The sequence below is a fragment of the Marmota flaviventris genome, chromosome 12 (assembly GCF_047511675.1).
Source record: "Marmota flaviventris isolate mMarFla1 chromosome 12, mMarFla1.hap1, whole genome shotgun sequence".
Taxonomy (NCBI): Eukaryota; Metazoa; Chordata; class Mammalia; order Rodentia; family Sciuridae; genus Marmota; species Marmota flaviventris.
The window spans coordinates 94,155,016-94,227,104 of NC_092509.1; the positions used below are offsets into that span (position 1 = coordinate 94,155,016).

Sequence of the window (72,089 nt, forward strand, 5' to 3'; positions counted from 1 at the left end):
TGTCTCTTTTGAGAGCAGATAAATGACCATTCCCATTTTGCCTGGCCCAAGGGAACAAGAAGGTCTCATGGTAGTGTGGATGAGACAAGGGGAGGGAGCTCTAGGGATGAGAATTGGGGCTTCTCATTTCTGAAAGCATCAGGAGCAAAATATAATTTCAGGGCTGGGGCTGGAGCTCAATGGTAGCATCCCACCCCCAGCACTGCAAAAAAGTAATAATAACAATAATAATAGTTTTATACAAAACCCTGAAGGATGAGCTACATTTGCTTTCAGAATTCTGCTCCTTTCGTTTGATTGGGGAAAGCCCTCTTCTGTTCTGCTTTTGCATGATAGTGGGGACGAGACAAGGGCTGCTGTTGTCATCTACAGGAGAGGGCATGGAGCTTCTTGGAGGCCAAGGACAAGGCTTAAGTCACCTGCATTTGGTGCTTTCCTTGTCTCTTTTAACCTTCTCTGCTAGATATTCTTTTCCAGCCCTTCAATCATCTTGACGATTTCTCTCCGAAGCCTGTCCAAACTCTCCTGCCCTCTCAGCTGTACTCTTAGAATTAGACACATGACCCCAGAGGGGTCTGATTTTATCTCAGTTTAAGGAGAAGGCTGCTTCAGGACTCCTCCATTCTAGGCATGCATCCAGCATGACGCTTGTTGGCTCCAGGTGTTTATTTCTGACCATGACCCTCTGGGCTATTTCTGACAGGCTTGAACCCATCCTCCCATCTCACACGTATCAGGCCTGGTTTTCCTCCCTGAGCCACACCCCCCAGATGATGAAACCTCAGGTGTTCAAGCATTTTTCTTTCTGGAAACTCAAATTGCCTTTCCAAGACTAGTGACCCCCTTGGCATTCCTGTGAGGGAGGATCCCAGGAAAACAGGAAAAAAACCAAAAAAACAAAACAAAACAAAACACACATACACACATCCTGTTGGGGAGCTTATGGGTTCTCAAGGCCATGAATTGGAGTTGACGCTTTCAAAGAGCCACTGTCTCCAACACTGAGAGCTGAGAGTTCTCCCCACCATCTCATGTCAAGGGTCATGGCATGAGATACTGAGCAACTGTGACCACAGAGTGGACCAGGAAGTAAGTGTCACGGTTTGGATGTGAGGTGTCCCCAAAAAGCTCATGTGTGAGACCATGCAAGTAAGTTTAGAGGAGAAATGATTGGGTCATGAAAGCCTTGACCCAATCAGCAAATTGATCCTCTGATGGGATTAACTGAGTAGGTAACTGAAGGTGGGTAGGGGGGCTTGCCTTTGCAGTATGTATTTGGTGAGCTGAGCTTAGTCTTTCTCAGCTTTCTGAGCATCATGTGATCCTATTTCCTCCACCACACACTTCTGCCATGGTGTTCTACTTTACCTTGAGCCCCGAGGAATGGACAAAGACCTGTGAAATTGTGAGACCCCAAATAAACTTTTTCTCCTTTAAATTATCCTTGTGTCTTTTAGTCACAGCAGTGAAAATGTTGTCTAAAACAGTAAGCTCTAAGCTGACCCCAAGAACTGGATGAGTTGGGCATCTGGCAAACTGTCCTCGAGAGAGAGGACATGGTTATCAATCTTTATTGGTGATTGTGACCATGACATCCTTTCTGTCTTCCTAGAAACACCCAAAGGAGGCCTGCTGCAGTTTCTCTTAAATCACAAAGTATGAAACCACACTTCTGAGGACGCAGAACTGGAAACCCTGAGCTCTCTTGGGACAGTGCCTGAGTGAGGTTCTGGGAACACAAAATATTTACATAATCCCTGGGGTGAGACCATGGACGAAGCAGCAGAGGTGAAATCCCAGCGAGGCGCTTGTGATTCTGGCCTCTGTTTCCCTCCTTTCCAGCAGGGATAATAAATAAAGCCAGCATCCATCCCGTCCCCTGGAGCTCTTCCTCAAAGGGAGGGGTGGCTGTCCTGTCAATCAAAGGATGACCCAGGGCTCAGCACTGCCACAAATTCAGATAATGTGGGAAGACTATGTTGCCAAAACAACCCTAGGAATGGCTACACCCACTGAGCAGTCTGAGGAGTCGGGCTCCTTGCCTCAGTTTGTCGCATTTAAGCCAGCCCTGGGGCCATGGCAGGTATGGGGGAATTCTAACCCAGGATAGATCAGGTGTCCTGGGAGCATCTTGTTTCCATTCACGACATCGCCTGTCTGATGGTTGGCAAGGGAGGCTTGGCAGGATCAGATCCAAGGAGTCACCAAGGCAGGGATGGAAAAGTAGCAGAGTCAAGAGTTCACGGGGGTGGGGGTGGGGGTGGGGGTGAGGGTGGGTGGGGTGGGGGGGGTAGGGGGGCTGGATGCTTTATCCAACAGAGATGCCAGCTTCATCAGGGCGATGCCACACCGATTAAACTTCCTTAAAAACTCTTCCTCCTCTGGAATCTGAGATGCACACATGTGTTTATGTGTGCACACACGCACACACACGTCGTGCACACACACGTCATGCACATGCACACTCAACATAAAACAGAGAGTTCACTGAATCCGAGGCACAGACAGCCTTCTGTTCCCTTCTGTTTTCTGGGTTTCTAACAGTCTGCAATGTGTCCCAGACAGAAGAATTCAACAGACTGAAATTTCAAAATTAAAGTTAGTAGTAAGACCCAGAGAGAGGATGATTTTGAATGAGAAAAAAATCTTAGTTGCTTTTTTTTTTTTTTTTTCTTTTCCTGGAAAGCACCTCAAAAGAAAAAAAAAACAACTTTTTTCTCAAGCAATTTGAAGTAAATGTTGAGACACTGAACTTGGCAGTATGAGACATTAGGTATGAAAAAAAGTTTTGCCTGCTGCATAGAGGAACACACAGTGCTCCCTTCCTTAGCCCTGATGGCTTCTGCCTGGGCCCCAGTGCAGCTTATCCATCCTGTTAAAATAATTCCCATAATACTGTATTACACATATTTCTTTCCCCTTCTGGACTGTAAACTACCTAAGGGGTGAGTTTGAACCTCCTTTACGAGTTGCCTGTCTACAAACATTCTAGGAACTCAATAGTTATTTGCTGAATTAGCCCATGAATTTATTATTTTTGATACCTTCCTTCGAAGTCAGGCAGGATATATTGCTTCTTTCTACACCTGAAATTTCCATTTCAGGGATCATGAACTAGTGTGAACTTAGAAGTTGTTCTTTAAGACAGTCATAAAATGAACCCATGCTTGGAGATCAAATTGTGCTTGGTTTAGTTTCGATTCCTGGTTCTGCCACTCACTTGATTTTTTTGACTCCTCCGCTTCCCGTTAGTAAGACAGGAATTCCAGGAACATCAGAACACCATTGCATTAAATGAGATAGTGTTTGGAAGACGTAGTATTAGTCTCAACCTGACAGCCGTAGTGATTGTTTGAAAATATACATCAGTCCACGTCACTTGTCTGCTCCCATCTCTCCAGAGACTTATCATCTCACTTAGAGTAGAATTCAAACTCCTTGCATTGGTCTGATAGGCTCTACAGGATCTGGTTTCAGATTATGTGTCCTGACTCTCCGCTGCCCAGCCACACTGGCCTCCTCAGTGACCACTGAACACTCCAAGCACCTTCCTACCATAGGGCCGTGACTCTGGCTGCACCCTCTACCTGGAGCCCTCTTCTCCAGGATGCTGCGTGGTCAACTTCTCTCAGCAGGACCTCTCACCGTCATCATGCAATTAAACATGGTAGTAGAAACCCCACACCACAGCCCTGGCCTGCTGTCCTCTGATCCATCGTTTCTCCATGGCTCTTAGCCCCTTCTAACATATTCTCAAAGTTCCCTATTTATATATCATCTGTGCATCTCCAGGGTCATTCTCTTTCCCCAAAGAAGCTTCATAGGGAATTTTTGTACATTGATTTATTTCAATGTCCTGGCACACAGTGTGGGCACTCAATAAACCTTTCTTGACTGAATAAAGGGCTAATGAAGATAGCACCTCCAAAATGGCAGCTATCCTCCTCCTGATCTTTGGTGCCCTAGCTTCATCTGACTGAGCCTGAGAAGAACAGGGGTGAAGGTCTGAGAAGCATCCAGCACAGAACCAGTGCGTATCAGGTCCATGGGAAATACTTCCTTTCCTCTTGTCTTTTGTGGCTTTTTATGCTGTTTCTTTTTTATAGAGGACCCTTGGGACAGAGCTATCATGCAAAACCAGCTACTCAGTCCACATTTAAGTGTCACGTAGGGACATTTATAGAGCACTTTGAAACTGTTGATTCGTTATTTTACTGGTACTATCAGCCAAGGATTACAAGAGAATTTCTGTGACTTCACATTCTCTCCATCGTGTCTTCCTATAATGAGCTCACGTTCTCCAGCTTTTTCGACAACTCAATGAAAAAAGAATAAGGAGGAAAAGGAGAAAACACACAAACAAAAACAAAGACTTTGCTTTCAAGATGGCTGGGTTCACATTTAGACTAGGGGGAAACGTACCTAGAGGGAAAGAAATTTTTATTCCCAAGTGAAAACTAAGCATTCCCTAGAAAATTTTAAAAACACCATCAGAATAAAAATGATGCCCCCCAATACAAAGATGCATGCTTCATGCCCGTGGCTAGGAATGTGGGGCTGTTTTCCAGCCAGCAGAAGCGATCCCTTTGTGTTTTACCTTTTCTTTTCTCTTTCCTCCTTCAGCCTAAAGGGAACTGTTTTGAATGCTAAGCATGCGGTGGCTCACAAATTCAGCCTGTTGATAGTTACCATAAAACACAGCAGTGACAGCTCATCCTTCCTGCCTCCTAACCATGCAGACAGAGTGGAAAGAACACTGGGGAAAGAACACCCATCAGAACGAGTTCTCTCTGGTTGTCAAATCCAACGTTCACTTTAGGCTGGAAATCAGCAAGCCCCTGGCCCTTCTTTCCCTAAAATTCTAGAAATTAGCACAGGGAACTCTCTTCCTTATACTTCCATACAGCTTATTTCTTATTCTTATGGTTTATGTTCCAGATCAGTAATCCTTGAATGCTGTAGGGAATAGCTCCAGCAATTGTTGATGGAACTCTCTTCACTGTCAGCCCCTCGTGCTGTTCTGTTTTTCTGTAAAAATGCTTTTACAAGAAGGCATGCTTATCATGTCACATTAGAAAGTCAAATGGCTCCCTTATAAATTCTATACTGCTTTAGTTGGAAATCAGGCACACATGCCAACTCTTTTACTGTGCCAAAAAATGATACACTCTGCATAAAACATGGTTTAATTTAACTTTCTATCTGCCAACCTCCTCCGCCAGCATAGGGGATGGTCAGGGTTAGTATAGCCACAGTGACCTTTGGGAACCTGCCACCAGTGGTGGTTCCCTGAGGCTGAAGCTAGGATGGGAGTCATACATAAGCTTAAGTAAAATTCAGGTTCAAATGGTAAACAATGCAGACATTAGTTCTAACGGTCAGAGGCAGGGCTGAATTTAGGATCAGAGCCAGGAGTAGGACTCATGTGGAACAACAATAAACCAAGAAAACAGGATGCTACACCAAAGCTGCAGAGCACAGGGGAGTGAGCGAGTGGGTCGGGGGCAGTTGCAGGGCACAGGGGAAGGCGACCCCGTGGGCAGTGTTTATGACTGATAAGCGATGGTCGGTTTCTTTCTTTCTTTCTTTTCCTTCCTTCCTTCCTTCCTTTCTTTCTTTCTAATAAAAGACACCAAATACTATACACAAAAATCAATTCCAAATGTTTTAAAGACTTAAACACAAGTTCTGAAACTGAAAAACTCTGAGAAGGAAACAGAGGGAATGCTCCTGACCTTGGCCTTGGCAATGATTTCTTGGATATGACACCAAAACACAGGCAACAAAAGCAAAAACAGAGGACACATGGGCCTACATCGGACTGTAAAGCTTTTGCACAGCAAAGCAATCAATGAAATGAAACGTCTGCCTCTGGACGGGGAGAAAATATTTGCAGACCATACATCCAAAAAAGGGTTAATATAAAAAATATATAAGGAACTTAATGGCAATAAAACAAATAAACCAATTAAAAATAGGCAAAAGACTTGAATAGATTTTTTTTGAAGACATGCAAATAACCACATGTGAAAAGATGCTCAGTACCATTAATCATCATGGAAATGCAATCAAAGTGATCCGATATCACTTCACACCCATCAGGGTGGATATTATGAGAAAACAAAAGATACCAAGGATGTGGGGAAAGTGGAGCCCTTGCACGCTATTGGTGGGAATGTATATTGTTGCAACAATTATGAAAAATGGCATAGAAGTGCCTCACAAATTTAAAAATATACCTACTCTGTGATCTAGCTGTCCCAGTTGTATTTATCCAAAGGATTGGAATCAGGATCTCAAAGATATATCTGCTCTCCCCTGATCCTTGCCATATAATTCACCATAACAAAGATGTGGAAAAATCCTAAATACAAAGACATCTTTTATTTTATTTTTTAAAGCACCTTTAAGTTTATGGAAAAAATTGGAAGATAAAAAGACTTTCATATGCCCCCTGTCCTGAACACGCACAACCTCCTCATTATCAATATCCCTACCAGAAAGGTGCATTTGCTAGAATCAGTGAACCTACACGGATATATCATTATCTCTCAAGGTCCATGGTTTACATGAGAGTTCATGTGCAGAGTGGCACATTCTATAGGTTTTGGCAGATGTATAATGACATGGATCTATCATTACAATACCCCATTAAATAGATTTGCTGTCCTAAAATTCCTCTGTGTTCTTCCTGTTCACTTCTCTGTCCCCACCTGGCAACCACTAATCTTTTTACTGTCTCCACAGTTGCACATTTGCCAGAAAATCATACAGTTGTAATCGTAGAGTATGTAGCCTTTCAGACTGATTTCTCTCCCTCGTAATATGCATTAAGACATTCTTCCACATGTTCTTCCTTGGTTTAGTAGATGGTTTATTTTTAGTGTTGAATAATATTCTGTTGTTTGGAGATACCAGAGTTTATTCATCCATTCATGCGCTAATGTATACTTTGGTTGCTTCCAAGTTTGGGCAATTATTAATAAAAATGCTATAATATCTGTTTTTTTGTGTGTATGTATATGTAGACATAAATTTTCAACTCATTTGTACAAATAACAAAGAGCATGGTTGCTGGATCATATGGTAAAAGCATGTTTAATTTTGTGAAAATTGCCAAACTGTCTTCCAAAGTGGGTGTGCCATTTTGCATTCCCACCAGACACTTGGTCTGCATTTTTTCTGAATCTTTTTCACTTAATATTATATGTTGGAGATCTTGTCATCTGAGTATAGAAAGAGGTTATCATTTTCTTTTTCTCATTCGTGTACTACTACATTAAGTGTGTATGTTTGATTTAGTTCACCAGCAACTTATAGAAGAACACTGAGTTTCTGGTCTTTGCTAGAACAGACAATGAATGACATTTGGAATGGGTGCAGGTGTTTCTGCAGGAGACAGCCTGCATCTCACCACCATGCTGTGCCCTGGCACCGTGGGAAGAGCTGCTTCTTCACTGCACATCAAACAGCACATGGGTTGTGAGTGTTTTGGAACTCTCAGGATGCCATCAAAGTCATAGACATCTCTGTGTTTCAGAGACTAGCTGTGGACCCCGAGGGAAGCACTTCAGCTCTGCTCTGAAGACATACTGGCTTTCTGGTTCCTTCTCCACGGGGCTTTCCCACAAGTGGGCCTCTTACTCTTCCCTTGGCAAATTCCAGTTCACTTCAACGTAAACGCCACCTTCTCAAGGAAGACATCCCGTCTTTCCATAAGGTATTGCTTTCTTCTGTTGCCCATTCCATAGCTCCCCAGCCCTCACCTTTGTAGGACCTCCCACAGCCCTGTTTATTTATGATATTAGTCTGTTATTGCCTCTTGATGTCAGTGACCATCAGTGACTATGTCTGTCTTATTCTAATTATCTCTCTGCACCCCTGGCATCCACTCCAGGGGCTTGATGGTAGCAAGTAATTGATTAATGTTGGTAGAACAGAGAAATGGGCTTCAAATGGATTGGGCAGCAGTCTTCTTGTCTGACAGGTTAGTTCTACCTTTCAGAAAACATCTAAAATTTAAAAAAATCTTGCATGTAATAAGTCATGTTTGAAAAAAAGAAAACAGTTTCAGATTAGGTGACATAAGATTTTAAAAGAGACAAACTAAAATTTAACTTCCAGAGTGGACAGAGGTTATGTTATGCTTATATGTTTTCCATAGATACTTAGATTGGCCACCAACTACAACAGGACTTGGGCACTGGCCAGCCTTGCTGGACAAATGTGCTTTGTGTGCCAGTTCTTTCTCCATGTCACAGCTCAATTCTAAATGGTTAAATAACCATTTTGCATCTTAGGGCAATGACTGCTGATCTCTGGTAATTTCTGGGATAAGGGACGTGAATGTGCATATTATGGCCTCATGGGCTGGTGATTGAAAAGACTAGGAGAAAAACAAATGTAATTTTGCTTCTAAATAACTGACCTATTCCTGGGGGAGAGAAGGGAGTCACATGTTCAATTCCTAGGCAGATCCTAATTCTCTGACAAACAGCTGGAAGCAAAATTGTAATTGTCCACAATGAATAAGAATTCCAACAACAAAAAGGATGACATGTGGCTTTTAAAAAGTTCATGTTTCTGAATATTGGAAAAAGGACACCACAAAAGATGCTGCCAAATCTCCTGTATATGTTTTCTGTGCAAACAGATTTATTCTGATTTAGGGTCAATGACATTTTCTTTTTCCCAACCTTTTCCTCTCATGTAAATAAAGCTGACTCCTGAGGTCCTCCAGAAGAGGTCAATGATTTGGTTGAGTTACTTCTCCAGGGGCATGAGGAGAGGTTCAGATAGCTAGATCTGGTTTTTTGTAGGAGAGCCAGCTTGCGTATGTGGACACATTACCTTCTCTGCCACAGAGGCCCTAAAGGACACGATGTGGGAGGGAAAATAAGAGACTCATTATGCTCTTCTTCCTAAGCAGCACTTGTATTTCAAAGATAAAAAAAAGCAACTTATTATTAGAGTGTCACAGGGTCAGGGAACTTTAAACAAAATAAAAGATTTGATATTGATAAACAGGGTGCTTCCTCCTTGGAGGATCTCTCTCTCTCTCTCTCTCTCTCTCTCTCTCTCTCTCTCTCTCTCTCTCTCTTTTTAACCTGGGATTGAACCCAAGGGCACTTACACATTGAGCCACATCCCCAGCTCTTTTTAAATTTTTTTTTTTTAATTTTGAGACAGGTTCTCATTAAGTTGTTGACAGCCTCACTAAGTTGCAGAGGCTGGCCTCAATCTTGCAATTCTCCTGCCTCAGTCTCCCAAATCACTGAGACTACAGGTATACACCAGCACACCTGACTCTAGGAGGATCTTTCAAGAATGTATGAGGCTTCCTTAGCTCTGCATATGCAATCCTTCTGATCACAGACTACAGAACACATTTTCTAGGACATTAAATGGGATTTTTATTATCTATTTTTCTGTATAGCTGAACCAACCAATCCATAGCCGTTTAGTGTCCTCAGTGTCCAGGCAGAGGTAGAGGCAGTGTGCGGATGTGACAGAGAGCACAGGTTCCAAAGGCAGGTGGAAGTGTGCTTTCTCCTAACTGTGGGACAGTGGGCCATTTATAGCCCTCTCTGAGATTTAGTGTTTCCATCTGTATATTGGGTCCTTTGCATGGAAAAGGAAACAAAGATTAGAAAGTGTTTACCACCTTGTCTGGCTGAGCATATAATTAGCACACAATAAAAAGCAGCTATTAGAGTTCTAGAATCCAGTGGCAAAGCAAGACTTTGGTAAGTACTAGAATAACTAGAAGTGCAAGGTATTGCATGACAGTACAGCTCTGAGAAAGTCTCCTCAGCACCCTGGGGGTGCCCCTGAGTCCTGCCATGCTCTGTCATTGGATGGGAACTTTCCAGGCTTAGAGGGTTCAGGTTGAATGTTGTGGTGGATTCCACACGTATTGTACCAGACGTGTGAGTGAACTGAGCCCTCAGCAGATCCTGAATGATGGGGGATCTGAGTGTTGGACCTACTTGGCTGCCACAGAGGGACTGCCTGGTGGTATGGCCAAGGATGATTATGGAAATCAGGCATTTAATTGAAGAGTTGAAGAAATATCTCAGAATATAGAATAATAAGTCAAAGAGAAAATATAAAACATATGAAATTTGAAAATGAGACATTAAAAGAACATTCCAAGAAATCCATTATCCTATTAATAGGAGTGTCAGAAAAAGAAAAGAGAAATAAGGAAGGAAATTATATTACACATAGAAGAGAAATGACTAGAACTGAAAACTAGACTGTTCAGTGCAACGAATAAGAAAAGACCTATGCTTGGATACATCTGCGTACAATTATAAAACACTAAAAAGAGAAGATCCGAAAAGTTTTCAGAAAGATAAAAGAGTTCACTCACCGATGAATGGATATCAGACTGCCATTGGACTCCTGAAGAGAAATGAGATGTTAGAAAAACAAAAGAGGCAATGCTTTTAGATACTCCAGAGAAAATTATTTTCATGTTAGAACTGCATGTTGGCCAATAGTGAGAGACGACTAAGGCAAGAAAGCACTTAGATAATGTAATTTGCTCGCAACTTGTCTTGGTTATTGGAGGATGTACGCCAGCATAATTTGGCGGGGAGAGGGGCGATTTGGAATTCAACACAGTGAATTCCACCAAGTAAAACAATGATGGGAACTTTCAGGATGACATTTGCTGTAAATATAGAGAGCTTTAGTCTGGACTAGTGAGAGAAGACACAGGGACCTGGGAGGGAAGTCTCAATGGAATCAAATGTGTGATGGAAACTGATAATAATTTCATACATGATAGAAGTCTGAAATGACCCTGTTTTCTCAAAGAAGAAAGAGGCAGAAAGGATTCCAGGAAAAGCAAATACTCTATAGGAAAATTATGGTGTAACAGGAAGCAACCCAAAATGTGGTGTTAATTTAGGCAGTGGAAAAAAGGAAAATCTTATTTGGCTTTGATGCTAGGAAAAGTCTCTTTAAAGTGGCTGAAGAGCTTTGGCAGTGACATTGTAGAAAATGAGAAGTAGTCTAATATACTTCTTAGCCAAGCAGTCAATGATATTTATATTATTTTACTCATGCAAGAACTATTTACTTATTTTCAAATTTCAATCTGGGGACAAAGCAGGAATGTTGGTAAAATTTCAGAACAAAATCAAGCTGTCAATCAATATGGGACAATGTGAATACTATGTAACGGACAGAAGATGGAGAGTGCAGTGGGCAGGGGAGAAATGGAGAGGAAAGAAAGTCCACTTTCCAAGCTGGGATGACACAGATGACACTGATGGAAGCAAATGTTTAATCCTGTTGTTTAATGTTATGAAAGTCATGGAAGAGTTTAGAATCACAATGAACACTCAATGTTCGGAAAAGGATGGAAAAGAGGAGGTTCGTGTGGTATAAATTTCCATTTCTTAGGAGTTAGTTGATAATGAGTATAAATAAAAAAAATCAGAAGATACAGTTATACTAACTACATGTGTGAATGTAGCGAGCTTTTAATTGTGGAAACAATTAAAAGAGATGAGAATTTATCAAGAGTTGGCTGGGGAAATACCCGTTTTTGTGAGTTCTCCAGCACCATTTGAATTTTTACTAAGTACAAGCATTGTTTAAATGAAATTAAGAACAAATGGAAACTTTAAAATCTTATATAGTTTCAGGCAATAGAGATTGTGATTTTAAAGCATGTACATCCTAGAAGAATAGATTTTAAACTTTTTTATATTTTCTGTCCCTTTAGTGGACCAGAAGGTTGAGTGAATCATCTGATTCTTCACTTCTTGAACTCCTCCCACCTCACTTGCACATGCATGTGAGAGTGTGTACACACACACACACACACACACACACAATGCTAGAATGGATGAAAAAAATTGGCAGACCTCTTAAAGAGATGCAAAATAGGGTTCACTATTTTTAATTGCTTGCCATAATTAAATTATTATTTCATACTCAAAATTTAAATTACAGACATTGGCACATGGCGAGCATTACCTTTATGGTAACCTAACAATTAGAAGAGTGTTCTGCAGCCACTCATCTGGATGCTGTCCAAGTCTCAAGCTTGTTTCCTTACATGGCCTTCTCTTCAGGTTTTTCAGGACACAGAACAAAAAATGTATTGCTTCGAATCTCACTTTTGGAGCAACAGACAACTAGGTTGGGAGACAGCTGCCTTTGCTAATGTTGCATCACAGTGCAAGGACAGATTCCCCTGCTCACCTTGCCCCAGTGTCTTCCTACAGCATAATGGCTGGATCCAGGGAAATCCAGAGTAGAGCCTCCAGACACAACTGGCCCAATAGCAAACCCGCCTTCCGCTAGCTTGCACTCTTATGTTTGTAGAAGCCAGAAAGAAAAACCATCGCTGCTCCCTGTGCCCAGCTTCAATCCATCAGAACACTGTTCCCGTCTTTTAGTCTGATGTTCATGGATGGGCACGTATTCACTGGGTGTCTGTGTGCCCGTCACTGTCTTAGGCAATTTGCATGGGTCATCTCGGTTACTTCTCACAATCATTCCAGGAGACAGGGAGCATTACAGCCAGTTTTGGAGTATAAAAACCAAGATTTGTAGATATCACATAGACAGCAGGCAATGAAATCATTATTTTTGCAACTATTTGCTCTGTACCTTTTTCACTTTCTTTTCCTTTTGGAATTTTGGTCACATGCATTTTTAATTTTCGATAATTTCTATGAGCCCTACTTCTAAAGTTGTAGGACCCTCCATCCACTGTCAAACCTTATAGTTTGTGCTTATTATCGTCCTTACCCGGCTCTGTATTACTTAGTATAGACATTCTTTACTTCAGCAGAAACTTTAACAAATGTATTATTTTTCTTTGCTTACGTCAGGTTGTTTGGGTCCTATAGGTACAACTGACCAAAATAACCTTATAGATTCAGTTATTGCCACTGATCATGCATTGAGACTAGATCTGTCTTTTCTTTTCTCAGCATTTTGCCATTGTTAAATTTACAACACAAAACCTCAAGTAGGGTCTGCTTTCATCCACTGCTGACGCACTCTTTGGAAGGGAAAAAGTTCCAAATTATCTTAGCTATTAATGTAAATCATTTTACTTCCATATGAATTACCTTAAGTTTGTATATCTTGGATAAAATTCTCAACCCCTTTTTTAAAAAATATTTTATTAGTTGTTGATGAATTTTTTAATTTAGTTATTTGTATGTGGTGCTAAGAATTTAACCCAGTGCCTCACACATGCTAGGCAAGTGCTCTTGCCTACGTATTGAAAATCGTAGACATTCAAATAACTTATGTTACTTGCCTTTTCCTCTTATTTTATGATACGAGAAAAAGCCACAGTCCCAGCTCCCTTAACACATGTTTTAAAGTTAAGATGAAATTTTATGTCACATCTAGAATGTCAAAGTTTAATTTTTTTTTCAGTGCTGGGGATTAAACCCAGGACCACTTATAGGGTTGGCCAGCTCCACTGAGCTACATCCCCAACCCCAAAGTTTTAATTTTTAAAATAGCAGGCAAGAAACAAAATGGTAAATTAAAAATATAACACTGTTTTTAGAGCACTGTCATACTCATTTATAATCTGCAAACATTTCAAAAGTGGAATTATATTTGCAATTGTAAACAATCTGTGTTTTAATGAATGATGTATGTGATACAGCAATATACAATATCTAATGCACAAGGGCAGAAACTGAGACATTCTATCAAGAAATTAATCATTCTGTTTCAGTAGAAAATGGTATGTGGGTGTGTTTTATGTGAGTGAACTGGACTAGACTGAGGTCACATAAAATAAGAGAAAAAGACAAGTAACATAAGTTATTTGAATGTCTGCAATTTTCAATATGTAGTCAACTTCGCCCTTTTACAGAAAGAACATAAGCCAGATTTATATGAATGAAAATGTTGAGACTAAAGACACGAAGACAAGGTAAGATGTTTAAAGTCATATCTTAAATATCACCTCTAGTTTTGGAAGTAATCTTGATTTAGAAATAACAGGCATACTAAACAGACATCATAAAATGTATGAAGTGCGCAGTGTGATGAGTTCTGATAAATGCATACGGCCGTTTCATCACCCTCACAACCAATACATAGAACATTCCTATCATTCCAAAATTCTCATGCCTGTGTCCAGTCAATCTCTCCCCACCACCCTGAGGTCCAGGGAAGCAGTGAACAGTTTCCTAAGGCCCTGCGTTAGACTTGACCTCTCACACATGGCTCTCAGCAGTAATGACGTGTCTGCGCGAGGTTTCCTTGATGTTTATCCTGCTTAGAATTTATTATGCTTCTTGAATCGGCAAATGTTTGTCCATCATCGAATCTGCAAGAATTTGGTTCATTATTTTTACAACTGTTTTCTCTAAACCTTTCTCACTTTCTTTCCCTTTTGAGATTTTAATTATATACCTTTCTAATTTTTGATGATTTCTATGAGTCTGTGTTCAAGTTCACCAGTAATTTGTTCTGTCATCTCCACTCTGCTGTAAATCCTTCCCAGTGAAATTTTCAGTTACTTTACTTTTTAGTTCTAGAACTTTTATCTGGATCTTTCTTCTTGTTTTTATTCCTCTGTTAATATTCCCTGTCTGATCCCTCAGTGAGACCCTATCTTATTTTAAATCTTTGAAATTCTGCATGATTGCTGCTTCAAGTCTATCTGTGAACCAAATTTTTGGGCCATCTGATAATCAATTTTTGTTGACTACTTTTTTCCTTGACTATGGCTTATGTTTTTTTTGTACTAGGTTTTACATTTTATTATTGTTTAAACTATAGACATTGCAGATGACATGTCATAATCCTTTGGATTCTATTATCATCCTCTGAAGAGTATTGATTTTTGTTCCAGGAGGAGGTTCAATTTCTGTTGAGCACATTGATCCTGTATAGACTTATTTTGCACTGTTATTTCAGACACATGGAAAGTGCAAAGTGTTTTCCAAGACCCTCTAACCTGGGTATAGTCAGCTTCCAAATTTGAAATCCCTACACATCTGAGTCTTTTTTTTTTTTTTAAGTTTTGCTAGGGTGGGCCTATTTTAGGCCTTGTTGTAGTATGATCCTTATCCCTAGAGCATGACCTTATTGGTGTCTCTGTTGGACTCAGGGTACTCGGAGGTCCCAACACTCTGGATGGGTCAGAACTCTAGTACCTTCTAGTGATACTTAATCTCCGATATTGCTTTCCCCACTCACTCCCACAGTACCCACTCACAGTGATTCTAGTTTGGTCTCTCATCCTGAGAACCAGTTTTATCTTTAGCCAAAGACACATGAAAAACGTCCACTGAGACTTTTGAGTCCCTTTTCTGGGAAGCCCCTTGCTTTTTGGTGTCTTGTTTTGCTTTAAAGATCCCAGCCAGTTCAGCATCTCCGAACTCCGAAGCTGTCCGTAGGCAGTCATGGAGTTATGGAGTTCATCTTGTGACTTCTTCTTTCAAGAATCACAGTCCTGTGCTGTCTGCTGTCCAATGCTTATAAAAAGTTGTCTCATGAATTTTGTAGAGACTTGTTTGTTTGTTCGTTTGTGGCTGGAAGGTTAATCCCACAGCAGTTAGTCCTTTGTAGTTGAAGGTTTATATATGGTTTTAATGAGATGACTGATAAAATCTGAGGTCTATTAGTAATGACATCTGAGGGTTTATAAAGACATTCGGGTAATTGAGAAAGGAAGACATAATAACAAAGTTTTAAAAAATGTTGGTCAAAATGAAGTCTAGATAGTTATGGGGATTCTTAAAATGGACTTCTACTTTTATCTTATAGTATACCTTGGGGTGACCACCCTTTCCCCACTTTATGGATTATGAATGATTTTCAGCTGCAATGTCTTTCCTAGTCCCCTCCGTCCCCAATACATACGTGGGCACTGTGCCCTGGGTGAGCCAGTCAAGCACGCCACTCTTAGGACCTCAGTGATAGGTGTGGGGAGGAGCAGCTGAACAAGAGTCATCAGAATTTCTCCTGAGCTTAACAAACAGATGCATTAACGAGTCATTCTTTACTATTAGAGTTGCTAACTAGGAAGGTATAAGCTGGATTTCTTTCTTTCTTTCTGTATTTTTGTAGTTGTAGACGGACAGAATGGCTTTATTTTATTTATTTATTTTTATGTGGTGCTGAGGATTGAACCCAGTGCCTCACGCATGCTAGGCAAGTGCTCTCCATGAGCTACAGCCCCTGCCCCTAAGCTGTATTTCTTGACAAACACCTTGCTTACCCAAAGGACACCCTGTATAACAGGGGTGTTTGTCTTTCTTGGGCTACCCAATAGACAAACCTTCTTCCAGTTTGGTATGTCTATTGTGTGACTCCTGGCAGGGACACAGAGTCCTGCCACCCACTGTACTAACAAAAGGGCCACACATTCATTCTTCTTACCCTCCTGGGAGCTTTAACTCAGTCGATCAGATTGAGTCTTATCAATGTGACTCTCGTTCAAGAGTTCAGGTATAAAGGTTGTGATGTAAAGATGAAGAGGAGAGATTATTTCCAAAATCTTGGTACAGTAGAAAATTGAATGACTTTTTAGTTATGGCACTGTCAGACATATTTGCAACAATATTCAGTGGTAGCACCCACAGAGCCTCTTAACTAGACCATTCCTGGGGCTTGAATTTGGTTGTGTTTACTCACAACTGTCTGGGAACCTTTGGATGTTGTCTGCTTTCTATTCCTAGTTCTTAAACCTTGTGAGATAACAAAAGTTAATCTAATCAATATCTTTCTTCTTAAAATTGTTCAAAGACTGATAGTTGTTCCCACAAATCTTTTTCTCTCTTCTCCTTAAGCAGCTAACCACACAGATATAGACCATGTTTCCTGGTGGTATTAGTCAGATTTCCATTACTATAAGTGATACCTGAGACCATCAACTTATAAAGAGAAAAGGACTATTGTGGTTCACAGTTCTGGAGGTTTCAGTCCATAATTGGTTGACCCTGTTGCTTTGGGGACTATGGTGAGGTGGCTCATCATGACAGGGGCACATGGTTGAGCAAAACCACTTACTTCATGGCCCTGAAGCAAAAGAAAGAAAGAGGAAGAGGCTGATGTCCCACACTCCCCTTCTAGGGGACCCCTGCAGTGGTCTGAAGAGCTCCTAAAAGGCCCCCCTCTTGAAATTTCTACCTCCCAAAAGTACCAAGTTGAGACTAAGTCTTTAACACATGGGCCTTTGGGAAATCTTCAAGGTCCAAACAATAGCCCTGACCTTGGCAGATCTGTGTGAATAACTATGTGAATACATTTAGGCCAATGGGATATGAGGAAAAGTAAGGTGTGAAACTTCTGGTTTAATTTTAACTTAAAAGGACGTTAAGGGGCTGGAGTTGTGGCTCAGTGGTAGAGAACTTGCCTGGCATGTGTGAGGCCCTGAGTTCAATCCTCAGCACCACATATAAATAAATAAAGTAAAAGATCCGTTGACAACTAAAAAAATAAAACATAAAAAGTTGATATCCTTTCCCCCTGTACTGAAACTTAAAACACCTGCATGGTTGTGACACATCTTCACACAAGAACAATGCAGACGAGGACAGGTTGTTGGATACGATGGCCTGAGATAACAAAAGTTATTCACCAGAGCTTCCTCTGAAAGAATAAGACCAAACAAAAATATTTGGGGTATTAAGAATGTTAAAGCAGGGCTGAGGTTTTGGCTCAGTGGTAGAGCACTTGCGAGCATGTGTAAGGTACTGGGTTCAATCCTCAGCACCACATAAAAATAAATAAATAAAATAAAGTTTAAAAAAATTAAAAGAATGCTAAAGCAGATTTAGATGGTGAGCCTGTACACATACCCTCTAATTATATTTCCAAGGATGTCTAGGTCTCATTAAATCCTTGAAAAACACATGGTTGAGGGCTGTTCTTCCAACATCTGAGAAAGTACTCTCGTGGCTTCTCTCTGCAACCTAGGGATACCCAACCATGGCGAGCAATGTTGAATTGTTAAGGGTCCCATGACATCAGGATCCTGGAAAGTTGGAAGTCAAATTACAGCCTTTAAGGAGAGACAAAGCAGATGTGGACTCCATCATATGGCAGCATGTCCCATGGGGGTAATCTGAAGACCTTGAATCACCTTTGTTAACTGATCACAAAATCCCTAAACTGAAATACATGAACAACCACCAAGTCTCAATTTGATTTGTTTCACTAAAATCTTCAGTTTGGTTGCCAAGAGGTCTTACTTGAACAAGGATGATTCTCCCCATTTCCCAGATCTGAATCACTTCCCAGAACACTCTGAATGAAGGGGGCTCTGGGCGCCTTTACTGAAGTACATACTGTGAGTCTATCTCCAAGAATTCCCCAGTGTCCTGCAGGGCAATTGCAGGATACTTCTTGGGGAGGAAGGATCATTGGATCCTGGCTCTGAACATTCATTCCTGAGGACCCAGAATGCCACTGCCATACTAGTCATGGTAGACGAGTATAGAATGAGCCTGCCACCAGACCCAGCTTAACTTGAGACACGTATTACGGTTGCTTTCTTAGTTCCTGAGTATAGAACTAGGATATGTTTTAACTACAGATACAGAGAGAGTGATGGTTGGAAGGTACCCACTCTGACAGCAGCTAGGGTTAGGCTGTGTACCATGTGCAGTTCAGCATCTGGTGATGATGGAGTCTTTCCTGTGCTTGCTCCTGCTGGAGATCTCTGCTTCCCTGTCTCTTCTACTTGCTGACTTCTCTCCAAGGCTGCTTTTCTACCTTTCACTTCCGTTCTGTGTATTACTCAAAATACTTCCAGTGAATGTCCTTTCTGTTTAGTTTAACCAGAATTGACTTCTGATTTTTGTGACCACAAACCCTGATTAGTACAAACTGCATATAAAACAAAATCAAGCAGATGTAGAAGAAATGGAAAGAAATAGGAATTTCCTTTCTCTTGGGCTCAGTGCTTTATTGACGGTACGTGATGAAGTAGGATTTCCTAAGCCCCACCCCTTCTTCAGGATGTCTGGGATAAAAACTGTGAAGAGGGGAGATACTGAGTGTTCTGGAGGACCAGGTTAGGGGAGGGACTCCCTGGCAGCTGAGGGCCTCTTTTTTCCTCTCATGTTTTGGATGGGGCTGGTGGTCCAGCGGACTCTGACTTCTTGGAGGCCATGTGGACAGTAAAGTCCAACATCTTTTTGCTTTTTAAATTTATTGTGATGCCAAGAAATGAGTTTGACAAAATGGTCATTGAGGGCAATGCTGACTCTGCATCAAAGGTGGAAGAATGGGCAACTTTGTTAAAGTTTCAGGAGACAACTTGGTCCTTGGGATAATCCAGGATGTCCTTCAGGGGGACCTCTAATTCCTGCCTCATGTTATCATGTTTGGCGGCTTTCTCCAGAAGACAAGTCAGATCCATAACTAACACATCAGGGCAGGACACACAGAAGGCCATGCCAGTGAGCTTCCCATTCAGCTCAGGGATGACTTGGTCTGCAGCCTTGGCAATGCCAGCAGGCCTGGGGGTCATGTTCTGGGAAGGCCTGTGGTCATCACACCACAATTCCCCGCAGGGGCCATTCATGGTCTTCTGGAGTCCATGGCAGGGACAGTGGTCTCAAGTCCCTCCACATGCCAAAGTTGTCATGGAAAACCTTGGCCAGGGGGCTAAGCAGTTGATGGTGCAAGAGGCACTGGTGATGATCTTGAGGGGATTGTCATACAGGTGTGAACGCCAATTAAAAACATGGGACAACAGCAGAAGGGGCAGAGCGGAGACCTTTTTGGCTCCACCCTTTGAGTGAGCTCTGACCTTCTGCACAGTGGTGGAGACTTCGGTGGACTCACAACATATTCAGGACCAGTCTCACTCCACTTGATGTCAGCAGGATCTCGTTCCTTGGAATATGGAGATGGGCTTTCCATTGATGACAAGCTACTTGTTCTCAGACTTCACTGAGCCGCTGAACTTGCCAAGGGTAGAATCATACTGGAACACGTAGACCAGGAAGTTGAGGCTAATGAAGGGGTCATTTCCTGGAGCTGAAAGCAGCCCTGGTGACCAGGTTCTGAATTAGCCAAATCTGTTCTTCAGCCTTCATCGTCTTGTCCCAGGCATGTGGCTGGTACTGCATAAGATGATGCCATTGTCTGTAAAACAGGGAGGAACAGAGCTGAGACAGAGATTTCTGATGATAAATTTTTATCTCTTAGTTCTTGTTTTGTCCAAATCATTCGAATTTAGTAAATAAGCCAAAATTACTCTTCAAGTAGCTTAAGTACCCAGAATTAGGATTCTTTCATGTGATACTGAAATAAATATGAATTGTATCTCCTCAAATTTCTGGTTTCTTTAATTTATAGAATTTGCAGGTGAGGACTGTATTTAATGATTAGCTGCATCCCTGTGATTAAAGTGTAGGTCAGTAATGTACCAAGGAAATGGGGTTCACCTGAAAGACTGAGTGGGTAGGAATGTTTTTGACAGTCTAACTGGAGACAATCAAGCTTCATAAGGACAAGAAATTACTCTCTGTACAATAAAGGGGAAAGACACAAGAGAAAAGCAGGCAGACAACACCCATTCTTCCTTTAGAATCAGGCTGGCTTCATTGTCTATGTGGCAAAGGTAGTAAAGAGCTTGTTTCTACGTTTTACATATTCCCGAGAATTTTGAGCAAGAGGTAGAAAGGTAAGGAAGGAGAAGGATGCCATCTTCAAATATTTCAAGATCCTCATTATCGGGGGTGAGTCATATGCACATACACACACCTACTCGCGTAGACTACTCTTCCCTCCACCTTCACAAATGGAGATGCTGCTGTTTAATTTTCTCTACTATTACTGGATGATGAGCCTGCATAAATAATATACAGCAATTTGCTACACATTTGAATGTTCTGACACTTGGCATGTCTTAAACACACCGTCTCCCTTTCCTGGGCATTTCCTGCTCTTTGATTAAGGGCTAAATGGATGTCTCATCCCTCTCTTAGGAATGGACTCCAGGGAGGATACTCTGCCTGGCAGGGTCCTTTCTTTTTTCATCCAGGAAATTAACCTTCCTAATTCTGGCTGCTTCTCTGTCAGGCTTTTATTCTGAACAGCATTAAGGAGCTTTAATGGTAGGCTGAATGGTCATCCTTCACAGAACGGAGCTCACTTCTGAGATACTAGGCAGGTCGACAGTGACTTAGGCCTGATTTCCATAAGGTAAGGACAATTAGGATCTGTGTGCCCCAGGAGTAATCTGTACAGTTTTCTTTCTTTCCTCCTTCTCCTTCTCCTTCTATAAAGTCAGTGCCAAGACTTTTTAAAAACTAGTTTTGGGCGGGGCGAGAAGGCGCACGCCTGTAATCCCAGCAGCTCGGGAGGCGCAGGCAGGAGGATCAGAGTTCAAAGCCAGCCTCAGCAATTTAGTGAGGTGCTAAACAGCTCAGTGAGACCCTGTCTCTAATAAAATACAAAATAGGGCTGGGGATGTGGCTCAGTGGCGAGTGCCCCTGAGCTCGATCCCTGGTACCCCTCCCCGCCCCCCTGAAAACTAGCTAGTTTTGGCAGAGCACCTATTCGATGTCCAGCCCTGGATGAGAAACCAAACAAACTTTAGAAGAAACAAAAGAGTCATGTCTTCCCACCCTGTCCTTAGACAAAGGACATTTAGGTTTTTCTATTTCCCAGTGTCTTCCTTTGCTGGGGAAAGGAAACAAACAGCTGATCCCGCAGCTGACGACAGAGCCCTTCTCAGAGGCAGTTGCCAGAGGACCCTGAGGTGGGAAGCAGCTGCTCCTTGTCCTCTGGGAAATCTACCCAGCGCTGGCGGGAGATGGGACGGAGGCCAGCGATGCCTGCTTTGCTCAGCAAGGGGAGAAGGAGACCTCAAGAAATAAATTAGAACTGATTTCCATTCTGTACATTTTTGCTCTTTTCAAGAGGGGGAGAAATACCTCTATGGACCAGAAATGCATTACCCGCAGGAACATTTTGGTTTGTTTCTTACCAAACGGTTGATTTTTCAGAGCCCCCCAAGTGGCATCGGTTATAAACATTTGAAATTACCCTGGGCAAGGTTTTCCTCACTCGGGATTGAATTGGCTCCCTAGAGCACATTCTTTGCTAGGCTAATTGGGACCCTGGATTTCTAGACACCGAACTAGGGCTAGGACTTCTGGGATGGGCAAAATGGAACTAGGACTTCTGCCCTGTTAAGCAAAGGTGCTAATGCAGAATATTTATCCAAAATACCCCTGGATAATACAGTGTTTAGAGACCCTGCCCAAGGTGGCTGGAATTATTCAGAACACCAGGAGACAGGCATGCCAGGAGCCTTATTTCACAGACCCCTGTGTGTCCTCTGCGCTCAGTGAAAGAGTGAGGTGTCCCAAAGCAGGTGGGGCTCTCTTAGGCAGGACAGCCCATCCGTGAACTGGTCCAACAGATTAAAACGTATGTTCACTAAGTGTGTCCCCAGAATTCCCGTGTTGGAAACTTAATTCCCAGATTAATGATATTTGGAGGTGGGACTTTAGGGAGGTGGTTGGGTCATGAAGGCTCTGTGCGGCTCTCGAATGCATTCATCCATTCATGGATTACTGGGTTAATTGCTTATTGAGAAAGTAGTTTTGTTATAGAAGTGAGCTCTTTCTAGCAAGCTTATTCTGTCTTATTCTGTCTAGCAAGCTTTGGCTCCAAAGAATAGAGTTGGCCGTCTATGGACTGAGATCTCTGAAACTAGGAGACCCCCAAATGCACATTTTCTCTTCTGATGGTTCTTGTCAGGCCTTTTCATCACAGTTGACTATAACAACTAGGTTCCCTCACCTTCTAGCTTGGGCAGGTTTGGACAATGGGCAGCTCTGGGAGGAGGTCAAAGGGTAGAAGGAGAGAGTATTGAGGGCATTTCCTCCCCTGGGTATGTCCCTACTGGGTCGTGGTTCTGTTCTGGCTGGGTTCCTTTCTCTAAGGCCACACCCCTCAACTGGTTCTTGGAACTGCTTCCCCCAATCGTTGTCCCTTGCCACTGTTACTGTTTTTAGGGTACTTCCCCCCAACCTACCCCCAATCAATCCCTTGTTGATTTTCCTTATCCTATCCACAGCTTTGTAATTGTCTCTTCATTACCTGTTCTTCAATCATCCCTCTTGAGTGTGCCATTTGTTTTCTGACAGGATTCAGACAGAAAAAATCATCCCGCCCCTGGAGATGGCCTCTAAAGTGCTCTATGGGATTGTACTGTGTGATAGGCTGAATACTAACCCTCCAAAGATGTTCAGGTTCCAAGCCCTGGAATCTGTGAATATGTTATGTCACCTGGCAAAGGGGAATTATGTTTGTAGATAGAATTAAGGTTGCCAGTCTGCTGATCTAGAGACAAAGAGATTATCCTGGATATGCAGGTAGGCCCCATGTAATCAAAAGGGTTCTTGAAAGTGGAAGAGGGAGGCAGAAGAGTTAGCATCAGAATTATGTGATATGAGAAAGACTGAACAGCTATTGCTAAATTTGAAGACAGAAGGCACCATGAGCCAGAGAATGCCAATAGCATCCAGAGAAAGAAATGTCAGGCAATCAGGTTGTCCCCCTTGGGTCTCCAAAAAGAATAAAACCTGAATTTTTGCCCAGTGAGGCCTGTATCAGACTTTTGACTTACACAGCTGTAGGCTAATAAATAGGAGTTGTTTTAAGCCAGTAAGTTTGAGGTAATTTGTTGCAGCAGCAACAGGAAACTGATACGGGTTGCTAACGTATCTGATGAGAACATAGAACCTTCTTGTTGTAGGAAAATGGGATGCAGATAACCCATGGTATGTTATTCCAATTATTACTAGGAACAGGGATTGGGATGCAGAGCAGGTGGAGGGCAAGGCATTGAAAGATAATTAGCTCTGGTCCTTAGTTGCTATGGTGACAATGGTCATTATCAAGATTGTGGTGTGAGCTGGCATTTTCTATCAGTCCTAAATGATGTCCACAGATAGATTAAAAGTTTTGAAGGTTTAGCCAGGGCACAAGTAGAAAACCTGTGTAAAAGCTCTAAAGCAGTTGCTTACCATCTTGAGCATGTTACATAGGAGTTAGGCTCATTCCAGTGTCTGCGAACTGCAACATCAATGTCTGTTTTGTTATGAAGGAGAGAAAAAAGTAGAACCTTGAGACATGGAGGGGAAATGTTTGGGCAGACACAGGCAAGACTAAGGATTTTGAACCCCCAGATTATCTTAAAACTTTCTTACTAATAAGGAACCCAATCCGGCAGAGGGGCTGGAGAACAGGGCACTGATGGTGGATACCAACTCCATGCTTGACAACTTACTCCTCTTGCTCAGCTCAGAGACAGGCCAAGCAGCTATGTTCTCTGTCCATCATTCCTATTTCCACCTTGTTTCTCTGCCACCTTATATAAAAGGCACCAGTGATGTCTAAGCTTTTAGGTTTAGATGGGGGTGTGATTGAATTCACATCACCTACAAAGAAATGGTAGCTGGTAGGACTTTAAGGGTCCTCACTTTGGGAGATGCATGTTTTCCATCCAAACAAAAGATGCTAAGGTGAATTGTCTCCTGGTGATTATAGACCTTTCTACACTCTGCATACGTAGAAGCTGACCTTTGTGTCAACTAGACTTTATCAACTCCACTTCCTGTCTTCTGGCTTCTTGTAGGTTGGACAACTTGAGGATGTTTGTACTTGAGTCTGATGTTTGTACTTGAGTCTGGAGGGAAGAACAGCTATCTGTCTGGCTCTTCCTCGCTGGTTGACACATGGCTCTGTCTGCCACAGCTACTGTATCAGAAGCTGAGCTGGTGATTCCAGCTCTTATCCTTCTGTTGTCCTCTGCAGCTTGCCCTGCCTCCGTCACCCAGCTCTGGTTGGTTTTCCTTCAACCTGCCCTCACTTTTCCAAATGGTGTCTTCGTTAAGCTCTCCTTGAACACCCCTTTTTGTCTTGCTGCAGCTCTGACTGATACCGTCATTGCAAGTCACATTTATGAAGCATGCTATTAAATGCCAACCACTGTGTCCACACACCTTACATAAATCAGCTCATTTCACTCTACGACAGAGACGCGTGGCTATCACCACTCCCTTTTATAGATCAGAAAACTGAAAATTTGAAATTGGCACATAGCTTACCCTAACTAGTAAGTGACTGAAGCAGGATTTGAACTCAACCTGTAGAGATTACGGAAATAAACTCAAGTACAGAAGTAGCTGAGTTTTGAAGGCAGAGAGACTCAAGTACAAACATCAGAAGGTGACGTGAGTCAAAACACTTAATCCCTCTCAGTTCAAGTTTCTTAATTTTTAAGATGGGAACTACTACAATGCTGCTATCAGGGTTTTTGTTTGTTTGTTTGTTTATAAGCACCGTACAGTCAAAGTCACAGAAGTCCAGAAAGGAGTCTGCAATCACTGATTGAGGGTAAGGATTCCTGGAAAAATCAGTGAGTTTTTTTTTTTTTCCCAAAAGCAGGTTAAGTGATGCTTTGAAGACATGCACAATATAAAACCTGTTTTCAAGTTTGCTGTATAAAGAAAAGAACAGGATGTAAGGAAAATGATTGGCACCGAGTCCAAGGCTTTCTCTTCCCTTCTGCCAGAGGGTTCAGAGAGTAGGATTTTGGTTGAAGCGGCAACTGGTGGTGGAAGGAATTCACGCTCCACCCGCTGTGTCTATTGCCTGTCTCTCAGAATCTACTTGATGTCTATCTCTTGTTTTGCCCAGTGAGAGCTGCCGAACCCCAGCCCATGATGACTGTGCTCAAGTAGATTCTCCTCTCTTGTCTGTAGGCTTATGGCAAGAGTGTGTCTGGGTACTACCTCTCCTTCATCTGGTTTATCCTTTTGTTAGTCAAGATTTTTTCCCTCCAACATTTCATTTTGAAAATTTTCAAATATACACAAAAATTGAAATAATTATACAGTGAACACCCATAATATATCACCTGGAATCACTGTCAGTATTTTAGTTTATTTGCTTTATTGCATTTCCATCCAGGTATCCATCCATATAGCTAGCCACCCACCCATCCATCCACATAGCCAGCCAGCCACCCATCCATCTCTCCATCTATCCAGTGTTTGACAACATCATGTCTTAATGGGTTTATAAAGATTTTCTTTTATAAGGATTCCAAATCATTGCATCAATTAGCAGACAACTAACAGGGATCTCAGCAACTTTTAGGGGCTGGGAAAGTATCTCTTGGTTAAGGCTTTGAATAGGTGGAAATTTTTTTTCTTTTTTCTTTTTTTAATTTGTTTTAATTAGTTACACATGACAGTACAATGACCTTGACACATCATACATTTGAATCACATGGGATACAATATGGTGGAAATTTTTTAAAAAAATATTTTTATTAGATGTTGATGGACATTTATTTATTTATTTATTTATGGTACTGAGAATTGAACCCAGTGCCTCACACATGGTAGGCAAGAGTTCTACCACTGAGCCACAATCGCAGCCCTAGGTGGAAGTTTTTAAAGCTTTTGTTTCTCACAAAAAGTAATCATCTTCTTTTTGTTCTTTCTGACGGATTTCTTGACTCCTACTCTTTCTAACTATGCCTCTAAAATAGATTTTCCAGAAAAATGCTTTGAGTTCTTGGAAAATATTCATTCTATGAAGTGACCAAAAATTAGACTATGTGAACGGAGCACATCCTAGGTAACAATAATAATAAAGATAGGTTTTGAAAAATGTTCAAAATTTGTACCACAAGAGTTTTTGATGTCTGATTACCAAATCCTGGAGCCGTCTAAGCTCCTAAGAGGGAAACACCTAATCTTGGAAATCTAATCACCTCAACTCCTGAGGATGGCTGGAATACCGCCTCAAGTTGCATTAGAGTCTCGTGTGACTGGGTTTCACTGTGAGGCTCATGGTTCAGGTTCAAGTTCCTAAATTCAAGATTCAAACATCTTGGTTCTTGCTGATTCTCTCACTTGTTGAAAGATGATTTTGAGCCAGTGCTGGTCAAATTGTAGGTACAGGAGAAGGTGACAGAGTAGAAGAAACATACCGTAGGCATCTCTGAAGTCTACACAAATATCAGTTTACATTCAGCTCTAAAACACGGAGCACCTGGTATTGGTGCCATTGGTCTGTGTTCTGGCACAAAACTTCTTATGTACCTTTCATGCGGAAGGATGAGCAGGCATGGCAGGGTGTGTATGGAGATTAACATGGGGACTGAGGAATCAACAGGCGGCTGAAGAAAGCTTGCTGAAAAACTAAGGAGCATGAGAACGATCCTGCCACTAGTGGATAGAAGGTCTAATCTGTAGGACAGAGTATGGGAACATAAACAGAATCCCAGGACCTGTCAAAGGATGTGTTAAGTACTGGTCTTTAGTGACAGGATGCGAATGGAAAGGGGTGGGTGCGAATGACAGTTGACTTGTTACTTGTTTACCTTTAATTTTTTTTTTCCTTTCTCTCCTATCCCTTACAAAGAGTATCCCAAATTATATTCAGGTGTTCACCATTGCCTGATGCCTCATGTAATATATCTCAGTAGAAACTGAACTTGCCCGTACCTCCAGGAGGGACTCTCATTGGCTTAAGCCAATTAGCACAGCCTGCTGTCTAGTCACAGTCACTGACTCAGGGATGGTTATGTGACTATTATTGAAATGCTTGGAAAGAAAATGATCTCTCCTGGATGTGTGTGTTTCTTGGATGTGAAGCTTGGAATTGCTGCAGCCGCATCGGCATCACGTGAAGCGTACCAGTGGAAGGCAGGAAAACCAGGTGATAGAGGACAGCCCTGAACCATGGTTTGAATGACCCCTGAACGCAAACAAATTTGATTTCATCATTATATAGCTACTTGATATTGATGGTGGGGTTTCTCAGAAGGTATTAGCAGCACAATTAGCAGTGCAAATTTTATTCCCATATTACAGAATATCTTCTAACCCATTATCAGGCACACGGAGGTTATTCAGTTAAAGTATCGGATGGAGGAAAAAGCTGTCATTTCACCCAACACATATCATTGCTAAATAACTGAGGTTGGAAGCAAAGATAAGGTATTACAGGTTGTGTTATCAATCCCATAGTGTGGAGGTAGTAAGGCAGCTGTGGCCATGAGAGGCATGAAGGAACTGAGGGAGAAAAATTATATGGGGTGTATTTTCTCCATTCACTCTCTGTGACCAGAGAGGAAGTGACTGAGGAGGAAAGAAAAGTGATCAATGGACAGGTTTTCTCACCTTACCTAGGCTGCTTTCTCAAGTTCTTTCTATTCCTGAAAACTGACAGCTCACAGGAGGGAGAAGCAGGTGTCTCTTCTTATTTTTTTTCAAGACAGAGAAAATGATTTAAAAGGGAAAAGAAGTTAGTGTCACACCAGAGCTCATGTCTGATATTGGCTCCTCTGAGACACCACTGTGGCCCCAATATTCTCTCCCTGCTGTTGGAAAGTGTCCATCCATTTCCACAATGTGAATGACAAACCAGAGCAGCTCTGCTGAGATGTTTGGAGACTCTTAAAATATAAACAACCTGAAAAATATTCAGGTACTAGCTGCTTAGAGAAGGAATTATGCCCCATGAGAAATAAAAATGACATTTTCCTTGTCTTCATCTCTAGGACTTATGTGCAAGTATGTAAGTTATCAGTGAGTGACACCCAGGAGCCCGTTGCTAATGATCCTAAACATATTTCACAAACCAAACAAGGCACCATTCTGGCCAAGAAATGAGATCATAAAGTGAACACACCAATTTCTGAGCAACTATTGTGTGTGGGGGGAATACTTTCTTTACAGACTAAGCACATGAACTTGTATTGTGACTGATTCCCTTCTGAAAGAGTAGTGCATCTCATTTATCAAGACTGTGTACAACCCGGGGTATGCATTGTGCTAGTGGAAGACAGAGAGTTGGTGAGTACAGGGCAAATTAGAGTAAGGGGCTCACCTGTGGAGGGAGAGAATGAGGTGAGCAGGAAATGAAGGACAGGGGCTGCTTCCTCAAGGCCTGTGGCACAGCGTCAGGATCCTCGAGGCTGGAAGGAGGCCTGGATGTAAACCTCAGAAAGTCCAGGACTTGGCCACAAAGTAAGTATCTGCAGACTTCCAGGACTTAGCCCTGGAGAACGTGGGTCAAGGCTGCCATGGAAGTAATTCATCAAAAGCCTACATGCACCAAGTGCGCAGAGACATCATGAGAGGGGCTCTGCCTTCCCAAGGCTCATGCTCCTTTAGGGAGACCAATTATGCACCCAGAGAGATGGTTTATCATGCCCAATGTTGCCCCTAATGGCCAAAGGAGTCCTACTCCTGATGTTGCAGGAGCCAGGGTAGTGCCGTGGGCTTGGGTAGTTGGGGCGGAGACCATTGGTGATTTGGAGCTGGGCTTTGCAGAAAGAGTAGTGCTAAATGCCAGGTGGATGGGAATGTGTGAAAGGACTCAGGGATAGGTAGAAGGGGCAGCCCTGGTTTTTCTGGGGCATCCATGGACCCCCGGCATGTCCCCCAATTTCCCCCTCACCTTTTCCGTTTAACCAACGACATTGTACATAAACAAAGATGATACAAACAAATAAGCCAGGAGCCCAGGAGGCCTTCTGGAATGCCTTCCCAAAGCGACTCCAGAGTCACGCCGACTTTCTGTTACTTCTACCTGGAGCCTCGCTCTGTCAAGGCAGAGGACAGGAACAGAGGGGAAAATGCAGGTGATCTTCACAACTGCAGTCCTCCTGTGACTAAGACACACAGACGTCATTCTCTGGAGACTGAGAACAGCGGTGATGTCACCCAAGAGCTGAGCTTGCTTCAGGTACCGTTTTCAAAGGAATCTTCTTAGGGGAAGGTTTTAGGCCAGGAATGACTTATTCAAGGAATTTGTCATTAAGCACCAGGGCAGAGCCACTCACAGCCCAGTCTTGTCATCATCTGCCTATTCCCAACTCTGACCTCAACATTATCATGGGGACAGAAGGAAAAAATCAGCAATACTGGGAAACGATGACAACATTTCCTGTAAGTGTCAAAGACCCCAGAGGTCCTCCCGGCATGGCCAAATGATTTCCATCTTCTTAAAGGGTGACAGCCTTTGAGGCAGTAAGTGGTTGGTGTCACTGGGACTGTAGGGTCCTAGTAAGGATGAGATCGACATCTCCTCAGCTGCCCTCTGAGGTCATATTCTTCTCATTGCTTGAAGGGTACAAAACTGAGTCATGATTTTATCCATTTTATTTCTTCCCTCACCCAGAGGCCTGTGAGGTTTTTATGATTTTTTTTTTTTTTTTTTGTCATCATTGTGCAGACAAGGAGACCCATATCAGAGAGGTTAAGTAATCTGCCCAAGGTTACCCAGCTAGGAATTCTTAGGGCCGGGATGTGGACCCAGGCAGTGTGGTTCCAGGGCCAGCTTTCTAACCACAGGCTCCACCGCCTCTTACAACACATGGAGTTACTGCCCAGTGAGTCCATTCAAATGAGGATAAACTGATCAGGTTAAGGTTCTCATAATCCAGTCATTTTACCTCTGAACATTCCTGCCTTAGCACAGGAGGTTTTGGGGGGCACTTCATATCCAAACCATAACGCTCCTCAAAGGCCCCACATCCAAAAACCATCCCATTGGGGGTTAGGGCTTCAATGCATGACTTTGAGGGGCTCGGGGAGGTCAGAGTTCAGTCCACAGTCCTGGGTCCCAGGACTGACTCAGTGAGCTGAGGATCGTGGAGGGCGAGACCTGAACGACTGTTGTGTGAACGGCAGCGATTTGGGCAGCAGAGGACATGAGCAAGCAGTAGCTTAGGTTCCAATCAGATTCGCCATGGAAACGACCTGGCTGAGGCGGCCGGTTATTTTGTTGTTGTTGTTATGAACAATTTGGCAAGAGTCTCGGCCTCGAATCGCAGTGGAAAGATTTCCTGCCATCCTGAGTGGTCAACTTGGTGAAAGGCATTTGGTTCGCTCATGTTTATTCTGTGCTCTGTTGCTAAGGAACAGGTGATGCAGCCCAAGGTGAAGGTGGGCGACGGAAGCTGAGCCCCGAAGGCGCTTCCTGAACAAGCCTTTACCATAGCACGCAGTGTCTTCCAGCCCCTGTCAGTAACCGACCTCGTAGTTATGTGTTGTCTTCCCTTCAGGAACAGGCTCACGGGGACCAGAACTTCATCTGCTTGCTTCCAGGCCAGATGAGCTGGTGAAACAGGACTTTCTCAGCTGGTGGTGAGTATTTGTTCAGTGAGCATTGGACAGTTTTCCAGAAAATGCAAGAAGATACTTCAATGCTATCAGTCAGACCTCATTTTGATAAAAAACAAAAGGTTCAATGTATAACTCTGTCAGGAGAAAGCAGCCCATATAGGTGTGGAATCAGAACCATTTGCTGTAGCCCCTGAGCACAAAGGCCGTTGGAGACATGGCCCCGGGTGAGGACACTCAGAGCAGACATCTGAGCACAGCCCTCAATGAAATGGTGGAAGTGGAGTGTGGATGGGGCACCTTGGGTAGGAGGATCCAGTGTTTGAAATTCCTTTCAGTTTAATACCAGCCAAAATGTTGCTCTCAAAAAACCATGAAGACTTAAGTAGCTCCATGCTGGGATTTTTTTTCCCCTTTGGTTCTTTGGAAGATTGGAACCAAACTGAGTGCCCAGTACCAGTGAGTGACACTGGCCTAGGCTTTGGTTTTAGAATATTGATTTCTGTCTAGGTATGCTTTAGAAATCAATTTTTTATTTTAATAAATTCATACCTGTTTCTTTTACTGTAAATCTTCTGAACTTTAGAAAATGGGATATAAATTTAAACTTGAATAGCTGAGTAGAGATACAAAGAGCACTCTTAGAGAACACCAGTCATGACGGGGTGGGGGGGGGGGCGGCGGGGTGAGTGTCTGGCAGCCCTGGAGATCCCTCCCCTTCCTGGTCCCCTGCCTGGAGTGCATTTCTGCCCCCTCTGGTCCTCATGCTCATCCCTTGCTCCAGATTGGCGGGAGGGTCCCAGTCAGCCCATGCATCTCCTGCCACCTCTTTTGCTATGTCACGTGTCACAGCCATGCATCCAGCCAATCTGCCTCTGGGTTCCACATGGTCTCCTTCAGGACGGTCAGGATCCACTGAGACGGGCCAACCCTCCAGCTGTGTTCCAGGTCACGTCTCCCTCAAAATTTAGGCCACAAGACTCCATTTCCTGAGTTCCTTAGACTTCCACTTCTCTGATTTCCCTTGTTCCTCTTGAAACACCTCTTTAGTCTCCTGATATCTTTGGTTCAGTAAATGCAAACCTGTTTATATAAATGTGCCTCGAATGTCCACTGTGTGCCTGGCACTGGGTCCTGGGGCACGGGGCTGCCACGCCAACTCCCTCCGAGGCCTCTCTTTTCCCCAGGGCTGCCTCGTGGGCCTCCACTACCCCTCCGTTCTTTGGCTCTGGTCCACATGGTTGGACTTGCTTAATCTTATGGCCTATTTCCTCTGCTTGACTCTGAGTTCTTGGAAAGCAGAAGATTCATCTCTGTATCTTAGATATAGAGGCAGGAATAATGGGTGTTGGTACATACATTTTTTTTTTAATTGAATAAGCTAAGGACATAAGCAGAATGAGAAAGAACAGGGCCTTTCACATACTATGTGCTCACTAAATATTTGCCTAATAGAAGGGAACATGAGGTTCAGAGGCATCCAGTAACCAGGCCAGGGAAAGGGAGAAGTGGTGGATGGTGTGGATGAGTGACAGCGTATGTATGTGAGAATCACGGGTTTCTGTGAAGATGCAGTGACAGTGACTTTGAATGCATGTATCTAATTTGGTCCAATAAATACTTCTTGAATATCAACTATGAATAGGAAAGCAGAACAAGTGGCTGAGGTTTGATTAATAAGACACATGTATCGATATTTGCAAAGCACTATGGTATTACAGGCATGTACTCTGGGACCAGAGGAACCAGATATGTGACTTTGAGGCTTACATAACCTTTCTGGCCCTCGGTAGTTTTTTTGTATAAAATAATAGTTAAAATACCCAATTAACAATTGTTTATGGTTTAACAGGTGCATTATAATTATCCTCAGTAGTGGGATTCACTGTGGTGGATTTGTGCGTGCACAAAGCAGGATTTGGTCTGTTTCATTCCCTGAATCCCTTACCTTTTCCTCCTCTCCTCCCTCCCCCAGACCCTTCCTCTAGTCGACTGCTCCCTCATCTATTTTCACGAGGTCCCTTTTCTTTCCTTTTCCCTCTCCATCTCCCACATATAAGAGAAAACACATGACCCCTGACTTTCTGAGTCTGTCTTATTTCACTTAGCATGACGTTCTCTGGTTTCACCCATTTTCTTGCTAATGATTTAATTTATTCTTCTTTATGGCTGAGTAAAATTCCATTATGTACATATATCACATTTTCTTTACCCATTCATCTGTTGGTGGACACCTAGGCTGGTTCCATAGTCTGGCTGTGGTGAATTGTGCTGCTATAAACATGGATATGCATGTGTCACTGTAGTACAGAGACTTCGGTTCTTCAGGATGAATACCGAGGAGTGGTATAGCCGGGTCGTATGGAGGCTCCATGCTTAGCCTATTGAGGAGCCTCCATAGTGATTTCCATAGAGCTTGTACTAATTTAAAATTCCATCAACAGTATGAAAGTGTTCCTTTCCCCCATGTCCTCTATCTATGTATTATTACTTGTGCCCTTGACATTTGCCTTATGATTTTGAAATGAGACAATTCATGTAGTGTACAAGGTCCATGGCAAGGACAGTTTATAAAGGGTGATAGTAATGGCCAAATAAGGCATCAAGACTACTCTAGGTTCATGTTCACATCACAATGAAGAGCTATATTAACTTTTTAAGTCAAGATAAAAATGTTTACCAAACTCCCAAATACTTAAGTTGAACCATATGAAATCATTAACATTCAGCAGTTTTTGACTTATTAAAATGGCACTGTCCCCTTTAAAGTCCAATTTTTCCTGTATGGTACAGTCGGTCACGGGCCAAGCAGAAGCGAATCCCTTAGATCTCTTCTATCCACTCTGACTTCTTCCTCTTCCTCTCAGCCTACCTGTTCCTGTGTGTCCTGCCTGCTCCCAAAAAGGACCTGGGGAGGCTCACATCCCATAGCAGTGAGGCTGTCCTGTCTGTCTGGTTCATCTGGCAATTTAATCAGGTACATCTGTGACAAGCCTTCCATTACCTTGAACTGCCCCTGAGGTGCAGGACACTAACTCAGGAGCTGAACATGGGTCCTGGTGAGGAGGCGTTGACCATGGCCATCACCTGCATCTGAACCATGAGCCCGAGGAAGAAGACCTGTTCTATCTGATGGCAAGATGTGAAGAATTAGGACCCAGAGCCAGACACAGTGGCACATGCCGATAATCCCAGTCACATGGGAGGCTGAGGCAGGAGAATTGAGAGTTCAAAGCCAGCCTCAGCAACTTAGGGAGGCTCTAAGCAAACTCATGAGACCCTGTCTCTAATAAAATACAAAAAAAAAAAAAAAAAAAAGGCTGGGGATGTGGCTCAGTGGGTTAAGCACCTCTGGGTTCAATCCCCAGTACAAGAAAAAATAAAAAAAGAACTAGGACCCACAGGAAGATTCTGGAGCAAGAGGTGGGATCCTAAACAGGGATCTGAGGCATGTGACTGTACCTCACCTCTGAGGGGAAAAAAATAAAGACAGGGGTACAGGGCTGCAGATGAATATATATTGTACTTTCTTTTTTAAAAAAAAAATTTTAAATTGTAAATGGACACAATGTCTTTATTTATTTATTTATTATTACTTATTTTTTATGTGGTGCTGAGGATCGAACCCAGGACCTCACATGCGTGAGGCAAGAGCTCTCCCACTGACCCAGCCCTATACAATGGACTTTCTAGACACCAAGCCACGGTAGGGCAGGTGGTAGTTCTGTGGTGACTGACCAGCCATCCTGTGCCTCTTCTTTCCGTCCCTAGTGCTTTCTGTAGGGGCTATCCTCATGCCCTCCACAAGGTCTAGCCTTGCAGTAAGAACACTGTGTACTTGATTTTTATCCCTGGGGGAAGGACTGGCTCATCCTCATGAGGGTGGTAATCTTGGATAATCATGGTAGAGTCCCTAACAAGCTCTGCACCCCTCAACTCGCGGCTTGAAGGGTACATCCGGCAAAGCTGAATAGAAAAAGTGCCATGGCTGTCGCCATCGGTATTTGTGGAGCTTGCTTTTCTAGACTTTCTCCAGTATCTCTCTGAACTCTGCTTCATAGAGAAGATGTATATTTATTACCCATCTAATTTTAATGAGGACTTAGAGAGGTTAAGGACCTTACCTAAGGCCACACAGCCAACAAGGAAGGGGTAGCAGTCTGGTCTTTTGACTGCTGTCACTGACCTGGGGTGAGTTTCCTCGAATGAGCACTCACAGAAATCTGGAAAGGGAAGAGAAGACAGGGGACGGAACAGGAGCAGGAAGATTAGCTCCAGCCCAGAAAGCCTCCGATGGGGCGGGGAACCCAGCAAGTGAGGCTGTCATGGGGGAGGAGGAGGCCGTGGCCAGGAGGGCGCAGACATGCCGAGATGCTCCTACGGATTCATTCTGGGTGAGTGAGCCCAGCTGCGTCTTAAGCCTGGACAGATCTCCACGTAGCGACTGTCCCTGCTCCCGTGTGGCTGTCCTGGCTTGGAAACACTACACGTGCTCCTTCTAATTAATATGGGACCCGCGTCGCACAGCTACCTTGCAGCACTCTTGGGACTGTCTCTCTGCAGAGTGGAGAGCAGATGACAATCGGGCTCTTCCCCTTTCATGTGCCCGTGGAGACAGATACACCCAGGTGGACAATGGGCAGCAGTGGGTCTCTCCCTTCAGGCAAGAGACGCAACCTGTGTGTCGGGGGAGTGAGATGGCACCCTCTTCATCTCAAAAGCTTGCTTCTTCCTGTGCCCGGGGAATCACTACAGTGGCTCACCTTGTCTCCTGGGGGTGCAGAAGGGAGGCATGTGCCCCAAAGTGGACCCAGAGCACAGCCTTCTTGGTCAGGGAACCGCTTACCATGATCAATGCCTCCAGGTCTTGACTGGACTCCACGTTTACCTGGTGGCCTTGAGCAGGTCGCTAGACCTCTTTATGCCCCTGATCCTGTAAAATGCTGAAATACTGTTTCTGGAGTTCTTCGGTAGACCTGGGGTGAGTTAATAAAATGAATTGTGATACACAGAAACAAACATTAATGGAAGCTGGTAATGAGCATGGCTTGTGATTATCACCGTGCCCTGGGAAGAGAAGCTGACTGAGCCTTCTAAGTGCTTTCCATAAGGCTAGACCTCCTCCCAGATAATATTTATGAAACCATTATTATACAAAAAGACTGGTATTTTCATTTTTTTTTCTCTTAGCTCATACTGCCTTACGTCTCAATGGCTAAGGGACCATTATCAATACCCCTTAGTTGCAACTGGGAAAAAAGGTGGCTCCATGTGGTGCATGTCATTGATCCACAGCCTCTGTGTCCTGGGAGTTACGAGCATGCACACCACCTGGGCAGTCAGAGGGATGGACTTCTCCATTGTGTGCAGGGGACCACAAAGGGGCCAGGGCTTCCCACCCACATGCTAGTAAACCCCAGAGGCTGAATGCCAGCTTCTGACCAATTATGACACAGCTACCCCTTGAGGAGAGGCACATACAGGAAGTCCAAAAGCCTTTTGTCCTCAGTTTTTTTTTTTAAAGTTCAAAAAAGTCTATTCCTTCCGAGTTTAAGAAAATTTTTCTCCGAGGCTGAAGGGATTTGTGCATTCAATAATTCTTTATGGAATACATCCTGTGAGTATGAGCACTTTCCTCCATAGCACTAGAAACTGTAAGGATAAAAATACACAGTATATCCATTTGAAGATCTTACAGTCCATGGAGAAGGACAAATAAGAGAGAGAGATCTCAGCACAGGGTGGCATGGGCTCTGGGGAGGTGAGTCCAGGGTGCTATGGGAGACAGACAGGACCTCTAACAGCAGAGGAAGGAAGGACTCTATCTGTCTCTGTCTCTGTCTACCTAGGAGGGAGAGAACCGATTACCATCAATGGTTGTTATGGGAGGAAATTCTGGGAGTAAACCCATGATGATGTAGAAATGAGAAGTGCCCTCAGACAAGGCTTTTAACACACCTTTGGGGAAAAAAAAGACAGTGGACACAGGTGTGGTCAGAAAGAGATAAGTTGGAACACAGTAGAATGGAGAGGTAGAGGATGACAGGTAGTTAAAAAGAGCAGGATTTATTGAAAGCCTTTATGAGACTCTTGAAGAGAGCATTCTTGCTTCTCCTGCATGTGCAGCAGCTGATTGCCAATCTCCAAGTTGAATGAGGGCATCCTTCAAAGCCTGGAATGGCTCAGAGATGAATATAGCCTGTACCTTCTGGCATTTAGAAGTCCCTGGGAGAGCAGGCCTTCTGCTCCATCATCCAAGCGCTGTGGTTCTCAGCAGTGAATGATTTTGTCCTCTGGGAAATTTGGCAGTGTCTGGAGCAGGTGTCTGGAAGGACAACCAGCTTGGGAGAGGTGGTGCAGGTCTCTGGAGTATAGGGGCCAGGAATAATGAAATGTGTAGGTGAGATAGGGAAGAATTGTCTTGCCCCAATGTCAATAGTGACAGTCTAACATAAAGTCCTCAAGTTTACATTCCCCCCTTCCTGCCCACCAAGTCCAAACAGTACTCAGTAGCCATTCCAGCAATGTCCCATCCTGAAGGGTCTACTTAGCCAAGGGCCTGGCCTGGATGCTGTTGGAGATGTGCTATGCACATTCATGAGATGGTCATTGGGACAGGAAGAGGAGGGGTGTTTCAACCTTGTTTTGGAAAATTCTGAGACCGTGCAACCATATTTTTTAAAAAGAAGAAAGCATGTGAATTAGGAAAGAGAAAATGAACAGTTCCTGTGGCATGCCATGGGGTAAGAAAGGGCCCTGAAGGGTTGGCTGCAGTACCAGCATTGGCCAGCAGAGGGAAAATGGGACAACAGAGCAGAACAAGGAGAATGCTGCCCCTCAAGGTGGCAATTCCAAAGATTCTTAAACATCCACGATCAGAAGCCAGGAGTCCAACTGGAATTGAAAGCATGAAGCAAATAAGGCAGAATTGTCTGCTGGCTCCAGCACGATGCGAGTTTCCCACAGTTGAGAGCTGAGGCAATGGAAGAACTGGAGCTGAAAGGTGAGAGGCCAGAGGAAACATGGGGGTTGGGAAGTAGGAGCGCCTGATTCATTGCCAGATGCGACCCTTCCCCAGATCTAGGGAGAGTAGACCTCTGACGTGCCTTCAGGTGACAACTGGGTGTTGGCAGTGATCCCTCCTCCTCTGGGCATCCATTTTGCTTCTTACAGGGCCAGTGTCCCTAATATTTATTTGCATCCCGTAGGCGGTCACAGGACAGCTGGAAGGACTAACCTGCTGCAGGTGTGCAGTGTTGTGAGTGTGTCTGGAAGAGGGACTTCAGAACTGGCGGGAAGGTAGAAGCCTGTCCACCAGGCCCTGGTTGGAAGCGGGCCATTCCATGTGCAATTCTCGCCAACAGTGCCAGGATGGCCCCGAGACCCCTGCATCACATGCTCGTGTGCTTCAAAAGTCATTCCACAGGCAGTTTTTTATTTTGTAAAAATAAAACAGGAAGCATTAAAACACTTCCCACAGGAGTTCCAGGGAAGACCTGGAAGTACTCTGGACCAACGCAAGTTACATTCTCATCAGAGATAAGAAACAGATCCACCTTCCAATATTCATCTTACTACCGCTGATGATAGTTACTCATTCCATGTTTATTCATGAGTGTCTGCAACAAGATCAAGGTGACTATCTCAGAAATCTCCCTTATCTTTGGTGTGTAGCTAGCCAAGGTGGCAATGGGGAGAAGGTCCAAGGCCCAGGAATTTGGGCTAGTGATGGTACAACCTCTATAGTGCAAACAGGATACAAAATACTGGTCCATTCCAGAAACCTGATTAAAATTGCAGCATAAAACTCAGACCACAGGTTCAGAACATTGTGCTTTGTTTGCTGTCTTACAAAACATATTTTCCTGATATCTACCAGGAATAAACAACCCTCCCCTACCATTAGAGCGGGCAAGGAACTGCATGTTCTGTAAGGGCTGGGCACCATCCTTAGTCCTTTATTTGTTCTGACATCTGCTCCTCAGAACAGTCATTTGAGTTAGTATTATTATGCCATTTCATGTAATAAAATGAGAAGAAACAAAGGTTCTAAGAGATCACTGTTATAATCTACTGAGTTTTTATTAAGTGTCTTCTATATTAGGAACTGAGCCGTATTCTGGGGGGAAAATAGATAACACGACAGTATCTCCCCTGTCTATACGATGAGCACACTCACAATCACATATCAGAAATAGCATAATGGAAGTGGGAACAACCGGGGAACTGCCTGAAGGAGCCCGAGACAATTTCATAGTGATGTGATTCCAGATGACTCTGAAGGAAAGGGATTTTCCAGTCTTTCGCTCTGCCCAACGCCCTAATCTCATACTGTCGCAAAATGATATTTCCAATTTCCATGGAAACTCCCTGCAGGCTAATTAGAATACAGCTTATAAATTTAAAATAGAGTTTGATAGTCCCTGATGCATGCCACTGTCTCCTTCCTGCTGGCAGAGTTAAGTAGCCCATATAGAACATTTTGGGGATTCTCAGGATGGGACAAGACTGGTGGATGTCGTCACTCTCTTATCCAGCAACTGAATTCACCTGAAACACCACCTGGGACAACTGAGTCACCTGCGTCTTCCATCTACCCTAACCTGCAGCCACTTTGAGGGCTAGGTGCCCTCTTCTCTTCCTTGGTGGCTCTCAGGCTGGCTCTGGCCAGCCCACCAGTGGCCCTGTGCAAGTGTCTTCACTGGAGCCCATTTTTTAGAGGGCAGCTGAAGGAGAGAGTCCAACATTAGTCCTCAGTTTCTTTGTTATTTTTTGATTGTTTGTTTTTAAAGAAAGTCTATTCCTTCTGAGTTTAAAATAAGAAAAAATTTCCCCAAGGCTGCATTCAATAATCCTTTGTTGAGCACATCCCATGACTCTGAGCCCTCCCCTCCTCGACACCAGAAACCATAACGATAAAAACACACGATACCTCCATTCAAGGAGCTTGAGTGGGGAATCACACAGGTCTACCACGGCAGACCCTCTGATTTGATTTCTCCCATCACTAATACGCCCTTTCAAAATATCAATTGAAGCAAAGGGGAAAATCAGGACTGTAAGTGAGAAAGCAGATATGAGACCAGATGTGTGTTGGTCACCATTGCTGCCGTCACAGGGCTGGCTGGCCATGGGGTTATTATTACCCAGAAGACTTACTGTCACCTCACATCTCAGAGGATATCACAGTGTGCTTCTTGTTCCACTGGATTACTTTGAATTAATGTTAGTTTGTAATCCATACTCCACTGCCCTTCAGTGACTTTAAGTCAAACATTGTTCCCTGCAAGGAGTCAGTGCACGGCAGCAGCTATGTGGTTAAGGTGCCTGTGGGTCCTGGCTCTGCAGAATAAGAAAAAGCCAAAGCCCATGTGGCTTGCCTGGCGACCCTGCAGAATATCAATCTAGAAGGTGCATAATAGGCAATATAGTTCATTTTAATTAGGATTAATTTGGAAAGGATCCGTCAGTTCATCTGGCCTTTCACCTTCCTGTCCCCTCTTCCATGCTGGATCTTTCCCTGGGGTCTGCTCTCAAATGCGTGGTTCGTCTAAATTTAAATGACTGCAGCGAGGTTTACGTCATTCCCCTGGGGATGCTATTACACAGTCTAATGGATTTCTCCATGATTATTATTTTTTTTCCCAGAGATTCAGCCCAATTTTTTTTTGCTCAAATTTGTCTCCTTTTTCCTCATTATGTACCCTCAGAATCAGAAAAAAATCACAAAAATGAAGGTGAGAATGACCAAGCATCTGTTTTCTACTCTTTAGCAATAAAGATGGAGACTGGCCCTGAATGCTTTCTCAGTTTCACATTTTGTAGGTGAGCTGAAACATTTCCAGCCTTTTTACTCATGGAAGAGAGTCTCCTTTTCTCATAAAAGAAATCCAGAGATTTCCCGGGGTGGGGGTAGTTTTGTGTTCTGATGGTGGCCGTGCACTTGACGTGACTCATGCCACCTGACTTCTCTGACCCCATATGAACAATAATGCATTTGCCAACACTTGCAGACTTCTCTGTGTCTGGAGAATAGAAAAAAAATCTTTCCAGCTTTTGTGAGATGAGACCTACAACTTGACCTTCATTAGCACCAGTTTCCAACCAAGGAAGTTATATGGACCATGTCAGGATTCCTTGGACGACATCCAGAGAATCTTAGAACTCCAAGTTGAGTAGGTAAACAAGCAGGTTTAGATGGTGTCCATGCCATATGTCTCTCATGTGTGCACAGAGAGGAGCAGGGTCACCAGGGGGAATGAAGGAGAAATAGCAGGGCTGCAAAGGAAACACCCCGCATTCACCGTCCCCAGTTTATAGAAGAATAAATTCCCATGCAAGGTGGGACTCTGACTCCTTAGGCCTCCCTGGTGATCTTATTGCTTTTGATTATCATTGTTACTACAGTGTGAGAAAGACAGCAATGACCTGCTCTGAGAGGGGATCCTTCTTGTGGGCAATAATGATTCTGGAAAAGCACTAATGAATTCAAGAATGGTAAGGACTGAATGGTTGCGTTTTGCTGTCCCCCAAGCAAAGGTCTCTAAATGCAGTTCCCCTTAATTATCATACTAGGTGGCAACTCAGATAGAGTGAGGTGGATGGGCAGGAAATGACTCTTAAAGTGTGACGGCGCACGGTGTATCCATGCCCACACCTCTACTTCCAAGCCCCGGTCACTCCTTCATACATCCCTTCTTTCCATATTTTAGTTATTGCATGATGTTCTGGGCCCAGGCCTGTGCTAGATGCTGGGGATAGTTGATCCGGTCTATTGGAAGGAGGTGGAGACCACGCATCAGCATTTCAAGAGTAAAAAGCTGTACTCTCACTTTGCTTTGGAAGTAAAAGTCCATTGAAAATCTTTCTAAATGGATTACGAAGTTCCATAAAGATGTGCAAAGTGAGAGAATATAACATAATGAGCACTTATCTGCCCCTAACTATCTTCATATTTAACGTGTTTGCTTTCAGATCTTAGCATTTTGACATTTTTGCTCTGGCTTTTTAAAAATAATGAACATTACTACTATAATTGAAGCCTGCTGGGCACTCTGCCTACCCTTTAGCTAGCATCATTCCACACTGAATGTTTATCATTTCCATTCATGTTTTTACCCCTGTCACATAGGTGTCTTATGTATGAATCTATACATAATAAATAGAACTCTTGTATATGCTTTTAAACTTTATGCAAATGGTGTCCTATTATATCTATTCTGCAATTTGATTTTTATTCAGCCTTATATATTTTGAGATTTTTTATGTTGATACATGTAATTTTACTTCATTCATTTCAATTTCTGCATAAAATTCCATACTATGACTATGTCACAGCTTATTTAACTATTTTTTTTAAGTACTGGGGACTGAACCCAGGGCCATTCTACCACTGAGCTACATCCCATCTCTTTTTATTTTAAGACAGAGTCTCACTAGGTTGCTGAGGCTGGCCTTGAACTTGTGATCCTCAGCCTCCCCAGGAGCTGGGATTACAGGCCTGCACCACAGTGTCTAGTTTACCAACTCTTTATGGCCACTTGGTAGTTTCATTTTTTGCTTTTTCTCTCCATTACTAACAAGGTTAAAGTCAACTTTCTTCTATAAATCTTCCATGTAAATGTGACAGAGTTTTGTAAGATTATGTGCCCAGAAGTGAAATCTCTGATTGCTACTAGGTTCAAAGTGGTATAGAAGAGTTATTACCTATCACTGTCCCTGTTAATAATAACTTGATGGGTGAGTTATAGCACTTTACTATATTTTTAATTGTAGTTTATTAAATACTGGTACTCTAGAACGTCTTTTCACTTGATTATTGGCAATTAATGATTTTTTTTATGTTTTTTCTTTCCTTTTTGAGTTATAGTGCTTTCAAAATTCTTGGTCCCAAGCCTTTACAAGTTATTTGTGTTTCTTACAATTTATACAAAAGTCTTGGACTTACCTTTAATCTTTGTTTATGTCTTTCATTAAAAAGAAGTTTTAACTTAACATTAATGTAGTCAACTTTGTGACTATTCTTCCCTTGTGGTTTTTGGTTTTTGTGTATTGTCTGAGGAATTCTTCTTTAACCCTTAAGTCAAAGATGCTTTCCTATTTTTTTTTCTAACAGTATATTTTTGCTTTCCTTTAGAGCTATTTCAGTACACTTAGGCTTGGATTTTTGTGTATGTGTTTCTTGATTCTTCTCCACATGGATAACCAATCATCCATCTTTTTCCTATCTTATAATATTAAATTTTTACTTATACATTTTTGTGCTGTTTTTCCCTATTCTATGCTCTCTTTTTCTATTCTTGCACTAGTATCATCTGCCTTAATTATTATAAGACTGTGATGGTTAATTGTATGTGTCCACTTGACTGGACCAAGGGACCCCAGATAGGAAGGTCAAATACAGTTTCCGGGTATGTCCAGGTGATTCTAGAAGATATTAGCACTTGCATCAGCAGACTGAGTAAAGACATCACCTTCACCAATGTGGTGAGCATCATTCAACCTGTTGAGAACCTGAATGGCACAGAAAGATGGGGAGGGGCTGGAGCATCCACCTCTTACTGCCCTCAGATGCTGGTCCTCAGGCCTTCAGGTTGGGCTGGACCTATACCAATAGCTTTTCTGAGCCTTTATTTTGCAGATGGCAGATTATAGGACTTGTCAGCCTCCATAATCCCATGAGCCAATCCCTCCTAATATAGCTCTCCATGCCTGTGAATATCCATTTTCTTCCATCTAGAGAGCCCTGACTAAGACAACACTGTAAGCAATTTTGCTGCTCAGTGAGACGACTCTCTACCTTGTTCTGTTTCAAAACTTCCTTTCATCATCTTTTGTCTTTTGCTCTTGCATATAAAATTTGGGGCCAGCTCATCCAATGCCATGAGGGAATGAATCGACTAGTTCTAGAACTCTGGGCATTTGAGCTGCTGCATCTTTGCTCTGACTGCTGTGACAGCACAGAGGCACTAATGAGATGCAGGCTCATGCTAAGTGCTCTCATTATACACTCAATCATTTAAACCTCACAAGAAGCCTAGAAGGTAGGTACACATTATTTGTCCCTGGTTCTAGTTGAGGGAAGAGAGGTCTGGTGAGATTAAGTAATTTGGCCAAGTTCCCAGGGTTATTATGAGGCATAGCCAGAGTACCTGGGCTTAAGTCTATTCTAATCATATGCCAGGGCTCAACTTGACATCCAAAAACTTACTATTATGCACTTACTGACATCCTTTTTATTTTACCAAGGGAGGAACTAAAGCACAGACGAGGCACATAATTGATCTAATGTCTTTGTCAAGTCCAGAATGGAAGAAGACTTAAATCCCTTGGCCTTCCCTGTATAGAAACTCCTTCTTCCACTCCCACCTCCACACTTGCCCTCCAGCTCTTGCCTCTGTGCCTTTCTAGGTCAGAGAACTAGAATGCACAACCGAGAGGCATTGGGAGCTAGCTCCTGGCCTCATGGACTCTCCAGGTCTCATGCCCTCAGTGGCCCAGGGCACTGGGACAGGTGAATGCCAGCTCTAAAGACAGAGCAGTGTCTTCAGCCCGTGGTTTCTGGGATGCTTGGTGACACTTTCATTTCATTTCTCAAAACTCGTGGTGGTTCGGGAGTACAGACTGACAGGACAGAGATCTCTCCCCTCTGTGGCCACGCTTGCCAGATGACAGGCCGTGTGCACTTTCTGGGAAATCTGGGAGGAGAGCTGAGTGCTGGTGACGGCGGAGGTGAATCTGCAGGAGCAGATTACGTGGAAATTAATAAAGTAAGAAAACATGGGTTAGGAGCTGTCGAGGGAGCCAAAGAGAAAAGCATATTATAAAGAGATACTCATCGACGCGGGTTGATGGTTAGAGGACAGACCCTGTCATCTGCAGCTTTTGCTATAAATCTCAACTCGGCCATCAACGTGCTCAGCAACTTTGAGCAAGTCACTCCAGACAGCCTGGATGTCTCTGTTCCCTTATCTTCGAGAGGAGGCCCCTGGGGGCTCTCACTAAGGGAAGAAAAGCAGCTTAGTCTGAAAGAAAGAGCAGCAGCCTATTAGTGGGTTCCTGCCCCGCAGATATGGGCACACCTGGCTGCAGGGGGAGGCGAGGGAGTGAGGGCACAGGGGGAGAGTCACAAAATCAGGCAAGTTGACTCTGAATTCCTCCAAAGGGAGTCAGTTATAGACCAGAGACCTTGATCTCCACTTGTTTTTTCCTCTACTCTTGTACTGCAAACAGCGTTGGCAAACCATGTCATTTCCCCACATGTCAGTCCTTGGTCTCTGAGGCAGGATTAGAGTGCAGCCAGCTTAAAACAGGGCAGCAGATGTGCAAGCGAATGCGAGGTGCTGAGCATCAGCATCAAAAGCAATTAGAGGAAGATGAGGACGCAGGCGGGCTTCCAGGCGCTCTCCAGTGGTCTCGGCTCCTCCTCTAAGACAGCGATTCAGCCTCAGAGGGATTGCAGTGCTGGATGGAGGCCCCAGGAAGGAGCCTGGCCCAGCCCTGGAAGGAGAAGCTTTCCTAGTGGTTTTGATATTAATGAGGTAATTATTGTGCATGTTTACGCACCTGTGCCATATTCTCAGCCTCCCTGTGTTCTTTTTCCAAGGAACTGTGACTGCTGTGCCCATACTTTCCTCTATCAGGAGAGGAGGCACCAATGGGAACTCTTACGTTTCCCATGGTGTTGGAGATGACTCGGGCACATCAGGGGCGCAGAGCTAGCAGCACAGCTGAGAAGGTGGCGTCTTGTAAGGGGCACACACCAAGTGCTGTGGGTTGGAGGCTGCACACTGCAGGAGGGAGACCCTTTATGGCCTAAAAAAGAATTCAGATTGAGAGAAAAAGACACGGACCAAAGAAAGGTGGCTAGAGCGTTCTTGAGTCCCCCCAGGGGAAAGTGAGACTAGGAATATCAGAAGGGGCACTGCCTTGTGGGGAGTAAAGAGGATGGTTTATTCCCAGGAAGGTCAAAGGAGCCTGAAAAATCTTAGGGGACAGATACAGTTGAGTGTCTTCACTGAGAGATTGAGGAAGAGAGAAAGCCATCACTTCCTCTACCTTCCATCAGAGGACCATAAAATAAGACTTGAAAGGATGTACTTTGCATGCATTCAGGGTGAAGAGGAAATTCAGTGGTTCCCTCCATTCTTGGAGGATGTGTTCCAAGACCCCCAGTGGATCCCTAAAACCACAGGATGTCTGGACTGGTAATACTGAACTCTATGTTATACTATGACTTTCTACACATTCACGACCATGATGAAGTTCATAAATTAATGCAGTAAGAGATTAATGGTAAGAACATAATAAAATAAAACAATTATAACAATATACTGCAAAACAAGTTATGTGAAAATGTGCTCTCTCTCTCTCTCTCTCTCTCTCTCTCTCATTATCTTATTGCTGTGTATTTTCCATTCTTTTTCTAGTAATAATGTAAGAGAATGCAATATCTGCATGATAAGATGAATTGAGGTGAATGACATAGGCATTGTGACATAGCATTAGGCTACTATGTCAGGGTTACCTGTATTCAAACACCATGTTACCATGGCCTTGGATCTAGCAACTGAGATAGCCTCTAAGTGACTACTAGGCAGGTAGTGTATACAATATGGACACTCTGGATCATATCCTAAGTGGGACAGAGCAGAATGGTGTAAGATTTCATCATGCTACTCAGAATGGCACACAATTTAAAACTAATGAATTCTTTATTTCTGCAATTTTCCATTATATATTTTCAGACTGTTTGGGTAACTTTAACCACCACAGGTAGAACCACAAATAAGGGGAGACTACTGTACATCTGTAGGAGAAGGATCTTTAAACTGTGGTGAGAAGGTTTCCACCTGGAAAGAAAGGTTTGTCCTTACAGTGTAAGGGGGTGACAATACTTTATAGGCCTGAGGAGGATGACCATAGGAGGGGAAGATGGGCCTCACAGTGAAACACATGACTTCAGTCTCGGATCTTCCATCTCCTGACAGCAAGACTTCAGGCAACTCCTGATACCATTGGAGGTTTGGCTTCCTCACACCTAACCTGGTGGCCATGACTCCTGCCTCAGAAGCTGCTGAGGTCAAAAGAGATGAGACTGTGTGCGTGAAATCACCTTATAAATCCCAAGGCGTATGGGAAATGTTAGGAAAATGGTGTTTTAATCGTTTTATTCTGTGGGTGATTCCAGAAACAAAAAGTGGGACATGCTATGGGCTCAGTGTGTAGCCCAGCCGCCTGGTACTTGTCCCCCTTGGGTAAGATTGCAAAGCCTGGGAAATGGTGACCAGGAATGATGTTGAGGTGGGAGGGTGAGTGAGGAAACCCTTTCCACAGGGAATTCTCTCCTTCCCATGACCCAGTGAGAGGACAGAGATAAGGGGAGCGACCATAGTGATTGTCATGTTGGAGGAGAGGATACAGGATGTGGGGCTTTGAGGAGCCCCTTGTCATGCTCCACCTCTGAGAAACACTTAACCAAAGTTCCTTGGGGTCTAATAAACATTAGCATTAGGGAGAGTGTAAAAAATGCAAGCCTATCTGAACCTGGGTGGGGCCGGCAGGAGGAGGGAGACAGCACACACAACGCTTTGGTGTCACCAGGTGACGGGAGGATTTTCAGGTGGAGAGTTCTCTGTAGACCACACACCATCTGTTCTCAGCCTCAACTCAACAACTCTTCTGAGTTCTCCCACCTCTCGGGAGTATTTCCAAGACTCCGTGACTTCTGACCTGTTTAATTCTAACCCAGTAGACTCTTTTAAAAAGAAAACACATATATTTAACATCAATAGAAAGGATGTCTACTATCCAGTGGAGCTCCATAAGCCCCATTTTTAAAAAGGAGTTTGAAGTCCTCAAGGGATAAAGGAAATGAAATTTATCATAATCAGGTGACAGTTCCAAATCAGGACAGGTCCACATAGCTTGCCTCCTTCAAACCCTGAGCAACTGACTTGGCATTCCCAGATCCCTGAGGATTCCAGTGTGCATGTGCAAAAGCACATTCCTACCAGGTGGCCCCACTTTCCCCCAAATCAGCATCTTCTAGAAGGGCAGTGTGGCAGCCAGCACCAGGTGCCCAGGGTAGGCATATGTCCTTCAAAGTGCTCTGGCCACTCATGGAACAAGATCTGGAGATGCTTTCCAGATGGATAAAAGTGCCTTTGATGTCCAAAAGCATGACCTGAGTTCGTAACGAACTACATATCCAGCATTACCGACTGATACTGAAGGACACAAATCCTAATTCTCGGATTTTAACTTTGTATACCACAGATATTTTCAAACCAGTATGATCCAGGAGCAAATTAAATTAAACCCTGACGATTTTAAATAACAACCTGTCTCCAGATGGTTTGGAGGGTGGACGAGAGGTACAAGGGGCTGGTGAATGTTGACTTTGTAAACTGAAAAAATATAAATTGGAAGCAACGCCACAGGCTGAAGGATGTTGAAGGTAAATGTGGAAGTAGATAGGAGGTTAATTAGGTTTTGACAACTTTCAAGGAGCCAGCACATCTCATTATAACTGACAGCATTAGACTAGAAATCTGTGAATGAGTAAAACTGTTCAAAAGCCCCCAGTCAACCCCCTTTTTGTATAAGACATCAGGCTGATTTGGGGAGGCTGGGAGACATGGTAATGAACTTACAGTCCTCAGTTCTACCCTTATCTAGCTGATAAATCTCTTCCTTGCTCACTGCCTCAGTCTCTCCATCTGTCCCATAGGAACTGTAATGCCTGGTCTGCCTTTTCTTTCTTTTTCTTTTGGTACCAGGGATTGAACTCAGGGGCACTCGACCACTGAGCCACATCCCCAGCACTATTTTCTATTTTATTTAGAGACAGGGTCTCACTGAGTTGCTTAATGCCTTGCTTTTTCTAGGACTGGCTTTGAACTCGCGACCCTCCTGTCTCAGCCTCCTGAGCCCCTGGGGTTATAGGCATGTACCACCATGCCTGGCTCTGGCTTGCCTTTTCCTAATGGAAAAAAAAAATGAGAAAAAGACATCATTTGATTGCAAAATGAGTAGAAGCCAAACTTTTAATCAATTAACACTGACAAAGCATTTTCAAATCTTGTTGGCCATTTGATCCTCACAATAAAGCTGTGGATAAAACCCTCAGATATTCGACCCTCCGTATAAACCATCTTTTGTAACACCTGTCATACTATTACACGATAAAATTAACAGACAATACATCTTTAATTCAAGATATTCCAAATGATAATTATAATAAAAGGAAATAATTCAAAATTGTATAACAAGGCCCTTAATGAGGGTTGAAGAACTCCATTCAGTTATTTTACAGACATGATTGTTCCACAATTCTTGAAGTTATTTTCAAAATTGAGAGCAATTAAAATTAATATTCAAGCATTTCTTAATGCTACTGCTTTGGACTCCTCAGAAAATAGGAAGTCCCTGCCATTTCACAACCAGTTCCTTTCCTGCCAAGGCTCATCTGGCTGTGTGGGTCAGCTTTCCTGCAGTAAGGAGAAGCCTCAGTTCTCACTGGCTGCCAGCCACATGTATTGTTCTCTGGTGTTAATGGAGGCTGTGGATTGGCTGGGGCTTGCTACAGTCTGTGGCTCAGCTCTCAGCTGGGTGTCACCTCTGGTCTGCTCCATGTGGCATTTTCTTCCTGGGATCCAGGCAGAAGGCTAATAGGGTATGTAATTCCTCCAGCAGAATGAAATGACCAGGAGCTGCGGATAACCCAGATGCCTCTTCACAGCTTTTGTTGGAGTGATCTGCCCTTGGTCACACGGCAAAGGTCAGCGATACATAATCCTCTTAGAGGAAGGAAAAGTGGATAAGTGTGCCACAATTTGTCAAGATCTCAGTTCCATTACGGTACCACAGGCAGTCCTGCTAACAGACTTGAGTTGGCACATTGAGAAACTTCTCAACTTTCTTGAGACCGAAGGTCACAAATTCTATCACTAATAGGAAGTGATAAGAACTGTGGCATGGAAGAGGCCATACCCCTTATAAAGGTGCAGCCACCCTAAGTCCTAGCAAGTGGTATGATTGCAAATAGAAGCCCAAGTCCTCTGACTTCTCAATTCAAAAATCAGATATTTCTTCTTAAAATTTTGGCAAGTAGTTTCATTCAACAAGAGCAACTACTATTCTTTAGGCCAAACAAATATCCCAACTCCAAATTTGAACCAATGACTTGAAAATTTTCATTCTGTGCTTTAGGACCACACTTGATGTGGCTCACTGGGAAAGGGCAGAGCTATCCTAGTAAGGAGTTGGACAGATTCTTTTCTCATGTGTTTCTATGACCCAGAGTCAGTGCTCACCTGGGCTGGAGTCACTCAGACTTCATTAACTGGCTCAGGACTCGGGTTCTGGTCTACCCACGGGTTCTGGTCTACCCACGGCTTCTGTCTTTTCTGCCCTGGGCTGGGCTCTCTGAGTTGTGCCGTCTCCCAAGAGAAGCCTTTCAGGCTGATTGACTTAAAATTAGAGCTCAGATGGCAAAAGAAGAGGAGAATAATAGGGAGAGAGATTGCCCTCATTTGCCTCTTTAAACTTTCATATGGAGTGTGATTTGTTAACAAGGGGGAGGGCCTGAGGCATCGAGGGGCATCAATAATTCAGCAGAGGCTGTCAAGCTGCAAATAGCCCCATGGTGCCCAGCTGAGCTCCTGCCTGTGACATGGGCTACTGGGTCAGGCTCCAAGAGAAAGGGTCAGACTTCCAATACCCTACCCATCTCAGTCCTGTTCTCTGTTCCCAGTTCCTAACAGAACTGGAAAACATCCTAATGGAGGCATCTTAGGGAGCCAGCCCAGAACTCCACGGCTCTCAGGTTTCCTGAGGAAGATGCTGGCTACAGGAGCTCCTCTCTCAGTAGGATCCTTAGTGTTAATGCCGTCTCCCTACCTGATGCACCTACGCTCAGGAGTCAGTAAGTGACTTCTACCCACTCACCTCTTCACTCCCCGAATGAATGTTAGTCCTTCCAGTTTGCCAGGCCTTGTTTTCTTCCTTTCCTCAAAATGAAACTCAAACCTCAACTGGACCTGGATGCTGGCCTCCTGGATGATGGTGCCCCTTGGCCAGAAGTGGAGGGGCATGATGGTAACAGTCTCTCCTTGGCCAAACTTAGGTTCCCCTGAAGCCTTCCAGATTAGACCTTTACATCTTCATTGTCCAGTCTCAGCAAGAAGCTTATAACAGGTTAGAGAATCTCCTGCCCTCCACAGACAGAGCTCCGGATTCTGTAGAACTTCTTCAAACAGCAGGACAGGCCCAGTAACCCAGAGAGAGCAGGAAAGGGGCAAATGTTAACTAGTGGGTTCTGCCTAATGCCATTAACTTAACTTTTAGAGTTGATGCTATCAGCCAGCAGTAGATCTAGGAGGTGCTGCTTTCCATTTCTGAGTGAAGCAGGGAGCTGAGAGAATACCACTGTAACCAGGAGAGTTTTGCTCGCGACAAAAGGCCTATCCTCTCCCCTGTATGGTTGGGTCACCCACGTGGGAACAGGAAACTGAGCCAGGGGGAAGCACAGTAGGGAAAAGCACTTGTCCCTTAGAGAATGGTAAAAATCAGATTCAGTCTATAGTTTTAATAGTTTTCACTTTTACATTGTAATTTCCTTTGGATAATTTAGGGCTTGGATAAAAGTATGAGGTTCCTCTATTGCTTTGAGAAGTGGTATTATATCGAATAAAGGGGTGGAATGATATTGGAGGGTTTTCTTGTCCCTCCTTCATGTCCTCTCTGGCTCCTTGCTAGGAGAATAGACTCGAAGCCACCATCCAGGGTTTCCAGGTAGTGAAAGGCTGTGAGATGACTGGTCGCCAACTTCGGAGTTAGAGGGCAACTGAAGACCTCAGGAAATACATGAAATGAGCCCTTTACTTTCCTACACATGCTGTGAGAAGACAATTGACACAAGGAACAAGGGCTGGTAGGAGGAAAGGAGAGCAGAGAGTCTGATGCTTGGGGTGATAACATTCAGTCCTATAGATGCCACTCAACACAGGGTGGGGCCATGTCCTGAGAACACCACTGTAGCTTAAGAAGATCCTAGGTTTCAAGTGCATGTACTAAGCCTAACCTACTGAGCTTCATAGCTTAGCAATGCACACAGTACCTTATAGAGCAGGGTTTGTTTGGTGTCATGGTCATGTGGCTGACGGAGCTGTGGCTCAGTCTCACTGCTCAGCATCATGACAGAGGATATCATCAGCCCCAGAAAAGAACAGAATCCAAAATTCAAAGTGGAGTTTCCACTAAATGAATATTACTTTTACACCATTGTGAAGTAAAACAAAAAAAAAAATGGCTAAGTTGAACCAACGTAAGTTGGGGACCATCTGTATAAAGAAAATCAAAATATAAAAGATTAAAATGAATATAATCTGAATGTAATGATCTTATCCCTTAAATATAGACTTATGCTTCTCCGTGGAAGGTCATGTCTACTCAGAACCATCTACACTGGCCTAGCACAGTATAGATAGTTCCATATTTAACTGGATTTTTTTTAATTTAGAAAGAATGTTCATGTGGAAAAATATCACACACTGTTTTGACTCACAATAAATATGAATGGTGGGAAACACAGGCACAAATCTCTTAATTCTGTCCAATGTGTCCATCTCTTTGCCACAACTTTGTGTGCTGTCCCCTTTTGTCCCAGACTGATGCTGCAGTCTCCTTGTGGCCTCCCTGCCCCTTCTTCATGGGACAAAGGCTAGTTCACATCCCACTCCCCTGCCTCAAATTCTCCAGTGCCTTTGGGGAAGGGATAAGCTAAATGACACGCGCGACCAACAGTCCCGCCGCCCCCCCCCAGATTCACAACTCACCACCACCATCACCCCATCCTGGGCACTGGCCGCAGCGCCTCTTGCCCTCAACCTTCTGCACCTACAGCTCTGTCCTCCTTCCTCATGGGATCTGATGCGAGTGCCACGGACCCCACACAAACCCCAACAGCACCTGCCATCCTTTGCTTCCTGGTCCACCTCTCCCCTTGGGCTGCATATCCCTGAAGGTGGGATTCCTTATGTCTCCTCTGCTTCTAGTATAATTGAATGAATAAAGTCATAACTTTGATTAGAAAACTAATCCTCAAAGGAGTGCAGGGTTACTCAAGGTCACGGAAGCTGTACTGCAGGCTATGCGGTTCCTTTAGTTCAGACATTGATCTTTTCTTCCTCAACAAGACACAAAACCTTCATCAAGAAGGAAATGTTTGCTTATATGACAAGGATGTCATAATTGGAGTTAACAGAAATATGATGGATTGAGAGAAAATATTTACAACACATAGAACAAGCAAAGGATTCAGGACCATACTCTCTAAAAAGCAAGGGTAAATAGAGAAGGAAGATCATCAGCCTTTTATAAAAATAAGGAAAGATAAACAGTTCATACAGGAAAGTAAGCACTAAAATGATCTTTAGCCTCAACAACAAAAATATCATTTTCGCCCACTAAATTATTAAAAACTTAAAAAAGATTGATGAAAATCCGGAGGTGGTAAGGGTATCACCACTTACACAGGTAATAGAATTGTAAATTGAAAAAAACTTTTTCTTTCTTTCTTTTCACCATTATCCATTGAATTTTAAATGTTCATTCACTAGGACCCACAATGTTAGTTTTCTTCTTAGCAAACTACTAACAATTTAGTGGCTTAAAACAACACAAATTTATTACACTACAGTTCTGTGGTCCAGAAGAACAAAATGAGTCTTACGGAGCTAAATCAGGGTGTTGGCAGGGTGTGTCCTTTACTGTCTGTTTTCTGAGGACTGCCCACATGCTGTGGCTCACGGTGGGGGGGGGGCTCCCTTCTTCTTCAAAGCAGCACCATCAGGCCATTCCTTCTCACAACGCCATCTCTCTGACTCTGTCTTTCAAATCCCTCTTCTACTTTTAAGAACTTTTGTGATTACATTGTACCCTTTTGGATAATACAGGATAACCTTTCTACTGCAAGGTAGAAAGGAACCTTAATTCCTTCTGCAAGATCAATTCCCCTTGACATGCAAACCTAATATATTTGAAGGTCCCAGAAATTAGGACAGAAACATCTTTGGCAAGAGGCATTGTTCTACCTACTACACCAGGCAATTACAGTTCCAGGAATCTATTCTATAGAAATACGTACATATGCCTCAAATTTTTTATGCTGGAAGTTATTTTATGACAGTGGTATTTCTAATACTAAGAAAAATAAAAGAAGAAAAAAAGAGAAAGAACCTAAATGTCCCTCAAAAGTAGAGTACTTACATAATCCTATATGGTGGTTAATTTTATGTGTCAATTGATTGGATCATAGGTGACTGGATAGTTGGTCAAGCATTATTCTGAGTGTTTCTGTGAGAGTGGATCAGATAACCACTGAAATCCATAGACTGAGTAAAAGATTGTCTTCCAATCCTGGGTGGTTACATCCAATTAGCTAAAGGTCTGAATAGAAGGAAAAATCTAAGTCTCCCCTGAGAAAGAGAATTCTTTCAACTGGCGGCCTTTATACAGGCTTCTTTCCTGTGTTCAGACTCAAACGGAAACACTGGATCTTCCTGGGTTTCAGGCGTGTTGGTTGTTGGACTGGAACTGTACTAATGGTTCTCTTGGGTCTCCAGCTGCCAATTCACTCTGAGAATCTTGGGAATTCCCAGCCTCCATAGTTGCATGAATCAATTCCTTAGGATGACTTTCAATATCCTATTGGTCTCGTTCTGGAAGACTTTGAGTAAAATCTTCTATTTTTATGAAAATGTAGCCATAAGGAAGAGGAAGGCTGAGTTTTATGAACTACCCATAAAAGGATCTTCATGGCATATGATTATGTAAAAAAGGAAAATGTATAAAAATTGAAAGGAACATTTGTGAAATACACATCTTTATATATAAATGTACAGAAAGTGACTGAAAGATGCAGATTGAACTCTTAACAATAATTATCTCTAATAATCATCATATAGTGAGGCTGGTGGCTGGGAGTGGGAATGGGAGCTTGGAGTCTAAAGGGTTTTTATGTATTCTTCAGTTGTTTGGTTTTCTTATAATGAGAAAGTGTATATAAATTGCTTGTGTTATTTAAAACACTAAAATAATCAATGATCCATTAATTGTTGGGCAGGGGAATTTTTTTCTAAGTATCCAAATTTAAAAGAAACTGGTTAACCAGCAGCAATACCAATGGATGAACTTACAATAAGGAAGGTTCCTTTCTATTGACCGAAACACCAACACCCATTAACAAGAGATTTGCACAGTATAAAAAAAGTATGTAAGGAACCAAATTAGTGAACAGAAGGGGCTTAATAAGCATGAAATCAGAGCACAGGATGTCAGATGTCCTTGAGGGATGGCCTATTGTAGCTGAGGTTTTAACTCCAATGAATTATCCAACTGACCCAAACACTTGGGCCCAAGACCCTGCCCCTCTTTCTAATAATATCTGCCCCTCTGCCTTGAAGAGTCACTGGAAATCACGAACAAACTCTCACTGTCATTTTGTGACTCTGCCTCAGATCCACCTTTTCTATTTGCACAAAGTCCTGCGTCAAGCCTGGTAGTTTGACGGATTCTATCAGACCACTTTCCATTCTCCTCTGGTGTTGTTAGCTTCCTGACAGTGTACAAAAGATCAGCTGCACACCCTCAGTAAACCCAGATAAAGGGGTTAACCTCAGAGGCATTTTTTTTTTTGCCAACAACAAAGTCCATTCATCCGTTTGGGCTCTTCCTTAACCTTGCTGACATCATCCCTAGATCTCTGATGTTGGACTTCCTTTGAGGAACTGAACTTCCATTGACTATACTGAATTGTGTCCTGGCTGAGTGACTATGGGCAACAGCATTACTCTTTGCCATATTTTTTTTTTCGTTTTTTTGTCCAAGATAAGGGAGTGAGAGCAGTGAAATAGGAATAACACTGAACTTTGGCCCTGCCGGACAATGGAGAGATCAACACAAGGAATCATCCACCCATTTGGTAAATGTTTGCTGAGCTCCTTACTTTGTTCAGCTACACCCACACTTGGATCTGAGGACAGAGTTTCCAGGAGGACATACTGTGAACAATTACAACCTAGGATGCTGTGCTACAGCCTGGGGGCTCGGGTTAAGAAAGGTTTGGAGAGTTAACTCCATTTCCTCTGGTGTTTTTAGTTTGTTGATGGTGTAGCAAAGGTCAACTGGAGAAAGAGCAGGAAATAGGACAACGTGGAGGAAGGTGTCCAAGACCAAAGGAACAGCATGTGAAAAGGACAGAAGCAGGGACAGGATCATAAGACCTTGACTAAAGGCAGATGCAGTAGATTTAAGACAACTCTGAATCCTTTGACATTCCCTTCAAGAGGTGGTGTCTATGTCCCCACCTTTAAGTGGTGGGCCCTGTGGCTGCTTGACCAATAGGAAGCAGCAGAAGTAATGCTAGCCCAGGCCTCAAGAGACCTGTGTATTCCATGCCTTTGCTCTTGGAACTCAGCCATTAAGTCATGAGGAGGCTCAAGGAACTTCAAGAAGAGCCAAATGGAGAGGAATAGAGGCTCCCCACTAAGCACCTGGGTGAACTGCCCAAAGACAACTGGCACCATCCTGACAGCCAAGTGAGTAAGAAGTGTTGGAAATGGGTCAAGACATCTCAGCTAATATCATGGGAAGCAGAAGAGTCATCCCTGCTGAGCCCTGCCCAAATGGCAGATTCATGAGCAACAGGAATGATAGTTGTTTTTTTTTTTTTAATTTTAATTACTTTTTATTGAAACTGCACTGAACGCTAAATGTCCACCTTTTACAATAAACAAGTACAGTAACGGTAACTCACACTAAAACAAAACATACTTCTGATAGCCATTTTTCCTTTTGGGACAGGTTAAAGTTTTTCTTTTGTCACAAAAACAGGAATGTACCTATACAAAGGCTCAAAATAGGCCATCTTTTTAAACAAAAAGGCAATGATTCACAAAAGACTATGAATAGAACATGTAACTAGTTGATACAAATCTAATAACACATCTGAAGTGTTCTTGTATAAAATATCACGTGAAGAAAAGAATTTATCAATGTCTAAGAAAGTGGGTTTGTTCATAGACAATCTGACAAGTTACCATAAAAAGTGTTTCCTGAGACATAAGGAAATGCAACATTATTCTTGAACCCTTAGCAGTTCAAGACTTTCCACTCAATAAAATAGCTGAGGATCTGAAACTGAGAAAATATATTTGAGTACAAACAGCTTGTGAAACTTAATACTTTTTTCTTTTTTGCATCATCAGAGGGTACAACTGAATTTACAACCAACTTGCCTGCTCGGTATGCAGTTCAGCTGTGAGGGAGACACTTCTGTACAGGAGCCTGTACTGTCTTCAATCCTATGCGTGCAGGTGTCTAACACAGGCAAACAGTTTTTTCCCCATTTTTGTAGCAATTTTGTCTTCCTATTAGCAAAAAGAGGTAACAAGCCCCTGTAGACCAAAGGGACTAGAGTCATAAGATGGGGATTTCCTCTTAATATTTTTTTATTTTGATGTTTGGAACTCTTGATGCAACATTCTAGAGCAAGGTGCTCAGGACCTGCTGTGCCCAAGGAACTGATAAAGGAAAAAGCTCTATTATTCTTTGTGATTTGATGCACAGATGGAAAACTTAACACACAATAACAGAAGTTGGTCGTTAATAAATCACGTCCTATTCTTTCAGCGCTTCCGGAAGCAGAGGACATCTTCAGTTTTCTAGCTCTTGTAGCTTTTAACACTGCAACACCAACGATGCATATGTCCAGGGTCAGTTAAAAAGACTGTCAAATTCCTTCTGTTAGTTCATCCATTTTCACTGTCTCTTGGTCCCAAGTTTATCTGAATGATTACCTTTCAGCATTCTCTGCTATTGCTCGTTGGGGTGCTCTCGATTGTCCCCATGTTTTGTAGGCTGGTTGGGAGAGGGAGCTTGGGAAGGATGTGCCACCGTGGGGAGGTTGTGAGTCACTGGGATGCCTCCAGGGATGATCCCTTCCATGGCTGCAGGAAGTCCTCCTGGAGCCACGCCTACTATGCCCGGCGGATACCTGTATGTGGCACCATTGAGCTCAGGATGAATTGCTTGCTGGTCTATTACTGACCAAGGAGCTGATGTGACAAAGAATTCCTTGTTGACACAGTTTCTTAAGCTTTCTGGGATGCGACCTGTGATTGCTCGGCGGATCTCTGTGGCAGCTGCCTCTCTCATCTCAAGTGATGCTTGTTCACTATACCAGGCCGTGTGAGGGGTACAGATGAGATTTGGTACATCTTTCAAAGGACCCTGAGCAAAGCTAAAGGGCTCCGATTCATGCACATCAAGGGCTGCCCCTCGTATCCTGCCCTCCTTAAGGGCCTGCGCCAAGGCCTTCTCGTCCACCAGGCCACCGCGGGCTGCATTAACAAGGAATGCCCCTTGCCTCATCTGCTTTATAGTAAAGTCATTGATGAGGTGGTGGTTATGTTCATTGAGATTGCAGTGCAAGGAGACACAGTCGCTCTGATACAGCAAGTCCTGTAGGGTGTAGACCCTCTGCACGCCCAGGGATCGCTAGATCCCATCCTGCAAGTAGGGGTCATAAAATATGACGCTGAATCCAAAGGCCTTGGCTCGAACAGCAACCGCCTGCCCCGTGCGACCGAAGCCGATGAGGCCCAGTGTCTCCCCACGGATTCGTGCCGCTCCTGAGGCCACCTCGCAGATCTGTTCCACACTCTGTACCCGCGTGCCTTCCCGCAGGGCCTGGTACAGCCACGTGTTGCGGCGGTATAGGTTGAGGATGTGGCAGATGGTGGAATCGGGCGTCTCTTCCACAGCTGCAGATGGGATGTTGCACACAGCGATCCCAAGCTCGCCGGCAGCCTTGATGTCCACGTTGTCATAGCCACTGCCGATCCGCACGATCACCCGCAGGGCCTTGAACTTCTCCAGGTCTTCCCTGGTGAGGGTGATAGTGTGGTACATCATGGCGCCCACGGCCTCATTTAACACCTTCTCGTGGATCTCCTGAGTGGATTGTGCATCGCAGAAGGCCACAGTGGCCAGGTCCTTCAGGATGGGCATCTCCACGGTGCAGTCTCTGCCGTCCAGCAGTGCCACCAAGGGGCGGGGGTGCAGGGGGCCGTTCATGATCTGGGGGCGGATACTTTCACAAATCCTGTCCAATCGCTGCCGCTTCACTTTGTGCGTATCCACAAGGGCCATTCTTTATCGAACTTTGCAACTCTGAGTCAAAAGGCAAAGCGGTCCTCTAAGAACTTAGGGGAACTCGCAGGAGTCTGCGCGCATTACGCCACTATGCACCCAATATAAATCTGTCTGCAAATTCTACAATTCACGCGACGGGCTGTCCGTCTTATTAAGGGGATACAGCTTCATTGGCTCAAAACCATTTAAGGTGGTGGAACCCTCGTCCAGGGCCGCCGGCGTCCACCGCGAAGGGCGCCCACCCGGGAGGCGGCGGCGGCGGCGGCGCTCCAGCACCTCCCACCCCACCTGGCGGCGGTGGCGGTGGCGGTGGCTGTCGATAGTTGTTTTTTAAGTCACTAAGTTTTACCTCAAGAATCATCAGTTAATTAGCATCTGGAAAAAAATGGAGATAAGAAAAAGATGGTCAAGCATGACTCCTAGGTCTCTGGCTTAAGTAATATGATGGAGAGTCCTTTCAGGAAAATGAGATTTATAGATGGAGCTGGTTTGATGAATGGGAGAGAAGGGAGCACTAGACAGTGATAATAAATTCAGTTTGGGACTTATTGAGTTTGTGGGGCAGTGGGATTTTCTGGTATAGAGAGATGGTATTGTCAGGCATATAGATCTGAAGTTGGGGAGAGAAAGAGAAAGAAGGAGAAAGAGAGGTATGGAGGGACCTATTTGTAAGTAATATTGATGGAGGCAGAATGCATGATCATGGATATGAACATCTTTGGGGGATATATACAGTGAGGTGAAACAGGACTGAAGGGAATCACCACAGTTAAGGACATAAACAAAAGAAAGTCTGAGAAGACATCTAAAACAAAATGGGAATAGGAGCATGGAGAGTTGATTCATTTTGGCCCTAATGAACCACCACCTAACCACAATGGAGGCCTGCACTACGCAACCCAGGTTCAATGCTGGTACTATACCTTGGCAAGCACTGGCTCCCTGAGCCCTGCCTTACTATTTATGGGGAAAGTAAGCTCAGGCTGGAGCTGGGAGGGTTACAACCAGCCAGCGAACATGTGAAGTCTTCCCCCTCCTCTTTATCTCTTGTAGCCTTTGCTTATACAGATAGCTTCAGGGCTTCTCCCCATCCAGGAGTCCAGGAAGTCAGCCCCATGTGTACTTTTGGAAAAAGGACAACAAACCAAGAAATGAATTGGTGTTCTGCCTCTGGTTAAAACTAAAAAGAGGCTTCTTTTCAATGTTGTGTGAAGCTTTTCCTCTCCAAGCTGAACACCTAAACAGATGAGGGAGCAACAGCTCATTGATGCAGTGGAGTGGTAACTGTAAGAAAGAGAGGATGAATATTTCATGGGCACCAGTGGCAGTTAATAAATCATGAGGTGCTGCAGATGAGTAGGTTGCTGGATGATGGGGGCTCAGCTCTGGTCAAATGGAACCTCCCTTTCTGGCATGTCCAGACTGCCCTGCGTCTATGGGCCTTGATTTCTCAATTAGTGTGTGTCTTCATCTTTTAGCTACAGTCAACTAGATAAAGATATGCAATGGGGAAATTCAGAGGAAACCAACTTAAGATCACACCATTCTGTGAGTCAGAGTTTCTTGAAGTGACCATCAATGACTCGTGATGTTGAGTGATGTACTTTGTAAACAGTTATTGAAAAAATTTTCTGTGCTGTGTGCTTTATTCCTGGGGAATATTGGTAACCCCTTTCAATGACTAGGGATATGAATGCACTTAGTTAGAAAAGAAAATGAAAAGCAAAAATATAGTAGCAATGAAAAAAGTACAGAAATAAGAAGTACTATTTTGCCAAACTCAATATTTCCAGTATATTCATTTAACTATTTAGGATTTAAAAGTTTGACTACATTCAAAAAGAATTTCAGCTGACTTTGTCTATAAGGAAATAGTAACAATTGGTTACATAAATAGTAGTTTTAGCATTGTTAAAATTGCCATTTTATTAATAAACAATAATAATATTTTACCATTATAATAACGATAAAAAGGATACTACAACCATGGAATTCTCAGTCTATACTGAGCTCTATGCAGAATATTTTATAAATATTATTCTATTTATCCCTAAGTATTCTCAAAATAGGTATAAGAATACACACTGATAATAAAATTGGGCTGAGAAAGATCAATTTCCTTGTTCAAACCCCCAAGTAGTAAGGGGCTGATATGAGATTTGAACCCAGCCTTTCTGATTCCAAGCATACAATTTTGTAATAATAAGTAATAGCTAGAACTTACATTGTATTCACTATGAATTAGAAAATATTCTCAGTAGCTCATTTATCTGGATTATGTTCACCTTTCATTTTCCCTAAGCTATTTTACAACTCTGTCAAGTGTATAACACTGATGATAATAATACAAAGGGTTCTTGGTAATAGAAATGCAAATTAATTGATTATTGCCCTGAGGGTAGATATCTCTTACATCTATTTGTAAATTCATTTCTGGAGTCCTTATTGCCTATTTATGTGTAGTTCTTAGCATTCTTTAAGCCAGTTGTAATGTCTTAGTGAGTCCCTCATTTATTAATGAGCTAACTATAGTATTTGACATATATTAATTTTCTTTTGTATGACAGTCATGATTAAAAAATAAAAAGAAAACATTCTTGATAATTCTTTATGGACAGGCACACATGCACACACCCCAGGAGATGAGTGGGCCAGGCGTCTCTCCACCCACACCATCCCTCCTGAGATGTGCTGGGGTCCTCCTGTAGGCTGGTTGCTACCAGGCCTGGGCTGCTCTGCCATGCTGGGGTCCTGACTTATGAGTGTCCCGCTCTCTCACTTGCAACTGCTCTGGAGTGTGGTTAGCTCTGCCTCCTCATAATCTTGCACTTGCTTCCTGGAAGTTCATTTTGATGCTTTCCCTGCCTGCTAGTCAGTTCTCATCAACAGCAGGGTGACCTCTATACAGTATGCATTTAATAATGTCACTCTCCTATTTAAAAAATTCTTCTGCAACTTTTAGATTGATGGTCTGAGCCCAGTGGTCCAGTTCAACCTCATATTTCACCAAGCTCCCATCCTATTATAAATAATATTCCAGTATCTCCAAACTGCTTGCAGATCCCCAAATATAACATATTCTTGACCATGCCCACATCCCTTTCTTGTGTGCCTCCTGAAGCCCCATTCACTCAGCTAAGTCCCTCCTCCAGGGAACCTTGCCTGAGTCTCCCAAGCAGCTTTCAGTGCCCCTCTCGTGCATCCTCCTGACACATGATCAGAGCCCTTCACAAAACTCTGTCAGCACAGCCCATTCGGACCGAAAACGTTTAGGAAAAAAACCATATTTTTGTGGGGCCTGGTGATACACGCCTATAATCCCAGGTTCTGGGGAGACTGATTGCAAGTTTGAGGCTTGCCTGGGCAAGGTAATGAGACTCTGTCTCAAAATAAAATTTGAAAAAGGGCTGGGGATGTAGTTCAGTGGCCGAGTGCTTGCCTAGAATGTGCAAGGCCATGGCTTTGATCCTCAGTACTGTAAAAACAAACAAACACCCTATACTTCTTTCCGAGTATTTTCTGGTACCGCTGTCCTTCCCTACACTTAGGGCAGAAAGGCAGTCTATACTCACTACCCTCCAGAGCAGAGCTCTGTTAAATAAACACTTCACAAAGCAGGAAATAAGTTAACATTAGCTTTCTGAGTTTCCCAAAGCAGACTCGAGATGGCAGTTCACTGTTTAAAGAAGAATGTTTGAGAGGACTAAAAGCCCAGGGTCCTGAATGTCTTATTGCTCAAAATTTATTCCTAAAAACTTGATTAGGAGGCTGTATGGAATAGCTGCAGAGAAAAGGGAGGCTAAAGGGGGCAGGAGCAAAGAGAGCCACTGGCTGCGACTGGGGTGGGTGAGGGCCAGGAGAGGCTTTGGGGGAGCTGGCCCAGAAGCACAGGGCATCTAAGAGTTCTACTGAGGAAGGGAGCTGAGGGGGCTGAGGAAGAGTCTGTGGCCTCAAAGGGGACTTTCAGGTGGGCGTGGGAGGGCACATGCACCTTGCATGTACTGTTAACTAGAAATCAGGTAAGAGCTCTGACCCCAGCAGATGCCCAGCGGGACTGAGATGCAGCCCTGGGGAGAAGGGCAAAGGGGAGAGCCCTGGATCGCCTGAGATGACTCTGAATTGGCTTAGAGTAAACTTCTACAGGCATGACCACAAGATGGTAACTAAATGTGGTTATAGAAGAAGAAAAAGGAGAGAGAAGCAAAAGTAAAGGTTAACACTTCTTGCTAATCCTGAGTTTGCCGCCTGGGATGCCCACTTGAGACATCTGTTTAGAAGCCAGCTTTCTCCCCTGAACTGGAGGGTCTTTGAGGACAGTGACCCCTTGCATTTGTCTCTGTAGTTCCAGGCCTGACTCACAGTATCTACTCAGTGAGTGTTGGTCAAGTGAAGAAGGATGAAAGGTCCAGCTGGAGGCCAGGGCTGGGGATCTGACAGGTCTGGGCCAGGGCAGTTTCGCTCGCTCAGACACAAGGTTCCTTAATGGAATTGGAGGTGAGTATTAGAAACAAATTTTTTTATCATCTGTTCTTTTCTCTGTGTTACAAATAAGCTTGTTCAAATTAATTATTAATTAGCCTTTTCCTGATGCTGTGTGCATTTAGTCATTCTCATTTAATCTTCTCGTGGGCATTACTATGACAACTAAATGGGAGAATTGTCATACTGCCTACTTGTTAATGTTGTCTAATTTACTTTAGGATATTCCTTCATACATATTATGGTATGAGTCAGTGTGTGTGTGTGTGTGTGTGTTAGTTTTAATCTACATGCTAGGGGTACCATTAATTGGGAATAAGCTATCTTGAGCTACTCAAAAGTTTTAAATTTCCTATGAAGAGCCTGAACTCCAGAGCATGTAATGTAGGTGCTTCTAGTATATCCATCCACATTGGTAGTAGAGAGGTTGTTCTCCAGCAGAAGTATATTTAGAAACGATACTCTAAAGATAAGTGGAGTAGTGTTCAACAGACATGAAGTGATTAGAATTGTGTTGATGCTGCTGTGTGAACGCGTATAGAAAATCAGACACCTCCCTGTGATGCGCCAGGCCCACATGTCCCATTTGGTCCCATGTCCCATCTCTTGCAGATGATTTTATGTCTGCTTCAGACCAGATAGCTAGCTGATCCTCTCAAGAGAAAATTGCTCTATCTGTCACAAGTGATGGGCATGGAAGGTGTCTGGCAGAAGCATCAAGGAGGGGAGCCAATAAAAGCATATTGTAAGACACTTTCTGAATCTGTGTGCTAACAGATGTGTGGAGTGTTGCAGGATTTGGTCTGAGATTTGCCTTCCTGGCAAGTTTGTCAGGAAGGAGACCTAGAGCCCTTGCCTACCCTTAGACATTGGAGGAAACCATCATTCACCAAAAGAACCCAATAGCTGAGAATGACCAAGTTGGTTTGGGTTAGGTGTTGTCAAGATAATGCACATTATCAATTCCTTTTCTTGATAACATTTCAGTTTTTTATACTGACAGACACACACATATATGTTACAAGCCAAGTTTCCTATATTGTTTTACCTCAACTCTCATATTGTTATATCATGGCTGTCACCCACTGGAACCCCACTGCAGTCCTCATTAGAACTTCTTTCTGGCTGGGACTAAATTATTCATCATTGAATGGCCCTCTAAGCCTGCTATAGTGTCTTGCCTGGAAGATGCTCTCATTAATACATGTTTGCTGGCTTGAATGGGATGAAATACACCCCTCTATCACCCTGTGGGATCACTTCTAATGCCTACAAGAAAGAAAGAGGAAATGCAGTGTTGTCTGGAGGGGTAGGCTGAGCCCTAGAATAGTCGGAGGCCAACTACAGTACAGATAGACAGAGGCAGAGCCTTCCCAGGTCATGGGCTGCCTTCCTATCACTTGGTGGGCACAGACTAACAAGGAAGAACACATGGAGGGAGTCATGGATATCCCAGGGCAATATCTTTACTCAACTAGATTGTCCAACCTGGTAGCCATGACTGCCAATAAAATATGAAGTTGAAGCATGACTGTTCTACTTGCCACAAAACTTGGGCACCAAGAATGATGGCTCATTATCACTGGGCAGATGTTGCCAAGGAAAAGCTGGATGCAGCAGGGCCCTTAGAGGAGGAATTTGCGTCTCTAGCTCAGAGACACAGAAGGGTACTCAAGTCAACTCAGTCATGGTCATCAAATGGCCAGCACCTGGTAGCAGGGCATTATTTTAATTAAAGCCATTTGGGTTACAAACTTACCCAGACTGTCTTAAAGAAAGAAGGCAATTTGGGAAAGATATAGGCAGAACTTGCAATCAGACCATAAAGGAGAAGCAGGCATGGCTGTTAGAATAAGCAGTTTCTCTTTCCTTGTATTCAGGGTCCCATGATTGCTCCTCTTGGACTGTCATCTCTGCACAAGAGCTTCCGTGCACAAGAGCTTCACTATTCCCTCTTGGATTTGCTCCTTGTCTTCAGATTGGCTTTGCTCTCTCAACCCTGTGGGAATACTGGGCACAGACCCTCAGAACTGAAGGAATGTTGCAAAGTCAAGGACAAGCCCTCACAGTGGGAGCTCTATCCTAGATCCCCAAGTAACTCTGAATCATCCACCTCTATCCCTTCCCTAGTCACTATCCCTGTGCCATGACACCATCACCACTACCAAAGACCACATCGCTGGCCAGTCACCCCAGAGCTGAATGTCCCAGACTTACCAAATCATCAGAGTCATCCAGGGATACTTCTTAAAAACATACACCCTCCGGCTCCTCCACTGTTCCTTCTGGTGTGGGCCCAGGAGTCTCTGTCTTTAATAAGCATCTCCTGGTCATTCTGTAATTGGGGAAACTTGGAAGCCACACAAGCAATTTTAAAACTTTAATTAGCATCAGAATAACTTGGGTGTTTATTACAATGCACATTCCTACCCTCACCCCAAAGATTCTGCTTCTAGTAGCCCTGGGGGGATCCCTAGGAACCTGCATCTTTACTCATTTTTTTTTCGTTTGTTCTAATTAGTTATACATGACATTAGAATGCATTTTTTAAAAACTATTTTATTTATTTTTTAGTTGTAGATGGACACAATACCTTTATTTTATTTATTTATTTGTATGTGGTGCTGAGGATCGAACCCAGGGCCTTGGCAAGTGCTCTACCACTGAGCCACAATCCCAGCCCTAGAATGCATTTTGACACATCATACATAAATGGAGTATGATTGCTTATTCTTCTGGTTGTGCAAGATGTAGGATTACACTGGTCTTGTAATCCTATATGCACATAGAGTGGAACCTACAGTTTTTAAAAAATATATTTTTAGTTGTAAATGGACACAATACCTTAATTTTGTTTATTTTTATGTGGTGCCAGGATGGAACCCAGTGCCTCATGCATGCTCAGAAAGCGCTCTACCACTGAGCCACAACCTCAGCCCCAGAACTTGCATTTTAACACTGATTATGAGAGATGGGTTCCTAGGCTACAGTTTGAGAAATGTTATTTTAAAGAAATTCCATTTAGTTTCAGAATCTCCACTGAATCAGCCATTGTGATCTGGAGCTAGCCCCATCTTCTACCCTATTCTAGGACCCGTGGACCAGAGAAGGATTTTGATTCTTGGAGTTCAGGAGCCATAAACCCAAACCACTGGGTAGGAGGCAACAGATAGAATGATTCAAGGGGTTGGTCACAAAGGAGGAAGGTAACTCTTCCATTTAACAAAAGAAACAAAGCAAGCTGCCTTTAAATCGAATGTGGGTAAAACAACCTTTATATATAAATAATAACAGAAGAATAAGAATTGGCCACTAATGTACTAAGAGTTTACTGTGCACTAAATGCCTGAGGTATGTTGTTGAATCCATGAAGAAATTTTAATCTATATTTTCGAGAGGATAAAAAAGTATATACAAACACAGCAAGTGACAGAGCTTGGTCTCAAACCTAGGTCTTTTCTGAAGTCAAAGCATATGGATGTATTTAACCATCATAGTCGGTGTGTTGCAGCTAGGAACAGGCATCACTTCCAAAGTCAGGAAAAAGAAACCCATAAATGCAAAATTATATACACAGGAGAATGATTGGCTAATAAAAGGGACCTGAAGTTGATCGCACAATCCTTTTGCATTTTTTAAAAAAAAATCCACTCCCATAATTTACCAATTTGGTAAACTTTTATGAATTGTGTTTTATTAAGCTAACACACCTGTAATGCATGGGAGGGCTCTAGAGGTCCCCGAAAGTGCAAATAATTGAAAGATACAGAGGTGATGTAAAAGGAAACCAGCTAAGGATTTCAGACTAAATAACATCCCATTCCCGTGGAAACGCAGCCACGGAAATAAATCGCACAGCTGTTCGCACTGTGACCTCCCCCGCTTGAGTCACAGCGCCCGGGAGCCTGCACCTTAGCTGGTCGGCACCCGCCGGCTGCTGCGCCTCACTCTGCGGAGGTGGGAGGCAGCAGGGCTGCGTTCCTGGCCCCCTTGCGGTTCCCATTCAGGCCACGCGTTGGTATCCAGCCTGCTCCGCCCAGCCTTGCGGCGCCGGTTTATCCCGATTTGCACCAAGAGGCGGGATCCGATCTCTAATTTTCTGCGAACTCAATGTGCTTTGCGAACAAATAGCTATAATCAAAATGCCTCCTGTTGACTTTGCAGAACCTTGGAGGAGGAGTTCACCAGTGCTAAACACACAGTTTCCAAATCCTCATCCTCAAAGCAGTCCTTTAAGATACCAACGTGTAGGGCCTGGGAGGGAAAATCCAGAACAATGTAGCAAGGTGTGGGGAGGGTGTGGAAAACTGAAAAAGAGAGGCAGGCAGTGTCCCTAGTCCCACTTCCTGCCCTCACTGCCTCCTCCATCCTTTCCTGTGGTTCCTTGACACAGAGTTTTGGATTCCAGGGAAAGACCTCAATTTTGCTTTCTGTCTAATCACAGCAAGCACATGTAAGGAACAAAGATTGTGAGACCGGTGTCAACTTCAGGTTTTGAGACTGGATAACAAGAACCGTGACATACAAGTAGCCCCCCAAACCACAGATCCGAGGAAGCAGCCTGAATCCTAAACAGTTCAACTCTCTGATTGTTGCACGAGTCACTTTAGCAACAAGTGTTTACGGGCTAATCGGTCTGTAAATTCATCATTAACTTGAGCAGGAGCCAGAACCGCAAGACCTAGATTTGCCTTTAAGAAGCTCCTGGTTTAGAGGAGGGCAGATTCATAACAAGGGAACACGGTAGTAGACTAGATTATAAGGGGAAGTTCTATGAAAGAGGCGGGTTTTGAACTATTAGGATTTGGAGAGCAAGAGAAAACCATGCTGAGGTCATTCCAGGAGAAGAGAAAGGGCTTCAATTCTTTCCATTTATCAAAAACTTCTCGGGCCAGAACTCAAATCTGGCTTGCCCTTTCAGTTTTCCACCATGAGGACTGAGAGGATGAATGCCTACAGACTACTTTAGGACTTCACAGAAATCAAATCGGGTTTATGCAGAGTTACATAAAGTGTCAGTGACATGAAATGACTTCAATTGCAATTTAAGTATTATGCCATTTATAAAGATAGCATCCTGAATTCAAAACAGCCTGGACTTAGAAAAACCACCTGCCGAATACCTTTCACCCTTCTCTTTGCTTGGATACCTTTAAAATATTAAGCTGTAGAGCAAATAATTAGTTGGATGAATAAGAGCAAAAACTCCATTCTATATGATTATTTTCTCTGTACCATATGAACCAGACAGCTGCATTTAAAATAGATGCATGTGATTCCATTATTGCCTAAGCTATCACTTTGGAGGAAATTTTTGAAACACTGAAAATACAGCTGAGAAGATAGTTTGCATCCTTTGGTTCTGAGAAGGCAGCTCTCTATGAGTTGGGTGAAAGTGCATTGAGACCCTACACCTGCTTGCAAATAGAATCTTAACTGGCAATTTGGCTTCTAGGTAGTGTATTATGACTTAGAAAATAGATCAGTCTTTTTTCTTTCATAAAGAACACGAGGCCACCATCAGTGCCAAGTCTGTTCTCCACAATAATTTGGCAGTGTGCCCGGATGCTCAGCAGCCTTGCAGCCGAAGCTTCCCGGCCCATTTGCTATGTGGTGCTTTTATTTTTTGTCTTCCAGTTCAAGATTGCAATATGTCCCACCCTTCCTGGTTTTTTTGGACAATAGTATTTTCAACTCTCCCTTAATGTCTCATTTTCCTAAACCGGAGGTCTAAGATTAACTGTGATTCTCTTTAAACTCTTATGGTTCTATTATTCATTTAGATAAGCCCTTGTGGACTCCGATTCAACTTAGAAGGTGTTCTCCAAACTGTTAAGTTTCTCAGGATATTAATAGAGATTTCATGAGATAAGGGTTCTGATGTCCAATAACAATAGGAAATGCCTCAAACCTTCTAAGTATCCACTTAGGGTTTTAAAATGGACATCAGATAAAAAAGAAAAAGAAAAAGAAATCAAGCAGGAAATATGTTTATTTCAAAACTGCTTTGTTTATAGAATTCTCTCTCTCTTCTTTCTTTTTATAAGCTCCCTAGAATATAATGAGAGCTAATATTTATAGCTATTTCTATTCCTTTAGTGATTACCTTATAAATTGTAATATGAACAACTAACAGACTTCAATATTAAGAGCTTTACTCTCCTTCTGAGCTTTATGAGAATCTTAGAAATGCTGTCATGCCAATCACCACCTACCCTAAATTATATGTTATCCTCTTTTGATATTTTTGCCTCAAAAATTACACATTAATTGTACCATTCTTCATGGTCAACATTTATGCTTTTCGTTTTTGTGTGTTGCTAATCTTCCTCCTGATGTTATAAGGAGGTACCTGCATTAGAAATTCATTTGTGAAGATTCATTGGTACTGAATTCTCTTGGGTTTGTGTCTGAAAAGGCTTTATTTATTTTTTTTGAAAGATTATGTTGCTAAACATAGAACTGTAACTTCAAAGTTATTTTCTTCCAGTATTTTGAAAGCTTATTTTCTATTCTTCTCTCTTCCATTGTGTTGGCTAAATAGTCAACCATCAGTCATTGACGGTTTTTGGTTTTTGGTTTATTGTTGTGTTTTCTTGTTTAGTTGATTTTAGTATCTTCTCCATCTATTTATTGCTCTGAATTTGTTACTGTGTTGTCTGTTTCTTTTCATTTATGGTGTTTGGCACTTTGGGGAACTTCTTTAATCTGTGATTTGGCATTTCTAATGTGTTTAACCCCTTCTGCAAAACACTAAGTCACTGTGTCTTTTAATATTGGATCTACCTCATTCTTATTTCAGAACTAAGATCATGTGTGTGCTGGACCTACTTATTCTGCCTTCCATGTTTCTTAATCTCCTTTTCGTATTTTTCTTGGTCTCTGTCCCACTTTGTGTGTAACTTCTTCAGCTTTACTTTCCAAGTCACTAATCATTTCTTTAACTGTGTTTAATAAAATCTTAAATCTATCCATCTAGATTCTACTTTTAATTATCATAATTTTCACTTCTGGAGATTCTTTCCAGAACTTTTTCCAATTTATTTCTTCATATATATTAATTTATTTATACATTTTAATTTTATATCATATACTTGGCATCTATTAATTCTAATAACCTAAGTCTTTGAAGGTCTGATTTTGTGGTTTACTATTTTTACTGAATCTCATTTATGGTTGTATGTTTCCTAAGTGTACAGTGAGCATATACAACATGAAATCCTGATTAAGGGATTTCTTTGAACCCTCACGGTAAGTGAGGTTTGTTCCTTCAGAGAGGATTTGTGTTGGTTTCTACCTGACAGGACACTTGTTCTAATATACATAATGCTTATTATAAAGCTGTAGTAATTAAGATTATGTAGTGTTAGCAAAGGGATGGGAAACTGAGCTCATAAATAGATGTTCACATATATGGTAAATTGTATATGACTAGTAGCATTACAGACACTGTACAAAATATGAACTATTTAATACAAGTTGCAAGATAATTAAAGAAAAAAGGTGTTTCTTTATGGGACTACAACAGGAAAATGTCTTACCCATGTCTGCTTTTTCATTATGAGGGACCATTATAAAACTAAAGTGAAGAAAAGTCATTTTTACATTAAGGATTTGAAAATCGTATTAGCTAAGGAAAAAAAGATTAAAAAAATCAAGCAGGAAATATGTTTATTTCAAAACTGGTTTGTCTACGGAATCCTCTTGCATTCAGACAGACATATTGACTTTCAGAATACGTGTGAGCCCTGAGAGTGTATGAAAAGATAGCATATGTCTGCATAAAAATGAAGGAAAAGTAAGATATACTCATGTCCATGTCCCGTGTGGGTAATGGAAATGGGGTTCCCCTTGGTGGAATGGGCTGGCTGAGAAATAAAAGCTAAGAGAAATAAAATGGTGAAAAAAACTACAGAACACAGAAAGTAATATCAAAAGTGGGGGCAGGATGGGCAAGCTGACAAGACGGATGGAGCTTCTAGACTCTGGCAAAATGGAGCCCGCACCTGCTTTAATTATATCAGGAAACATCAAAGGCCTTCCATAGAATGTTTTTTTACCATAAATGGTTAAAGTTGGGCTGTCCAGTTGCCAACAGGTTACACCCATCTCTGGAGCTACTATGAGGGATTTTCCTAGTAGAGCAGAGATAAAGGTCACCACATGCATTGGGCAATCTATTGATACCAGAGAGCCATGGATAGTTCACAATGCAAAATCTAAATCTCCCTGGCTACCATACCCAGAGAAGACTCCCAAGTTATTCAC

General features: G+C 43.0%; 2 pseudogenes; both read right to left on the reverse strand.

Annotated features, from left to right (window-relative positions):
• Nucleotides 1–19,069: 19,069 nt before the first annotated feature.
• On the reverse strand, nt 19,070–51,220 carry LOC114092317 (glyceraldehyde-3-phosphate dehydrogenase-like; annotated as a pseudogene).
• Nucleotides 51,221–57,938: 6,718 nt separating this feature from the next.
• LOC114092383 (C-terminal-binding protein 2 pseudogene) lies at nt 57,939–59,584 on the reverse strand (annotated as a pseudogene).
• Between the last annotated feature and the right edge of the window lie 12,505 nt (nt 59,585–72,089).